Raw genomic sequence first — 59885 nt, forward strand, 5'->3', positions numbered from 1 at the left:
CCGGGGCGGCGCGGCCGCGGCTCTGAGCAGCGGCGTTTTGGAGAAGGCGGGGGAAGAAGATTTGCAAAAAAGTGAAAAGAAGAAAAAAGAAAAAGAGGAAACGGAGAAATAAAGAATAAAAGAAAGAGGAAACGGAGAAATAAAGGATTAAAGAAACAGGAAACGGAGAGATAAAGAATAAAGAAAGGATATTCTTCAGGGAAACCAGAGAGGAAAGCAGCAGAGGACGAAAAAGGAAAAAAAGAAAAATTCAAAAAGAAAAATTCAAAAAGAAAAATTCAAAACGAAATCGGCGAAGACGCGACACTGAAGAGCAAATAAATGAAAATGTGAATTCCGAAACGGACCTTCGTTTGCACTGCGTGTACATACACCGGAGCAAACGCGAGAAAGCAGAAATTCCAATTTCGCATTTGCAGAAATTGTTTTTCATTTTCACTTTTCACTTTAAGAGCAGCAGCAGCAGCAAAAAGGAATCTGACTTCACTTGCTGCTTCTGCCTCTCTTCCAGTGAAGTGGAAAGTGCAAATTAAAAAGCAGCAGAATTGCCAAAAAGTCCAAAAGTGGCTGCAAAGGAAAAGGCCCGGAAAAGAAGAAAGGCGGCGAAGGAAGCAGAAGGCGTTCCAGTGTACAGACACCTGCCAGGTGAGCGCGCGCAGCAGCCTTTTGGTTTTCACTTTTCCACTTCTCACTTTTTTGCATTTTTGAATTCCGCAGCTGTTCTCGCCTGAAGCCGCCCGGCGAAGCCCTGCTCAGTAGCGAGGGCGAGGCGGAGGCGCCAGAACAAAATGAAATGAAATTAAATTAAATGAAATTAAATTAAACTTCGAATGCTTGTTGTTCTGGGGGGAGCTGGACGTACACTGCGCGGGGTGCGGGAGCTCCCCACACGCAGCGACTGCGGTGTACGGAAAGCGGGTGCAGCTGCTGCGCAGTGAACTTCATTTGTTTTTGCAAAGACTTTCACAATTAAAAGTTGAATAAAAACGGAAAGTGGGAGCAAACGGAGAGCCCCCGCGAGCGAACTCCGCAGCAGCGCCGCGCCAACAGCTGCTGCCTGTGCTGCGCAGCGGCGGCGGGAGCAGCAGCTTCGGAAATTCGGCGAAGACCGACGCAGGGGGCCAAAGCTAGCAGGAGTACAAGTCCGAGACTCGGGTGTGGAGCTTCCCGTCGGGACTCAACTTGTGGTGGAACTGCTCGGGAATGACAATTTCGGTCCAGTCGCCGTCTTCGCCGGGCTTGGGGACGTTCAAGTTCATCTCCGTGGACTTGCTGCTGGTGATTTCCACGCCGCAGCCTTCGCGGGACACGAAGAGGTCCACTTTCTGGCTCTTGTCGATCGAGACTGCGGGCACGCAGCCCGTCACCTGCAGCTGGATCTTGCGGCAGTTCACGATTTCCACAGTGGCAATTAAACTCGCCACGCAAATGCGGCAGTCCGCGCACGAGTCCACAATCAACGAGTTCAGCTTTCCCTCCACCTGCAGGCGCAGCCCTGCGCAGTCCCGCACCTGCGCGCACGGCGAAAACCCCCGGGTTTCTCCCGAACTAAAAGCGCCAAAAGGTGAAAAAAAGTGAAAATCGCGCGAAAGTTTGCTCCAAATTCCAAATATTAAAGCCCAAACACAAATGACCCGCGTTCCCTCCGCAGCCAGCAGCCAGCTGTCTGCTCCCAGCTGCAGATACACCTCAGCGCGCGCCGGACCGGCGCGCGTTCAAAACCCGCAAAGGGAGGAATGCAGAATTAGTTTTGCAAATGTGTGCAAATGTGCCTCTCCGCGTCTCGCATTCTTTGAAAATGAGCGAATAATGAGCGAATAAGTGCAAATAAAGAGCACTTGCACGATTCGACTCGGCGTTTCCGCCGAACTTGCAAAAGGCGCATTTGCCTCTGCAGCTGCCGCCCTCTCTTTCGCGTGCTTTCACCTCACCCGCATCACTCATGCACAAAAGAGAAAGCTGACAGCCACGCATTCGCAGGGCAAAACGCAGCTGCGGCCAAACTTGAAACTTGAACAGCACTGCACTCACTCACGGCACTGCGCTGCGCCTGCGCGATCAGGCGGGAAGGAAAGCACTAAAGGATCAGCAGATGCGAACAAGTGGGACTCAAGTGCACACGCATGCGCAGAAGTGCTAATTAATTGGTGTTCGCGCGCCTGCAGCGAAGCTGTGGAAACTTGAACTTGAATTCAGTGGAAACTTGAACTTGAATTCAGTGGAAACTTGCACTTGAATTCAGTGGAAACTTGAACTTCAATTCAGTGGAAACTTGAACTTGAATTCAGTGGAAACTTGAATTCAGTGGAAACTTGAACTTGAATTCAGTGGAAACTTGCACTTGAATTCCCCTCCCGCAGCGCTGCAGGTGCGCAGTGTGCCGGACTTGCCTGGACTTTGTGTTTCATTTGCCCGTCTTTGAGCGTTTGGATTTCCTTCGGGTTTTTGAAGTTCTCAACCAGCCAGGTGTCCCGCTCCAGCACAATGCGGCCTGCAGACCCGCACGCCCCGCGGCTGCATGCAGGAGAACTCAGCTCTCAAGAGTGAAGCAAAGAGTCCTTGCAAGAGGAAACGGGAAGCAGCTCGCAGCAGACACGCGGCACAAACTGAAGTTCACTCTCACCCCCCGCGCTGCGGCGCTGCGCCGCAGCAGCCGCGGAAACAGACACAGCCCCGCCTTCTTACCCTCGCTCGATCCGCTCATTCTCTCTCCGAGTTGGCTGAGAAACGAAACCCGCAAGCGAAAGCAGAAACGGCCTACGCCAGCCAAGGGAAAGTCAACGGCCGCTGCGGCGGGAGTGCAGCACGGAGCTTCTGTGGCCTGTGCAGCTTCAAACTTCAAGTATTCCTCCCAACGGACCCAATTTCCGAAGGTCTTGCAAAAAAATTCAAGAACTTGTGCGACACAGCGCCGCAGCAAGCCGGCTCGTCACACCGCCAGGGACGAACTCGACGAGCCCGGACGTGAAAGGGTTCTACTCGGCACTACGAATACACCGCTATGGGAACTCATTAAAAGAATATTCTGCACGCATTTCATAACTTTGAAAGAAAGCTTGGGCTTCTGGCGCAACTCGCCTCGAAAACTCCCTCTCCCTCTCCTCTGATCACCAGTAACACAGCGGCACGACCTACTTGCTGCCCACTGTCCACCGACGGCCGATCAGTTTGCTCCCACAAAGTTCAAAAGCCAACGAACAACTAAAATGCAATTCGTCACACAACTGCGTGTCAGTGAGCCTCTCACAATGGAAAATGCAAAAGAATTATGAATACACGGGATGCAATTTGGCGAGGCCGTGGCACGAGCCTGCTTTTTCTCCCGGAATGAAGTATGATTTGAAAATAACATGGCTCACGAGTATCAACGCCGTTTATGATACAGAGAAAAATAATGTATCTTCCGCAGATAACATCTTGCTTATGGTACTGGGGGAGTTCCTTCATTGAGTACTCCATGAGTAAATTGACAACACTCAAAACTGCAACGCTGTTGGCGCCACATTTGCCGCATTGAAAATCTGTTGTATCTATGGTGTGCCAGTGCGGCATAAAAGCAATATGTCTCGAAAGAATACAGAAAAAAGCCTTGTGACAATCGTGAAACCGCCGTACAGTAATGCAACAAGTGCATACCAAGAAATACATCAAAAACTATACCAGCTTAAAAGTAGTATTTCATTTTAATTGGTGATTAGCAACCTGGTGGATACTGTCACGTTCCTGTAGGCAGCTTTCAATGAGGCATCTTTCGTGCTCTTACCCCGTTGACAATTTATTAGAGCTCAAGGGTATTGGCCGTATTTATTCAAATCGTTGCCACAACAAACAAACAGTTCGTGAAACTGCGAAACCATGATGCACTGGTACAAACTGCAGCCCACCGAAATGCGCAGGCTTTCTGCAAGGCTGGAGATGGCGTTATTGTTCCGCGATTGCTTCTTTAGTTACTATTTTTTCCATCATTGTTTGCATTGCTGGCTTCCACTGCTTGTTAGAAGCCCTCTCGAACGGAGAGTGAACACCATCACAATCTATTTTTTCCATCATTGTTTGCATTGCTGGCTTCCACTGCTTGTTAGAAGCCCTCTCGAACGGAGAGTGAACACCATCACAAGCTTCAGGTAAATGCCTGTTCAGGCGCCACCACAAGCACCCCAGTGCGAAACGTGCCGCCATGCAGCGATCCGACTCGAATTGTGTACGTTCAACTTGCAAAATGCGTCCTCTGGACAGTGTGAAGCTCCCAAAAGGAAAACGTCGAGTGTTTCGTGATCAATAGGAATTCCATAAAGTGCAGCTACCTACCAGAAAGACTAGAATGCTGTAGGTTGGCAGAATGAGCATTCTGCTGAGCAGTGAAGACTCACATAACACCGACTAGTGCTGCGGCCCTTCGCATATCAAGGGCAATTCAACAGCCTTCGTAGCAAAACTTACGCGAGTATGTTAGAGTTTCAACACACCTTCATGTAGTGTCTACTTTTGTCGAAGTAGCACTAGAGCTAAACTTGTGCGCAGGTGGCCTCAAAACCACACCTGGACGCTAACTATTTACTTGTTCAGCAGAAAACAATTACTGAAAGACGGAGGGAAAGTGTCTCGCTGGCAAAGATAGGCGAACGGACTGATTTGGAAGCAGGGTCTTGCTGCGCAAACGAATGCTGCAAATGCACCCCAAAGCGGTACCGCGATGGATCAGCAAGAAAAACGCCTCAGTGAAACGATAGGAGCTGATGCCGAAGTCCGCACAGCACGATCTATGTCTCATCGCTGCTGAGTTAGCTACTGAGGCCACACTGTGCGTCACTGAACCGTTCAGCTCCAAATGCTTGACTTGAAACCGTTTGTCGGCCTTTAGCCGATGAGCCAACGCCATGCTGGAAGGAGTGCTTTAGTTGTAGTTCTTGAGGTCTTCTACGTGTACGGCATAGTCGATGCTGGGGAAACGAACAAGAGGGGCACCAGGTGACGACTCGTCGATGTCAGCATGGAAGCCAGCGGCCGCCAGGACAGGCGTCAAGGCAACGAGTGGGAGTAAAGCTTCAATGGCGCTGTCTTTGCTGACTTTCGAGATCCAGGAGGTCTCGGCAGACTCGCTAACGGACTGGAGCAGCTCCGAATTCTTTGCTGCATCTTCCTCAGTGAGTTGCTGCTCCACGCTGGCAGGTGCCTTCGCGTTCTCGGTTGCTTCGCTCGTGGCAGTGGGCTGAGCGCCGCTCTCAGCTGCAGCAGCGACGATCTTCTCAGTCGCCTCCTCGGCCTGGGCTGCTCTGGCGTCAGTCTGGCTCGCGACAACGTCCTGCCCAGGAACTGCTTGGTCAGCTTGTTGTGTCGCTTCAGCCAATTCTCTGACGACGTCGGCCTTGGGAGTCAGATCTGCAGATCCACTTGTCGCCGCAGCACTCATCTCATCGCCGCCAGCGGGAGCGTCCGACCCAACTGCAGCTTCGACAGTTGCCGTCACACTTGCGGGAGCAGCTTTCTCTGGCGCGTTGGTTCCGAAGAACATGCCCGAGAGCATTGACGCCGACAGGATCTTGCATTGGCCTGGTACAACGTGGCTAGTTATGACGGTGGAAAGAACGACGGCTATAGGGACGAAAGTGAGCTTCATTTTCGGTCGTTGGAGTTTTAAGGGGATAACGCCCAACGAGATGCCAGAAGTTCTATGGAGGTCGTTATGAAAATGCGCAAAGTGATTCGAAATGAGCGACACGACACAAGCTCTGCTGTCGTGACACCGTAAGCTGCGGATGCCGCACAGCCTTCCGAACTCCGAACCACCGCGCTCCCCGGCGTTCTGATTTCGACAATGCTTGTCAGTACATGTGAAACAGACCTACAGCACGGATCTGGAAAGCGATCTTAAGATTGAAATTGATGTTTCCATGCCTCATCGACAAAAATATACGTTTCAGCTTCGTTGTCCACTCGAAACCCCCTTACACTGAGAACCCAGTATACAGTGCCCCAAGATTCGAACAAAACGCTGCAGCTATTCACACTGCTAAACCATAGCTCTAAATGCTACCAAAACTAGCTAGTTCATAAAGATACTGGAGAAGGCTCGTGCTCCACCACCCAAGTGGCCTATGCTTCAAGTTTGTCGACTGAGATCTCCTGCATCAAAAGCGCTACTCTTCTGCATATAATGCCGTGCGCAGCATGTAGAAAAGTCTGGAGCTCTTGCGTTGGCTGACTAACAAATGGCCGCGTTCTGCCTTTCTTCCAACTTGGACAGTCAGCACCCAATGCTAAGGGAGCAGAAGCTCGCCTTCATTTCGCTTGTTGAAAGCCAAACAAGCCCTCTAATCATGTCACTGGATCTGCAGACATTCTATTTCAAACTGGAGATCAGCGTTAGGCGGGATGCCCCAGGCTGGAAATCCATTCTGGCCGTATCCCACTGTGCACAAAAAACAAGACATCGATCGGCAACGCGGCACTCTCAATACCTAAACTGATATTGCTATTTCTATTTTCCCACTTTTAAAAAGGACAGTTAAACTTACTTCTTGCTGGAATGTATATCATCCTTGTTTCTCCCTGGTTCATGCCAAGTACCCCTTGATCCCAACCTGCAATCACCTGGCCAAGTCCTGCTTGCCAAGTGAAGGGCTGCACAGCACGAAAGCATTGAAGGCGCAGCAAGCAACGCTCAGTTTTCCAACTGCTGCGCGGATTTGTGTCTGCCTGGAAAAGATCCCGTGAGTGCCAAGATATTTTGCATACCACATGAACATCTGCACGACTCACATGAGACTTTCTTGATCTGATTCGTTCCAACCACTCACACACGCTTAAATGCTCGCTTAAAGAGAGCCTACCTGCTGGCCTGGATCCTTCGTGGACCAGAATTTCTTCGTAGTTCCATCCGGCTGCAAAACGGATCCAGTTGCATGGACGGTAACACGCTGCCCCTTTGCAACCGTCGGTCCTGACCCTGGCTTAACAACTGATGTCTTGAGCTCCGTCAGTGGGGCCATTTTCCGCTGCTCCGGCTCCGATGAAGTTGTTTGATCAATTGGTTTGCTTGGGATTACTAGGTGTGCAGCTCGAGCAAAGAGCTCTTCCAGGTTGGCCGGCAAAACTGAGGCAGATTTTGGCCTCAGGAAGTGGGAACAAACAATGACTCCCACTACAAAAAAAGCAATAAAGAAGCATGAAAAAGCGAAGAACTTTGAACGACTGCTCGACTTTGATGCGGTAGAGTTCTGGGGTTGCTTTGAGGGTTCCACAATGGGGGGTCTCACCCCGTGACGCACATTGGCTCTCTGACGAGCGTTCTGCTCCTGCCCTTTTCCCTCCATTTTCTCAAGATTATACAATTCACGCAGAAATTATTTTGTAACGAAAGGCACTTTGTCCTATCTATAGAAAAAGTTGGTGATAGATGACGGACGCTACCGAGCAGCCCCTGCCATGACGACGTGCGGCCGGTTGTTTTTCAAGTTTTTTCAGTCTCAGCAAAGGCATTAAAGTGGGCTTCTAAGTGCGTGGCAGTATGACAATGGACGCCTCATATGTGATAACCTGAAGATTTTAACGCTGAACGGCTCGTTGTGGTAGTGTGGTTGTTACCTTGCAGATTTCGAAGAGAGATGGCATCGCTGATTGCTAGCTTCCTTGATACTCGGTGTTCTCGTTCTCAAGAACACCGCAGAATGGCTAAGTTGAGCTTGTTCCACAGCGTCTCAATGGTGTTTCGCTCGTTAGTAGTGCGGGAAGTTTCCAGTGCCCATCCTCGCAGCGCTTGCTATACACACATAAACAAACGTGTCCGGTGCTCTCACTTTCTCCAGAACTTTTGAAGGGGGAAAGACTTCTACAGCGGACCCCTCACATTCTTGCAAACAGGTGGCTGCAAGGAGTCATTGCCGCTTCAATTCATGGTGCAGCCGGGCCATCAGCAGCGAACACAGAGGCAAGGAGTGCGTTGTGTCGCAGGGGCCAACGCAAATCACAGGCCGAACTGTTGGCTTCCGTGCACTTGAATGCCCACTAAGATTGAGCCCACTAGATCTAATTGGGCTCGCTTCATCAGTGAATTGTACAAACTAAATATACGGCGCAACAAGCACTACTCACTTAATATACGGTGTTTACCAACAAGTAGCCGCATACTTCCTGAGAACTACGCGTTCCCCGCAACAGCCATCGCAGCTCTATGATGAGAATCCTCGCACCCAGCGAAAGTAATAACTACGGCTCAGTCAGATTCCCTGACTGAATATTTCTTGTCCCGAGAAACCGTACTTGATGGATACCCACATTACTAAACTTATGTATAAGCCCCAGGCAGGGTCATGGAGCTTCCAGTGGAGCTTTCCAGTTCGCTGGTACTTTGCAGCAAATTTAATCAATTCAGGAGCAGGGATGTGGCAGATAAGCGGTGCAGCGAAATGCGGGGTGTTGCTAAGCATGCTTTCCACGCCGCATTCGCTTAACTGTGGCACGCCCTAGAGTTGGAAATCCACGCAGACACGTCTGCCTGTGTTCCTAGCCTATCCAATTCGTCTGATGCTAAGGCAATCCAAACTCGTAGATCGTCACGGTTTACCAAAAATACTGCACTGGAATGCCCAAAACTGTTGGACGATGGATAAGTCTTGTTAGGTTTGAGGAGTACGGTGTACCACCATGAGCACCTTATGCTGTGATTTCGTCTACATGTTCGTTCCGCCAGTTAGAGACCTCTAAATAATAGGTCGGGAAATCGACTCGGCATGCCAGAGTGGTGACGGCCTCTTAAGAACTGGATTCAAACTGCACAGGTAAAAGAGTTTGTCATCAGAGCTGCTCAGCTGCGATGGTCGTACCCTAAGTGGCAGCAAACACCTCGGTTTTTATTTGATGTAACAAACATGCCACGCTTTAAGAGAAGGCCCCTCAGAGTCTTTTTAAAGTAAGCTTTCTGCATGCTGCAGCTCCGAAACAGCACAGTTAGCCACAGTGTTTTCGAACTAGCTGCGTTGTGGACGAAGTTACATACATAATGTACGCATATACTTTGTATTTAATGCACCTGTATGCATATCCTGACGAGCACTTGTTGGGGAGGCAAGAGCTTTGCGTGATGAGACTGTTGAAGAGTGCAAGCAGATTTCAGCAGATGTTTACTGGAAGACAGACTCGGCACAGCCCAAAATGCAAAATTTCAAAGGGACTCAGGTGGGAACACGACGAAGTTGCAGTCTCAGCAGAAGAGCTGCTGCTTGGACGATTTCGTTCTCCTACGAAAAGACGTCAAGAAAGAAAGAAACGTAGTTGGAACTTTTGCATGAAAACAGCGTGATCTCGCCACACTCTAAGCAGGCGCTATGAAGGGGGAAGATGCGCAGAAGAAACCTAAGTTTGAACAGTTGGATTACGCCTTCCCCTGTCAAAGTATTTCTGAGTATGTTGGGTACACGGGCCTCCACTTGCCATAGTATTTTGATGCCTCCCTTCAAGAGCGCTGTTCTGGCGTTCGAGTCGTGGTTACGTTTCTGCTTGCTGCCCCTGTTTGTGTTGTTTTGCATTTTGCCATGGCATGTGTGGGCAACCGCATTAGCTAGCTAACTGGGGAAGGTGTTGGCACTGTTTGCGGCAACACAAGCAGCTGCACAGACTGATGCAGCAGCCGGCCCTAAACATGGCGGCTGCCGCCTGCAGTTTTGCACAGTGAGAACTGGACAGCTTCGCCGAAAGAAGTTACCTGGGGCTGACCCCTTAAATGCTCCCACACATGCTCAGAATCTGGAGGAGCAAGCGGGAACCTCTACAAGCGCCACGAAGACACGCAAAACACGACATAACTTAAAGGAGCTTCAAGGGCCCGCCTTCGCCTCTCTATGAGAAGGACACTCCCGCAAAGTTGTTCTGCTTTTGTTACCAAGCCACCGTCGGCATTAGCGTTCCTGGAGTGTAAATGGAGATGTATGAGCTAAGCATGAATCCCCCTAAAGTATAATATCACGAAATATACTAATTTTAATGCTCAAGAGTACTTGTAAATGCCACACAGCAGCCCTGCAGCGACAAACGTAGCGCATCCTCCAGAGTGTTACATGGCTCGCATCGCGGTTGCGTGAAGGCTGAAAGGGTAGGAACCCGCCGCCGTGTTTGTTGTTCATGAGCATTAATTGAAACTGGAGCTTTGAGTTGCCACTAACATTTCGCCTTTCTCACGACAAGCCCCGTCACTACTTGACGTCGAGTTCTGCTGGGCTGCCGGTCTGAGGGCTCGATAGGTCGGCTTGGGGCCTCGCTGTGTTGGGTTGAAGGCCATCTCACCTCCCTTTGGAACATCTTGAATATTATTTGTTTAAGGGAGTTAGATTCATCTTTGGAGTTCTTGAGAAGCAACTGACGGGCCGCAGCAGCAAAGCTCAAAGTCAGCACCAGTCTGGCTAGAGTTCAGTTGCGTGCTCTGAACTTGCAAGGGCGTCCGCGCAACGAATTGACTCTGTCATTAGCGCTTTTTGAGGCGTATGTGCATGCTGATGGGCGTGTACCGACGCAATTTGGCCCAGAAGAACTGCACAGACTTACGGACCGCCTGCGTGCACTAAGAGCGGAGTTTTCGCCGGAGCTGAGGAAGATTTTCCCACACGTTGGACTTGCACGCATCGTACAGACTCGCTTAGCCGGCAAGGAGACGAGCTTGCTTGCCCATAGGGTTGCTGCTGGCTCGCATGAGCCACCGCATGAGGGATCGTACAAACCGGCAAATGTTTTGACATTTTACAGGGCAACAGGCACCCCAAGGGTGCCTATAGAGCTGGGTCATTGCTTCTTAAGCTTCATTTGGGAGGAATACTAGAGCCATTGTTTACGCTCGCCTTTGGAGAGCCTTTTCTACGACATGTTTGCGCTGCATGTTTGGGTATCGGGCGTATAATGTGAATGAGGGCTGACTGCTCATAGTGGGGAAAGAGCATTCCGCAGATCTGCGTTGTGCTGTTGCGAACGCGGAGTTGCTTTTCGCTTCTGGACACGGGCTCGCCTTTTTTTTTGCAAATGTCGCTTCAAGTGCGCCGAGATGAACTGCTGGCATGTCGCCAGCGTTATTTCCTGCTGCTGCTTCCCTGAGCCAGTATCCATTTGCCATCATTCTTTAGGGGAAGAGAAAGAAGCGCACAAAACCCTTCTTCGGTGGCTGCCATGAACGTGAGCAGCTGCTGCATGCGTACTCTGTTGGCGTTCAGGATTTGTACTGCTTGGCCTACGCCCCTCTCCAGGGGACTTGCCTTATGGACCTGGAGGAGGATGATTACACACCCGAGGTGCTGCAGAAGGAGCTTAAATATCTCCAGAGACTCACGGCAACTAGCCTCGAGGTAAACCCCTTCCCGTGCACGGCTGGACTCTGCTCCCTGCTGCCGCCGAGTCCCGTATTTGCACTTTGGCCGCACTTACCGCGTCTGAATATCCTGAGGAAAAGACAAGAACAGAATGATCGTGGGAGTCACGAAGTTGGTTGCTTTTGCAGGCGTTCAGCAAGTTTTTCGATGGAACCGATGTGGCAACTGCTGAAGGCGCCGCCGCCCTGTATTGTATGACTTCGTTCTTCAACCGTTTGCAAGTCATATCTTTGAGAGCCGGCACCTTGGTGAGTGGGATTTTTTGTTTACCCTTTGTGTTACTTACACGCTTTGCGATGCTGTGCTGCTGTGGTTGAGCCAGAGGATATAACAGCCTTTGTATTCGTCAGCTTCTAGTGGAGCAGCTGGGGATTCAACTCCATTGCGTATCCATCGTTTGGACCGCCTTCGACTGTGGCAAACCTTCGCTGGCAGGATGTTCCGGGGTGTAGGTGTCTGTGATATTTCTTTCTACTTTTGCCACCGTTTTTTGCTCTTATTGTCCGGCACAGGCAGGCGAGCTCATAGGAGTAAACAAAATCGACTACCACGATACGCTTAGGGAAATCACAACCAAAGCAAAAGCTGAAGGCCTCGAGCCAAAAGATAGTCGCATTGAGGATATTGTGGAGACAGGCAAGCATCATCGATTATTTTTGCAAATAACTTCCCCCAGGTTTATGCGTACAAGACAGTTATCCTCACGAATAAACTCACTTCGGGCTGCTGTTGTTTTCCAAAGCCCTACTGCTCTTTTCCGCCCTTGCAGTTGGGCTGTGTGTTGTGGCAGTGGTTGAATGGATGAGACCAGGTGCTTCTGTGCTACTGAATCTAAACGGGCGTGAAGCTTCATCCGTGTTGTGGCACTGCAGACAAGGAGGCTGAGTGGGATTTCCCCACTGCTGCCAAGGGAAGGGTGGAATTCCGACACTCTGTGTCGATGGTGGCTCCCAAGGTAGGAGGAGCTAATCCCACCATTGGCTAGTTGCTGATTATCCCACTGAGTTTTCACAGCGTGCGTTGACTTAGTGAAGTTGGTAAATGACACCCAGAGGAGGCAGGGCAGAACTTGTCATCTTCCTACACGATACTTGCTCAGCGGGTAACCCAGGTTCTGATATATAGTTAGGGAGTACATTATTAGTGTGGGTATTCAACTTACTTACAGGATTCCGATGGAGCGGAAGAAGGTGGCGTTTCTCACCAGCCAGTCAAGCCGGAATTTACGAGGAAAAAAGTGCGAAAGGCAACTGGATATGCGAAGTTTAACTTTTCCGGTGGGCTTGCCGGGCATGTACATATGAACGAAGTGAAAGCAAGGGCCATTCTTAGTGCAGTATGTGGCTGAGATGTGCGGGTTCATCGCCTTTTGGTTTTGTGCCATGCACGCAGTAGATGACCTCCAGGATTCACCAAATAAGTCCGATGACGACACTGAGGAAACTAACGTGGGAAGAGATAGTCGAAGTTCCGCTTCAAAGACGGTCAGTTATCGTTCACTGTACTAAGGAAAACGCTTCTTTCTAATAGGGAACGCTGTTAGGTTGGGAAAAGACGCTTGTCAGGGAGGGCTTTTCAGTAAACTGTTGTCTATGCCGTAATAGCACAACCTGCTGGGCATGATCTCATGCCAGTTTCAGTAGCACAGCTGCAGTACGGCTTAGCACCTGCTGACGGCTGACTTGGTTTTCTCGAATAAGCGCTCTCAAATTTGTGCGCGTGCCTGCTGTTTCAGCCAAGTTCTGTGATGAGTGAGTCACGGCCATCCTCTACTGCGAAGAAAGAGGACGGCAGTCCGTTTTCCTTTTTCTGCTGCTTATGCCCGTGAGTTCTCACATGTTGCTAAAGCAGACACACATTACTATAGTGGCGTGCTGGTCATGGAAACAGTGAAGCATTGAAGCTGTGGGACTGGAAGTTTATAAGCCATATTGTCGGGTTGATGTTATCTGAATTGCTCAGCAGGAATGGAGGGCGCGGGGGAAGCGACAACGAGGTGGTCAGACGCAGTTCCTCTGTGTCGTTGGGAACCGTGGAGGAAATACAGGTGTGCCAAGCTTCATGGATGCGCAGAAACGGTTCATCATTACAGTGTTGCCAGTGTCGGGGAGGCTTTAGCTTCTCATGGCCTAGTGGCGCTTCGGTGCTCAGCTGCATTACTTTCGCTGCATGCATGTCGTTGGGAACCGTGGAGGAAATACAGGTGTGCCAAGCTTCATGGATGCGCAGAAACGGTTCATCATTACAGTGTTGCCAGTGTCGGGGAGGCTTTAGCTTCTCATGGCCTAGTGGCGCTTCGGTGCTCAGCTGCATTACTTTCGCTGCATGCACGCGCAGGACAAGGACGCCGACGCTAATTGGCACGACTCAGAACGTCATTCGGGCCGGTTCGCGCGCATTCGAGGTCGCATGTAAGCCGCTGCTGGCACATATAAACCGAGTAGAGATCATCGACATACTATAAGGGTTAGAGCATTCGTATTTGGCACTCATTTTTGCTGTTGGCGTTGTGCGTGAGTGCGGTTTGTTACGTTACAGCCCAACTGGCCATGCATCTCTTATGAAGTCTAGCAGCGACGATATGCTCGATCTTTTGCTGTCTGAGGATTCCGAAGAGGGCCGTCGGGCCCGGGAGCTACTGCTGCACAACACCCAACTCAATTCCTCCTCCCCTCCGATTTCTGTTCGATCGTGGGATTGCGACTCCTCTTCATCGCCGCGTGGCTTGAGCGGCGCGGCGACGGAGCCCAGCGATGACATAAGCCTGACTGAAAATCTTACAGCCAATGAACGGCAAGGGCAGAGCTCCGACTCTGCGCCCTTCAGTAGCTCTGGAGGCGTCCTGTGTATCCTGGAGTGCCACATTGCGTCTAGTAGTTGACTGCGGAGGAGTTTTAATTGCGCTCAGTGTCCACAGAACAGCAATCCAGTACGAGCGATGCATAGTTCAACGGTACTGTGAAGGAATCAAGAGGGATGGGCCACCGCGTTGCTATAAACAGGTCCGGTTTGCATACCCGCAACCGGCTAGTCTTTCGCAGGTGTTCGTTCTGACAAATTAGCGAATGAAGCATTTCTGTTTCACTTCAGGCCGGATGAGCTGCTGTGCATAGTTCTCACTCTGACCCGATGCGGGGCGGGGCGTATCGCATCCTCGCAAGATGCTTTCTTTTTTGTGCACGGGTGTCAGTTTTACATTGTGGCTTCAAGATGCCACATTCGCAGGTCGTGGAAGTGATCAGCTCTCTGGCGACTGTGTACTAGCCAATACGAGTATAATAGTGGACGATGCAAATTTGAACTGCATTCTTGCTTGGCAACTTTCCATACGCATGAGGGCAGCAAACGAAGTATATCGTGACGGAGGGACGCTTACTGCCTTTAATTTTCGGGTGGCTGAGCAGGCTGACGGACTTGTTCGTTGTGCCGTGTTGCCACGCACACTTGGTACCAGCTTCACGAAGTCGCAGTGTTTCGAAAAGCCCTCTAGGCTGCCTTGCCTAGTTTCACCTTAGTTTTCACTAAGCAGATAGTCTGGACTGCTGACAGTTTTATCCTGACTTCCTGTTCACACGGTTCCACTTTTACGACCTGTGTGAAGCCGCTTCAAGGCGGATGGCCAGCGCACGACCAAAGCCTGTTCGCCTAGGGTGCTTCTGGCGGAACCGAAATAGTGCTGACACTCTACAGCTGCGAAGCCGGAAGTGCCGAAGAGAGATTTGCTGGGGATGAAAAACATATTTCGGCAGGGCAGCAGTCGTGTTACTTGAGGGCAAGGAATCGCATCCGCTTAAGGCACGTGACGAACAGATCCTCCGCTGAATGCTTCGACTGGTTCCTTCCGCAGTGGACTGTCTGATATAAGTTCGGGCTCATCGAGGAATCTAGTCTTTGGGCGCTGAGGTACTCTTGCGCCAAGTGTCAATATTGCGCCAAGTGTCAATAGGGTACAATTGCGTGTGAAGATTGACACCAAAGAGGCAAACATCAAGACGAGTTTTACATGTTACACGTGATTTTCACATCAAGCAGTCACATCCAATTCCTACTAAGAGGAAGCGGCGGACCAATGCCCCTCTTCAGTATTGTTTGCATCTCCGGAGCATTTTCAGGGCCATATACCTTCCAGGCACACAGTATTTAAAGGCATTCCTTAATGAAGCAAATCACGCGCGATCTCGAATCAGGGAAATCATGAGACCAGAAAAACACGATAAAGCCAAACCAAATACAAGTAAGTTAACCGAGGCTGGAGATTGGCCGTGCCCATTTGGCAGCAGCAATATATTGAATGTGGCGAACAGTATGGTATTTCTGCGCCCTTCATAGCATATCCACTTGAAACATCAAGATTTCGATATACTAACTCAATGGCACTTGAGGCTGCCGGCCGTTGAGACAATCCTTGAGATTCTTCATTTGTCCCTGTTGGCGTGACCTTCCTACTCGCGAGGGTCACAACCAGTTTTTTCTTCGACGATGCCCAGCCTTACGATGTGCTTGCCAGATTCCCCAAACCCCAAATTATCTGGCTCATAAATCTTTCTAGCATTCAGACTGAGTAACAAAGGCCGTAAAATACGTGACTTTTTCGAAGGCCTGGTCACTGATTGGCAGCGCTGATCGATACGTTTTGCAGTAGTGAAAATACGTATGCAACTCCTCCAACCAGCGATCATATCCGTTTCATATAATGCAAAGGCATTCACAAAAAAGTAAAATTGCAAAGGGACACGTATTTCGTCAGTGTGGGGTGCTGGCAACAGGCGTGAAGAGACAGGCGAGACGCCGCTCAGCTGGAGACCGTCGTCTCCGCCAGAGAGGAGCGACTTGTCAATGGCTTTCTGTGAAATACCGCCCTCGAAGATAACTTGTCACTTTTCGTGACTTCCCTCTCAAAACATTTGCGGATTTGACTAGCTCCCTAGATATGCAGAAGGCTCTATGGGACAGCCGTTGCAAGCTGTGGTTTGAACGGTATGCCAGCCATGTACAACGCAAAGAACGTCAATAACTGCTCACCATTGTTTAGAACGAAATGCAACAATGGATCACTTGAAGCAGACAAGAGAAGGTGGAGTCTGGACGGGGGGAAACGAGGTCCGCGACCGACTGGTAAAGTCGAATATTTTGTATATTGACGGCCGAAATTTGCTTCAAAGCCGTATGCTCGATTACTACCCTCTGGGAAGAAGTGGTAGTGAGGCATCACAGGCAAGCGACGGGATATCCAACTCTGCCAACAGCGGCAGCAGTTTATCTCGATATGTGCTTGAAATTCTGGTCTTTTTGTGTCGCTCGGATTCGCGACTTTACTCAAGGAGATTTGGAGTGCCTCCTCATGATTACCGGGAAACTTTATCCCATTATACTGTAAGTCTTCTTTAACAGGCGTCTGGATCCTTAGTCTAAGTGGAGTACGCCAGCAAGCTGAAGGCCTCAGGCAGGTTCCGACGTTGTAGTTTGTCTCTGTGCAGAAAACGGTTCCACGTACAGCGCAGCACCAGTCCCCCTATACAATAGAGCAAACGATTTGGTACGTTGTGAAACGACAATATCGCTTTCAAACAGATACTAACTACAATCAGCTGGAGGATGTGTGCGTGAGCATTCTTAATTTGGCCCTGATGGAAGCGCCTCCCGGCATCCCATTCTTGGGGCCAGAAGTGCTATTTGCTTCACTAGATGAGTATCACTCTCGCTTGTTCGCGAATTACTATAAATGGTGCGACTACGTCGGCACAGCGCCCTTTCCGTGGAGGTGCCCACCTTGGCTTGAAGACAGCTACTGTTCAGAAGACGCCAATTTGAAAAAAGTGAAGGCTGATTGTGCGGGTGCGTTCACGGTGGCCGCCCACATGAGCGTTTTTAAATACCAGGTTGCCGTTTCCACTTTAACGAGTCAAGTCCTGGTGTACTAGGCGTGAATTCTGCAATGAAACGCTTCCCTTTTTCCTTCAGAGGAGGATTCAGAAAGCATTTGCTCCCCTCGGACTCGCCAGGAGCTCCAGCAGATGATGTTTGAGGTAGCAACTTTTAAACTGCTTTGGGCAGAGGCGGCAAATCTTCGGCATACACCTGAGCTTCTGTGCTGGCTCTTTCATTGGTTATGCGCGGCTTGGGACAAAGATTTCAGGCCTGAGGAAGATTTCATTGACCTAATTCGAGATGCCATCCAAAGAATTCGAGACGAGCAATGGTAGGAGCCTATGTTTGACTGCCAATGGCAATCGTAAATGTGGACCGACTTGTGTTTCATAGAAGTGGCACAACCCATCCCTAAAAAGACTGGCAAGCGAAGTGCCTGCTTCCATCGTGTCTTGTGCATGCGCCTTCAGGTACATGGCTACGTCTCTGCACACTCCCGATCACAATGCTCGGTTGATTTATGATGACTTCAATGAGCTTTTTTGGAGCCGTCGGTGCCTTGATCTTCTGCAGCAGCATGCCAAAGATACTGGCACCCCTGAGCAAGGCTTGAAAAGCAAAGCCCAATTCGCCCATCCGCAAGAAGACACCAGATCTTTTTCAGATAGCTTCTTGAGGTCCGATGCCCGCCCAAAAGACGAAAAAGCGCGCTGTATGGGACTCTCAGTTTCTCGAGAGAACCTGAATGCTGTTATAGCGGAGCTCTCCTGTTCATCAAAACCTGGATCTGGAGTCAAGACTTTCGTAGAACATAGGACCTATGCTCAAGTAAGCTGCACTACCTGCATTTTAAGCATGAATTCACATGTAACCAGGCTGGAAAGCGTAGCCCGATTAAACAAGACTAATTTTTCAGACAAAAGGGGCCAGCTCCACGGCAGAGACAATCGTGATATGCATCTTGAACTTTTGCTTTGTGTACGCGCGTCAGCGCGTGCCGTTCTATGTTCAGGTTCTACGCAATTTTTGGCGCGTGTTTGCATGGCACGTGACCACTTTTGCTGGCATCCTACTGCTCTACGCTGTCGTTGACGAAGGTTCGCCAGAGTTACTGCCGCTTTTGGGTACCGTGGGAGTGCTTTCTCTGAGGAAAAAGCCTCGGATTTGCAGTGCAGTTGGCATACAACAGCGTCACCACAAGTCGCACGCAACATGCTAGTTGCTAAGAAAGCAATGCGATGCTGGTTCACGACTTCCCTGCACGTTTCGACCCAAGCTCACAGCTGTGCTGTGACTTTGTCAAGCTTTCGGTCCCGATCACCTGAAAAATATCAGGTTGTTGGAAACCTGCAGAACTTTGATTTGCGGTTTCTACGTTTTCAGAGTCTTCCTACTCTGTGAGCAAACAGTGGTCCATCTTGACGTTGACTGCAATTCTCTCTTACGGAATGCTTCCTGTCCTTGATCTGTTGCTCGTTAACTATCGGAAGCTGGTCGAACGACAATATTGGAAACTTACATGGAGACGGATCCCACTTCATCTAGTACGACTAGCTTTTGCTGTAGCAGCATTGGTGACAGTGTCCTTGGATGGACTTGATTCAGCTTTCCTGCACTGGAATGGTACGTTTCGAATTCTTCAAACATTTTTCAGTGGGTGCTTGCTTCCTGAGAAAAATCACAAGTAGGAAGTCAGACCATCAGAAGAAAGCTTTTGAGAGTATCCCACTGGCAGTCGTTGAAAAGAGCTGTTCCGATTTTGGCGGCCATTTTTGTACCGCTTTACAGGTCTTCTGAGCGCGTTGTACTGGACCTTCTTTGTATGCCACGGAGCTCATTATTTTCTTTATATGCGTATTCGGGATAGGATGCCCTTTTTTGCTTTACTTTGGAGCAACAAGTGGCTGGCACCACTGAGCAAGCCATCAACGTATACGGGTAGTGTTCCGCTTCTCGCAGAAAATTTAACCCACGTTGTAAGCAAGTGGTTGCATACAGTGGACTAGCAACAGTGGTTTGCGAAGAACAGAATAAGATGCCTGAGCAGCTGAAGGCCGACCTCTCGCACTGCACGCTGTAGTGAGCTCTTCGTGGAAATGGACGCGCTCGGTGTCCTCCGGTGCGCCTTCACAGATAAGATACTCCTTCTTTTGGCTTTTCGCCATGTCTATCAAGGCTCTTTATTGGCTATACATCATATTGCCGTCGACTGTAGCAGCTTCAAATCATGTTGACTACGTCTCGTGCCGTCCAGTTTACATCAGTTCTTCTGTCTTCTGGCCTGGATACCTACCCGCCGTTATACAAGGGTTCATTTGGTTCCCAGCATTTCTCATATGGCTCTTTGACATGCAGGTAAACACCTAAGCTGTTCACATGGATTTTAATTGGTTTGTGACCTGTAGCCATTAAGCTAGTGAGCGGAGGCCCATAAGCTGGGGCATGTAGATGCTGTAAGCCCTTGCAATCCAGAATGTTAGTTTTCCCTTTTTTGCGTTATTTTTCTAGATCTTTTTCTTGCTTTTCGGGGCCTTATATGGGAGTATTGACGGCTACATTAGGCGCGTTGGTTATATTACGAATAATAGAAAAATTCAGCAACACCTCCTCCCGTTGCTACCCCGCACAGAAATCTTCCGTTTGCCTGGCGATGAAGAACTGCTACAGAAACGTCTATTGAGAAGTAAGATTCATCGAACAGCCCCAGCGTATGGATCAAGCCTGTGCTACGGGAGCAACTGGCCGTTTGTGGGGGCGTACTGCTTTTTGTTACAGTATGGGGTTTTGGCTTGCAATCTCCGTTTCCGGTGAAATATCTCAGGCATGCCATCTGCGGTGACGCAGTCGCCCACTGCTTTGCAGTTACGCCGTGCGAGCAATGTGGGGCACTACTGCCGCCGTAAGACATTTTCCAGACTACAGACAGGATGTTCAGACAGAGCGCCAAATTCTTCGCAGCCCCCTTTGTTCGCTCTTTCCAGGGCAGAAAACGACTTCCAGCGACCTTCTGCGCAATATACAAATAACAGCGATCCCTACACTAAAATGGTAAGCGTGTTAAAAGCTTGCCAAGCAAATCCTTACAGTGGTGCAGGCCTAAGAGTAACTGACTCGTGCATTTGGAAGTCGCGTTTAGTGACTTGAGCCTCTCCTTTGCCAGTACGTCAATTTCTTCACCTGAGCTGGTCTCTCAAAAGTGTGTTTGTTTGCAGGTGCCTATGTTAGCAGCCAAGATCATGACTCAGTAAGCTGAGTTTCGCAGTGTGGAGTTTAGGTTCGTCCTCAGCCTTCCTGTTTTGCTAAACAGAGGAGGAACACAAGCTTCCCTTTGCTCTGTCCTGCAGAGCAGAAGAACCACGAGAAAGAAGCACAAGAGAAAATCATGATGAGGCGGCTATGAAGAGATTCGGATTTTTATGGAATGAGATCATACAAAGCTGGCGCGACGAAGATATAATAAACTTCGCTGAACAAGAAAAGCTTGAGTTTAACGAGCTGCCGCGAATCTCGCTGGAGACGAATAGTCTCTCAGATTTGGTAGGTCCTTTAAACACTTGTACGTTTGTGGGAAGCAGGAAAGCTCCCTTTAGCTAGTCAAGCAACTGAAATAGTGTAAGCATTCTTCCTAGTAGGGTGGGCAATAACTATGAGAACATATGATGACTCTGCCTTGCGCCGCTCAGTATTTAGGCCGTGGAGACGCAGTCGCGGACTGGAGCCAATCTGCTGTTCGCCACCCGGTTTATGTATATTGCAATGAGCTTGCAAAATTTTTGAAGAGCTGCGAAGATTTCCATTATCAAGCCAGCGGCGACATGCTTCGGCTGTGCAGCAAGCAAAGTCTTGCAAAGACCTTTTACCGCGAGTACCTTTCAAGTGATCCTAACAACAAGGACCCTAGGTGGGTTATTTTGGCTACTTTTGGCATTCCTCGATTGCTTTGAAAATTATGCATCGTGTACGTGATTCAATGTAGCTTTAGTGCTCTATTCTAGCAGCCACAGAGTGGCCGCATGGAGAGTGCCCCACGCAAATTTCAGCGTTCAACAGAAGAACGATCTTACGGGCGTAACGATCTTACGGGCATTCGCTGTCGCTTTTCCAGGTTTGAGACGTCAATGCACCTGCAGGCGTGCGGCGAAATCGCTGAAGCTTTTGTCCTATACCTTGCAAGATACTTCAGAGATGGGCCTCAGCTGGTGTGGGCAATGGAAGAACTATGGTCATGGGTCAGCATGCCATTTTGCGCTACCTCAAGGACCGCTACAATCGAAGGCAACCATATTGGCAGCATTCATTCGCGTAACCGTGAAGGGGCAGTGGAATGTAGTGTGTTGTTCGTGGGTGCAGGTAAGCAAAGACCATTCAAGGCTTCTGTGGCTCAACCTCCAAGGGCTTAAGGCCTTGTCCAACGCGTTGCACGGCGTCTTTGTTCTTATACAAAGAGCCAGCTTCTGGGCGCCAAGTGATGCTGACAAACTGGCAAAGGCAAATGCACAGCTGAAAAAGGTAGGTATTTCGCAGTCTCGGAATGAAACAGTGAACAAGTTTATTGCCTGCTGCAGTGGTGTGGCTTTCATCACAAATGCACCTCAGGCATTACTTGCAATGATCATGCTTCCAAGCACTGAACCAGAGGAACTGGGGGAATCAAACATTCCCCTGGTTGTCCAAGACTACGTGAAAGCCGTTAGTGTCTGCTTTGGATCCGACTCCTGGGTCAAGGATATCCCGTCAATCTTGCCATCCCCGATACAGCGTGCGGAAGTTGCAGTTATGATTGAACAACTCGAAATACTTCTGCAGCATACCTCGTCATTGCTGCTCTCTAATGAAGGAGAAAAAGATGCAGTGAATACAGAAGGTGAGCCTTCCACGCCATCTGCGCAGCTAAGCACGCCGGAAAATAGATGAAAGATGCGTGAGAAGTTCACGGTGATTGGCTTACTGCGAACTGCCACTGGCCAGATCTTCCACTTCTTCCTGAAGAGTTGGCGGAAATGCGGGCGCTGTACGCACAACTAGGGGAAGCCAACGCAAGTTTGGTATTGGGGGACAACGGCATACAAGATGGATACTTCTATAGCAGAGAGCCAGCCGACGCAAGCAGGATAGCATCTGTAGAGCACGCTCTGCGGCTGTTTTTTCGAAGGGCAGCACGCATTCTTAAGGCAGAAGATCCATCCTTCAGATGTGCGGAGACCCAACGAAGGTGATCTAATTTGCATCGAACCAAAGAATGACTTTCCCCCAGTAAAGATCGGCTTATTCCGACCCTTTGCTTTGAGCGACGTGGTGCATATTGGAGTACCCTATTGTGGACTGTGCAAGAACGGTGCGCCAGGTTTGGGACGTTTGTCAACTCGCTTCTCATGAGAATCCCAGAGACTCCATTGGTGCGCAACATGGTGTCAATGATGACTTTGACACCGTACTACAGAGAAGACACTCGTCTTGATCTACAGGCAAGCAAAATGGTGCCTCGAAGAGCCACTGACTTCCGACCTACGAAATTTTCCATTTTTGCTCTGAGGGACAAGTTGTGGGCACCTGGTTTGCAGATACGTTGGCACGTGACTTAGGATGCATCCGCGTATCTCTCCTGCCGAATAATGTGCAGGATTTGGAGAAGCGCACCGATGAGGGTGTCTGCAAAATGGATTTGCTGCGTAGCTTACACCCAGTAGAGTTCGATAACTTTATCGAGAGGGTTGATCGTGACAGAGATATGTTTACAATAAGACAAGAAATAGAAGACCGTGTCACGGATTCTCCTGAGCGCCGGAACCTAGCCTTACAGGACATCCGCGCCCAAATGCAACAGTGCGGTTTACTACATCGGTAAGCAACTTGCCTCTGAATGAGGTGACCGCTATACTTGACTTTGTTTGACCACAACGAAGGAGTCTTGATGATGTGTTTCTCAGTTCTCATGCAGGTATGATAGATTTTGTGAGATGCTTCAAGAATGGGCATCGTACAGGGGACAGGTGCTGATGCGCACAGTTTACGGCATCATGTACTATGAACAGGCTATCCGGATGCAGGCACGTTTTTTGCCACGGAATAAAAAAGCGTCAATGTCACTTAATTGTTCAGCGATCTTGAGCTATCGAGTTGCATGGCTTCGCCATGGCTGTGGGCGTCGCTTAGTAAAGCTAGCGTTCTGCGAGGCCTTTGATTCTGTGCGAATATCCCCCTTTGCAACTACAGGCATATTTGGAAGAAACACCTCCACATGAACTTCACTTGTGCAGAGACACCAATCGGCTAGACGAAGCTCAGCTTGACATCATTAGGAGCCCAGAAGGGGCTTTGTGGAGAGAAGTTGTTAATTTTGCACCTCCGTACGAAACGAAGCAGTCGACACGGGTGAGAATAGCCTCTCAACTTCACAAAGCCCTCGCCAAGCATTGGGGGTGCCTGCCAATATCTTGATAGAGATGCTAAAAATTGCCTCTCTTTCTTTGCCTCCAGGAACTGGCTCAACTGAAGTACCAGTATGTGGTTGCTGCCCAAGAGTTCGGGACTGACCTCAACGCTCAGATGCCAACAAATGGCTGTGAGCCATCCCTCTCTCTGCGGGCTCAACTGCTTAGAAAGGTAGCTTTGTACAAACTTCTGGTGCGCTACCCCACCCTTCGCATTGCGACGCTTGAGCATGAACGCACTCCGGATGGCAGGCCAACAGGACACAAGCTCAGTGTTCTCTACCGACTTACCGCCGATATTGATCCGATTGGTGAACAAATCACCACTCCGGCCGCGGCATCGCCCACAGAGTTGAGGGCCGCTGGAAGATTCGTTAAACTTGCAGACGGGGAAGTGGTACCTGCACAAGTCCCCAAGCTCCTTGTGCCTGCACCACGTATACCTGTCTGTACGCCGGGCGCCAACATGGGACCGGACTCAACTGTCACGATAAAAATCAGAAGCGGAGGAAACAGCAGTGAGGGAGGCCGATCTGGTGAGGTCGTTTCAAGCCCTAGTGGCAAGACGCCTGCAACTCCTTTCACAGCGCACGCGGCGGGAAGAGGCACAGCGGCATCCAAAGGCATTGGTCATAATGGTTCCCCTCTTCAAGACAATACGAAGCAACTGCAGACGAAATCAACGCAGCATCATTCGTCCATTGTAGAGGGCACACGCCAACTGCTGAAGCAGGGTTTCACACTGAATGAGATGGATTCGCCACCATTCTGTGGCTCGAAGGACAAAGATTGTGACAAGAATGTAACCTTTGGCCAAGCAGCATCTCCAGCGGAATCTGACGCTCAGGCAAATTCGCGGCAGTCACTTCACGTACACGGCAGAAGAACGGGCGTCGGAAATAATGGTGGAGCCGGTGATTTCGAGTCTAAAATTGCTCGCGCCATTCACTGGTTACATAAGAAAAAACAGTGTGACCGTTCACTATTTGCTGCGCGGACCAAGACTACGTTTCAGTACACGGCATCGTCTCCACTGGCAAATGGAGAGTCAGATCCTAAGAATAAGCTGAGTTTGCCGCGACATGAGATGACGGACGGACCACAGTGGAGTTCACTTCCCATGCTGCATCGAGGCATGCCACATGGCCTTGCCGAAGATGCGTTGGAGGCAGCTCAAGCCGTCACGACTCCCTTACGAAATAGCAATCGCCTTGATACACTGCAGGAAAATGCGGATGATGCAGGCTTATCACAACATTTGCATTCGCAGGGGCTTCAGGGAGAACCTCAGTTGCATCCAGCTCCAGTCCACAACGCAAGCCCGCATACATTCATTGGACACGGACAAACAAACTGGAACTTCTCAAGCGCTTCGGGAGAATGGGAAGATTACGAAAACAAGAGCACTTCTGTAACTTTGAGAAATTCGCGTCATGCACGTTCAAGCTCATCCCGAAGGAAATTTCGGGGTACATGGACAAAAAAGTGTTCATCTACCGTCAGACCCTGTCAAGCGCCAACGCTGCTGGAATCGCAATTTGCCCGTGCTTTGGCGCTGGACCTCTTGAACCCAGTTATTTCAGGTGCAGACGCTGAGAGGCATCCGCCTGCATCCATTTTGCGTGGATTCTGCTCTGCTGTGGACGGTTCTTCTCGGCAATCCACACTGCAGTTTATCCCAGATGAGTACGATTCAAGCGACCCTAGGAAACCACTGATTAGACAGCAAATGTCACGTGTGAGGAGGTACTCCATAATCACTTTACATCCTGGGCAAAATGGCACACAGGCACGCAAAGAGTTGCAAACTCTAGATTTGCACTCTTGGGAATGCGGGTGGGACGCCACTGCTTCGCGCGTGGGGGGCGATACTCTGGTAGGAAGTAGGATAGATGCCAGCAATGCAAATTGTGTCGAGCTGATTCACCCTCAGCCCAGACAGTTTAGGCATCGGCAAGATCCATGTCATCGAGCGGAATTTCAAGCTTCTCCACGCACTGTAGCGTCGAGCAGTGCAGCTACCAGTCTGGATTTGCATGAGGGGAGGATTCAACAACGACCAGAGAACTTAGGAACATCGGAGCGAGGCTTTGAGACGCGTGTAAACTATTCAAGCACAGCTGCACACAGGAGCAACAGCCTTGGAGCTCTCAGGGAGAGGGGAATTCTGACGATGAAGGAACGCGTAGCATTTTTCGAAGATAAGCTGTCACGGCACCAAGCTCACGTGGAAGCTGAGGCACAAAGGATAGCCAGAAAGCAACGTGACTCACATCGTGGTGGAATGATTTGGCCATCCCGCCGGGGCCCCCTAAGATTAGAGGCAATCTACAAGATTCGTCTCCCGCTGATTGTGGATGAGTCTGGGATGCCCTGGGGTCGCACCCCGATCATTGGTCCCGGAAAGCCCGAGAATCAAAACCATGCCATTGCCTTTTCCCGGATGGACACTATGCAGCAGATGGACATGAATATGGAGTCATATCTGGAAGAGGCGATTAAGCTTCGCAATTTGCTTCAGGAGTTTGCTTTAAATGCACGAATGCGGATTCTCGGTAGGGCGCCAGAAAATCGCAGCTCTTAGCAGAGATATGTCAACTTGAACCGCCGCTGCAAATGAATTACCAAGGACGAATGATCTTGGGGCTGCATTTGTGTACAGGGTTCAGAGAACACATTTTTACAGAAAACGTATCAAGTTTGGCCAGCTACATGGCCTTACAGGAGAATCTATTCACAACAACTAACCAGCGCCTTTATTTTACTCCCCTTAGAGTGCGCACAACCGCTGCCGCCTTTTTTAGTGGATTCTAGCTTAAAGCACAGAAAACATATCTAAGAGCATGAAGGACGCCCTGTATCTCCCCAAACCGTCAAGGCGTCAACCTCTAGTCTACTTATGACTTGAAGGGGCACTGTGCTCGTTATTTTCAGGTGCGGATGCATTATGGCCATCCTGATATCTTCGACCGCTTCTTCGTACAGACATGTGGATCTTGTTCAAAAGCATCCAATGGAATTAACTTATCAGAGGATATTTTCGCTGGTTTCAACTGTACAGCCAGGGGCTATTGCGTGCACCACGCAGACTATATACAGGTGAGACTGCAGTATTATAACCATCAAACATTTGCTCCATTTGAGAGCAGGCATCTTTGGCATATGAAAGCAGGCAGCGTGAGCACTCTCGTGCCGTGCCTTCATCGTTCCACACAAATATGGCTACTGTACTTGGCGTCCGTTGTTGGGAAAGACTTCTGCAGTGGGCGATTCTTGAGAGAGTCCTTTTTTACTTGCCAGAGCATTGGTTTTTCTGCTCACGGTCTGCGTTTCCTCTGCTGCAGTGCGGCAAAGGACGAGACGTCGGTCTGCAACAAGTTGTCATGTTTGAGAAGAAAGTTGCTGGCGGCAATGGCGAACAAGTTCTTAGCCGAGATTTATACCGCCTCGTTTCTAACATGGACTTCTTCCGAGTGCTGTCGTTGTGGTTCACTGGCCCTGGATTCTTCTTAAATTCGGTCATCCTCGTTCTGGCAGCGTACGTCTGCCTGTATACGAAATGCTTCTTAGCTTTTGCAAGTAAGCGCTTGGCAGCTACTACGAAAAAGAACAACCTTGCTGAAGGGTTTCAACGGTTCATTGCTTGATAGGCATTCCACTCAAAAGAGTGTCACTGCAGCGATGCTACCTTGCTGGCTGCCGTATGTGCTGTAATGCAGAATACAACTACAGCGGGCCCGTCGAAAGTGCCCTAGAATACGTATTGACGCCTTCCACATACATCCAGTTTCAGCTTGGGATGCTTCTTGTGCTACCTCTTGTCCCATGGCTTTTCCTTGAGAAGGGTTTTGGCTCAGCATTGCGGAAGTTACTAGATCTTATGAGCAAGTTTTCCGTTACTTACTACAACTTCATGAGTGCGCCTTCAGGAGTTTGGCTAATTAATGACTACACACGAGACGGAAGCATAAATTTCGCCTTACCTCAAATCTGCCCCCTCAAACTGTCCTTTCAGAAGGCAGACCTAAGTGGTAGGTGCCTTTGTAAGCTACGTTTTTTCGCAGCTTGTACGAAAGCTTCCGTCATAGATCACGTATTAATATACGGTGGAGCGAAGTACCAGGAAACTGGCCGAGGATTCGTCATAGAACGTGCAACCTTGAAAGACATCTGGATGTTTTTTTACTTCACACACTTTTCTGTTGGCTTGGAAATGTTCGTTCTTCTCATCATATATGCTACGGTAGGCAAACTGCGTAGCTAATGTTTAGACAAACAAATGGGGCTTTAATTGAGAAAATTGCTCGACATATATGCCTGCACAGCACTGTGTTCCGTAGAGGCCAAGCGATCTTTGCAGCTTCTCACCGTAGCACCACACTGCGGGTCGTTAGCTGCATGGTCGTTGCCCTCCTAAATATTCCTAACTCGGTCATATAGGCAATTCTTACGCACTACTTGTCTTTTTCCTTGATTTGTGGCTGCGCGCTTCTGCAGTACGCAGGTCTCGATGCAGGCGTCTTCTTTCTGGACACGTGGCCGATTTTCTTAATGGCAGCTTCGATAAATTCTGTGCCGTTCATCTTTAACCCATTGGGATTCTACTATCCTCGGCTGCGACAAGACTTCACGAGCTGGAATGCATGGCTGTCATCCCATGTAAGAGTTTTCAATGTCACATTTTGGCAGTTCTTAAAGTGTCATTCGATGCACTGAAGTAAATTGTACCTGTTGTCTTTCAAAGCATGGAGTGGCAATCAAGTGGTTATCTTTTGTTCCAGGAACTGTCCATGCCAAAAGAATCATGGGTATCATGGTGGCGAGAGGAGATGGAGCAGAGATGTAACATCGTATGGCACCATAAACTCATCATTGTCCTCCGACTTCTACGATTTCCACTTCTTGCTGCAGGAATTATATCTTGCGTCGCCACGTATGGATTACCCAACCCTTTCACCTTCCGTAAAAATTGTCCCTTTTGTGCTTGGTGATACTGTCAACAGTACCAATTGGCCTAGGCACATAATCGACGCGCCTAAAAGTAGATAATCAGTGGTACATTTGCATTGCTTTCAGATCCATACAGTCGGCTGACGTAGACTGTGCAGTTTATCTGGTGGCAGCGTCTGGACTGTTCGCTTCCATAAAGGCACTTCTACGAGAGCTACAGACGGTCAGCCCCTCTATAAAGGCGTGGCTCTCTCTCCTTCTTGTAGCGGGAGCATCAATTTTGGTGCTGTGGCTTGTCATAACGGGCAAGATCTCGCTAGGGTCTCTCGTTGTTTCATTCTTTGCTCTCGGTCTCTTCGTGTACGGTGCTCTTGAAATCGCCTTTGCACTTTTGGACCGGTGGGCAGTCCGCAGCGACATGCTCTCGGACGTGATTCGGTGCGTAGTCCTAGAACAGCAAATAAAGGTGCTATTTTTCTTTGAGAAAGCAGAAGCTAGCAGAGTGCGTGTGGAGTTTCCTGGGCACACATGTATCTATGTGAGGTGCTGCTGTCCTTTTATCTTCAGAATGTACCACCGCTTTGCGGGCTTCTGCATTTTTGCGCCTTTGCTGGTTCTCTCTGCCATTACCACAAGCGTGCATCATCTTCAAACGCGCATCCTTTTCAACCCGACTTTTGTCTCCATAGTTAAAAGCGGCCTTGTGCAGCGCGAACAAGTTGAGAAAAGTGGCCGGGGCCACAGCTGACAGCCCTGGCAGGCAAAATTTCCCATATGACTAAAATTGTTGGTGCTCCTTTCAGTGCTCTCCTGGTATGAATTTTTACTTTGTTAGACAATCATGTAATAGACGTTCCTGAGTGAGGCGTGCCTGGTAGCGTCGCTAACATATAAAGCCACTTTCTCACTAATAGTTTGGAGCAACAGTTAGGCAATTCTAAGATCCATATGCTTGACCACTAGAGGTGACAACTTCCTAGTCAAGGTATTTGGTGCAGACTTTTACGGGATTTCGCCATTATGCTGGATTGGCAAAACATGGGGCGAAGCAGAGTAGATCGCTGCCGACATATTCTTCGGTCTACGCTATCCGAGAAAGTCAAGAGCACAGCTAGCGACAATGGCAGACAATACGCGGATGGTGGGTCTCTTGGTCCTTGCAAATAATGAAATAGGTATTTTTCATGTACGGCTTGTTTTTCTCTAGTGTATATACACTACCGTCAGTCTTAATTAAGCTTGAGCTAGGCTTTTCTTGTTTACACGTTCGTTCCATATGAGAATCAGAATTTCCAGAACCTTCCACTACATGATATTATTACAATTTCGTTTGCAGTTATGCCTGGATGCCAGGTGTTTGGATATGGTATATATTTCTTACCAATTTATCTACGAGCTTCTGAGGTTGCTTTTTTTGCTAAATTATACTCCATTATTATTAATTCCGACTTTATGGGTTTTTCTAAGTACTTCACTAATTTTAAAATTTGGCTCAGGTGTTCGTTAGAGTTCGTTAGCGTTCGTTAGACACTTTATCCTCCTTGAATTGCATCAGCTATGCCATTGTCCCCAACCTCAGTTTACTCAACTGTACTTGGCTTAGTTACTTAATCCACTGCAATTGCTATCTTAGGTTTTACTAATAGTACGAAGCCAGGCTGCCTATTTACTTGGCTATTGTATTCACAGCTATTATTCTCCTTGGGAGAATTCGAATTCTTACAAACAGATTATCAATCCTGGTACTAGACTTACATTTAAATGCTCAACTCTGCGATGCCGTGTCTAATTGTGACTTAGTATTATATCAACAACTATTCCGGTTCGTCGGACATCCCGAAGTTCACAATATTATTTTACTTGCTTCTGGCTTTGCTTTCCGAGTATTATCGACTACAGCAGGTAAATTGGGCCTAGCAGGGCTTTTCTATGACTCTCACTATGGGTTTTGTTTATATATTAGGATCATTAGCACGGGCGCATCATATGATGACATTTGGTCTAGAAACATATACCAGAGCATACTTCTCAGTAATTACCACGATGGCTGCATTTCCAACAGGTACCGAAAATTTTCAGTAATTAGGTACTTTTATGGCTCATTCAGGACAGTATCATTTAATGTTTGGTATGATTTAAGTTTCATTTCTACACCTTCAGATGTTGCTATACATGATACATACTACGTAATTGTCCGTTGGTGCGGTTATTGGAATATTTTGTGGATTATTCTATTCCAGGAGCTTATGTTCGGTTGTACAGCCAATGTCTCTAGTCAAAATGAATCAGATTCTCCATACCTAAGAGTACGGTCTATCGTATTCTTACTCAGTACTTTATTAACATTCGTACATATTCACTTATCCGAATTTTGTGTTATGCCATGCAGAATAAGTGATTATCTTGCCTATGTAACGCATCTGAACACAGTATGTTCTTTCGGCTCAACTAATGCTGTCCTTATTTTATATTCTCTACTTATACTGTGAAATCCATGCAAAGATAGAGCAGAAGATATTTAAAACATGCTAGGCTATCAGCTAAAAGGTATGCATAGGTCGTAGAAATTCAGGAGCGCTGATTCATGAATTCTAGTGACACCCTGACACCTCCATGCCCGCTCATCACACCCTCGTACTTGAAGGAGGTTCAACAGGAAACGAGAGTCCACCGTGATGTGCGATTCGCGAGTTGGGTTAAGAACGTTTTGACGCAGTTTGTTCCATATCTTACATTATAAAGATTAATTGGTTGTAGAACTTCACTACGAAGCATCACGTGGAGCTTCACGTTCGTCTTCTCTACGAAGATCAAATCTTCCTTGAGCAACTCGTTAGGCAAATAACAAATCGAACCAAAGCGCTATTGTTTTTTGATGAGAAATTAATGTCTTTGATTTCAATGGTCTGCTCCTAAGGAAAAATTTGGTTTCCCTGAAGTTTCTCGTGACAGACCATTACGAGATTTGGGCAAATCTTCAATAGAGAAGATGCGTCGAAAAAGCGCAGCCAATGCGATTTCGAAACAAAGTAGTTGGTGGTAAACCAGCGACTGAACGAAAAATACGTCTTGTCTCAGATAAAGTTTCTGAAATGATTCTTGTTTTGGTTGCCGGTCAGTAGTCATAAACTATATCTGCTCATCAGAGTTGACAGTGTCTGAAGTTTGAATTCAACAAACGTTTTCCGCTTCTTAGCTACACTACGCGATGCAAACTATTCGAACAATTTTAATTTTTTATAAGGGGGGGCGCTGGTTCATAGTTATCCGATCCACTGCATACTGGCATTTTGTAGAAGCTGCTTGGTTAGTAATTCACTTTTCTGTGTAAGTATGGGATCTCGTAAACTTGGGAACTCACTTAAACTATGTAGAAACAAAATGTAGCTTTCTTTTCCATAAAAGTCATTCAAATTGACTATGCTTACTTGAGTAACGGAAGATGATGATAAGAGACGTTAAGTTCTGGCCATGCGAAAGCACTGATGTAATGGACAGCACGGTACTGCAAAAGTTGTAACGAATATTGGTAAAACGTGGAAATGTTAGTATGGGGAAAAAATTGAAATAGATATTCTTGAAAGAGATAACTCAACATGATGGAAAATCTAGGGTAAGTAGCGGCTGTCTACTGACGGTCCAAAGGAAAAAAGATTTTGTCTGGTAAAGCCCGTCCTGCACGGGTCTTATAGCGACTTTCCTAACGTCTCTAAAGCAGTGCATTTTAAAATAGAAAAATCCTTGACTATGGGGAACCCTATGGCCCGACGGTAAGGCCCTGAGCAGCAGTACTTCCCACTAGCTGTTTATATTAATTGTCGACAATTCTTTGCCTGGAGACTCTGATGGTCAGTAAAGTGTTATGTAGGGGGAATGTTGGAGGTGAGGGGCAAACAAAGTTTCCTTAAAACGCAAACGCTAAGCCTTACCCAAAAGATTGTATTTTGACAACACCTCCTTGGCACTGCATGCCTGATGTCATAAAATCCATGCATGAGATCGCCTATCTGGACAAAGAGAAGCTATAACTACAGTAAAGAATTTGACGGCAGTAGAAAATGAATTCTACTACTAAATCAACATATGCATGCTTGGAAGCTACCTTTTGAAAGTTAGGTTTTTCATAATCTAGTCAGGGATATTTTAATCTCGTGACGAACAGTGTGCGGAAGGCAAGCATAGATACGCATACACTTTTGGGCGTTTGGAGCATCCTCGTATAGGCAGTTTCTTTTCGAAACAACAGCCTATGGTTGTACTACCAAATCATCCATCTAAAACTGCGGAAACCGGCATTTTGTTTACTGTGATGAGTTTTTTAGAAAACCAGTAAATCTAGCCAACATGTCCATTTACCTGGGCAGATTGTTACCTTGAAAGTCACAAGAGAGGCATAGTCCCATCTGCAACGGTCACGTTATCGAAGAGCCGAATGTTGTACATACATATCATGCGTGAAAAGCGTTAGTTATCAACAGAAACAGACGCCAAGCGAACGCGACTTGTTTATAGTTGTTATATCTGAAGCGAGATCTTGCAGCAACCATACTATGAACTTGCATTGGAACTTCGCTTTCTTCTCAGAAATTTCTTTTGTTGCCCAAAGCGCAGAAGTATTACTACTGGCACTTGGATATACTAGTGAAACACCACATGGCTTTGCTCTCCGTCATGTTCCCACAAGTACGTCAGCTTGAGGCCAACCCGCTGCAGATTTACGTCTGGCGTCATCAATTACCTCAGAGGGTGTTCCTATTGTGCGATTTCTACAGGATTTAAAGGGATATGCATTATGGTCAAGGGAAGCATTTGTACACTCAAGCTCGGTGCGGCGCACTAGTCTCAGAGTCAGAGCACTTGTCACCTGAGAGACTGCTCTCCAGGCCATCAATAACTTGCCATGTCCTGCTAGTAAACAAATCCTGCTAACGTATCTGTAGTGTTGAACGCTATGAAAATCCTTAAGACAAGTTTGCATTTTTTACCAAAGCTTTTCTCACCATGCCGCAGGGGACATGCATCCTCGTGCGCTTGTGAACCGGGTGGCAACGAGCAGTCTCGCACAGCACCCTGGACGAAAAAATGGCACCGCCAACATTGAAATTTTAATGTTATTGACAGCCATTTAACCAAAAACAAATAACACCCATGCTGACCCCATTAAGACACCTCTTACTGCAGTGCGGCGGCATGTATGAGGGCCTGGCGCATGCAGGCGTGGCTGACTGGAAATGGCTGAAAGACTGGAAATGGCTTAAATGGTGAGCAAGTTTCTGTACGAAGATAAGCAGAGGGAATGAGTTAAAAGTAGAGTTTACATAAGGCATGCACACTGCGGTTTCCGCGGTTGTGAAATTTTCACGGACAGTGGTCCACGTGAAACCGCCGAAGGAGTTTTTCCCCGTATTCGCATGGCCAGTCCGCGCACGTTTCCGCCTTCGATCTTCAAGATTCCGGCAAATTCCCCTTCGCTTTTGCCTCTTGACGGCTTTTGTGCTATTGTTGCAACACTTTCTGTGTGCTGGCAGGGGTGCTCTCTCACTGTGACATACGAGCAGTCAAATGTGATTCATCGGACATGAAACAATTAGCTTGGGCAAAAACTGGACTTTTAGTTATCTCCAATGCATTGAGGGAAGTCAATATAGCGTGCAAAGCAAGGAGACACTGCCATTTCCCACATAGTCGGCCTGCGGAATCTCCAGGGAGGGGCTTTTCAGCTGAAGTCGAGCTCAAGGCCAGTTGTGGCACCGAACAGTTGTACCATGTGTGCCGCAAGTTTAGAAACAAGATGTCTTAGAATATGCGACGCTGTATCGAGCGCTTTCTACAACGTTCTTGCACACTCCGTACGACGGCTGTGTGAAGACGTACAGGGAGCGGCGTGCATGTACGGATACATCGTTCCAGATTGCGCAGCTGCGCCAGATGGGAAAAGAAGGGGGGGAAATAGTCTTCCGAGTATCGAGCGATCAAATGAAGCACCAGAACCTATTCGGATCATTAGTGAAACACCACCAAACAGAATACTGAACTCCACGAAGCATTTACTTGCGACAGGACTGCGGCTGTCTAGGTCTTCCTTTATAGTGGGGGCTTATTACACGACCATTGCGTCAGCGTCCGCTGTTGGGGTAACTATTCTGTTTCCTGGGGGCCGCAGTGCGCTTCTACTTCTCGCTGCGTTAGCGATTCTAGCGTTTTGCGTAACAGCGATTTGCTTCATTGCGTTGGTGAAGCTCGATCTCTTAGTGCACCGCTCTTCGAAGACAATCCACCGGCTGCTTGATGACATGCATCTTCAACACAGACTTGCGGGAGAGACAGCGAGGTATGAATTTCGCTCATCGTGCTGCTTGGCGGATTTACATGTTTTGGTGGGCACATAGCAACTTGTCACTGTATAGTACTAATCAGCGAGCTGTAATATCGCATGTGGCTCGACGCGTTGGCATTCTTCATAGGGAGTCCCAGAATGCCTGCAGTTGTTCTGTTCAGATGGGTTCGGGAACTTGAAGTTACCTTCAACGTTTTTAGGGGTTCTCTCGCCATGCCAAAGCAGACGGCAGCCAGCGTCTCCGTGTCTGTGTCGCCGACTACAAGTGGCCAAGATCAAACAGGGAAAGGCTCAGCAGAAGAGCCTCCTGAAAAGATGACTACCCTGTCAAATAGAGGAGATTTACCTTTCATACGTAAAGCTCCTCCACACAATGATGGCACGCAGTTGCAGTGCAGTGGAGCGCCTGAGAGCTTGGTAGAAGCACCTGCTGGGCAGCTGAGGATGCGCCTTCACCAGGTGCTTGATTGGCAGCAGCGCGCTTTCTGCTACTTGTACGAAGATATCGTCAGGCCAAATCAGGGCTGTCAGGCTTCTTGGCAAGACCACATTTCCCGGGGGCCTTGGGGGTGTGCGAAGGAAACGAATTTTTATGCCCACAGCTTTGATGGAAGCCTGAGGGCTTTAAAAGAAATGACGGCCAAAAGCTGGCAGTCACATTCGAGACTGTGCCTTGGACTCCAAGTTGCATTGAGGCACTTGCTTTTCTCTCTGAAACTTCGACTATGCCGGACTAACCCAGCAACAATGTGCAAAACCCGCAGCCCTGATAAACCCATTATTGCTGCCGTATCAAGTGGGAAGCGAATGCGACATGCAAGCCGCGCCCTTCGGCAGACATTATTGGGACAGCAGCATCACAGTAATGCTGGAACTTGCACGCTGTCGCTTGCTGATGAGATAGAAAATGCGAAACTAGGGAGAGATGGTGACGCCGAGGAGCAGCCATCAGGGAGCGCCGGCGGTAGGCTTCGCGAAAGCCGCGAAGCTTCACCGATTGCTGTTGTTCACGAGAAAAGGCAGATAAATGAGCAGAGAGTTCCTGCATGCACAGCTGCGGATACAAAAACGGGCGAGCTCCTGTTGTCAGAAGGAGCCTGGAGTTGGGAACTCTTCAGAGTTGCAGCACTGCGGGTCGCCGGTGGATGCGACCTGGTGATGACAGTGGCGAATGGAATACGAACGTCCTGGTGGCTTTTGCAACGGCTTGATCGGCTGGGAAATGCTCTATCTGCTGCTGAACGGGTCTGTTCAGTGGCAGCAAACGCGCTGAGGACAAGTTTGGAGGAAGACTGGGCATGTTGTCCAATTCTACTGCCACATCCCCGCTGGGACACGGCAATGCGCATGCCTGGGCAAGACAAAAACACGAGCGCTGGTGCCGACGCAAACATTCCTAAACTGATGCACATGTCGGTTTCCCCTCCAGCTGTCGCGTACCAGCCAATGAAGTCTCTGTGCATAGCTGCGTCATACGAGCATCGATCTGCACTCGCTTCGATGAGCCGTAACATTGCCGCATGCCTCGCTATTCTTCGCCTTTCTGCAGCTGCGTGCTACGTTCGCTGCAACCACTTGGGCTTCAGGTCGCATGCAAAGACAGAGCATAAGAGCGAAGACGAGAAGTGCACATCGACAATGACTGAAGAGGGAAGGGAGGAAGTAAGCGCCAACTTGTCTGCAGTTGTGCACCTGACTCTTCGACATCTCCGCGTCGCTTTTGAAGAGGGGAAGAAGCTGGAGCAATCGATGCGGCGAAAAAGGGGAAACTCTGAGGTAGTGAAAACCGGCGGCCCCGCATTCGTCCCAAGTAATGCTCGTACCACATCACCAGTAGCTGACAAGACACATGAGGAGATAAGTACAGCGCCAAGGCCAAAAGATCCTGCGCCTGCGCAGTGCCTTGAAGTGTTCACAGCTGTGGGACAGGATTCTACGAACAATCAGCGCAAGTTTGAAGAGGAAGATATTCTACTGGCAGCTTTTGCAGAAGACGATCCCGCCGTGCGTGAGCGCAGTCGAATAACTTTGGAGGAGCTCGAGACAAAGCTAAAACACAGAAAGAAGGAACGCGGAGGCGCACCACAAGTGTTGAAGGAACTTTCACTTATTGATGTTGATAACGCAGGCGACCACAACTGCGAAAATAACGAAGAGAGGAAAATCAAGCGCATTGTGAAACAGTACAGCACGGAAGGAGGCGACACATCTCTGGAACAGCCCCTCACGGAATGCCCAAAGGGCATTTCACAAGGAGATGATGCGCGTGACAAGGAGAAGAAGGTATCAAGTGCTGAGGACGGTACGAGGCTGAGTGCGGTCAAACAGGAAGTAGGGAGCGTATCAATGCGTGCAAACAGCGCCGTTCCGAAGACTTTTAGCCAGTCAAAGGAGCATGGCTTTTTCCGGAACGTGAGCTGGCTGGATGATGAACACCTAATGCATAGATGTCGCGGGAAAAAACATGAAAGCGTTCCACTTCCTCCAGAAGCTGCGGCAGCTGATTCCGTCATTTCACAACTCCAGAGTGCTCTCAAGATGCAAACTATTGGCTCCCGAGGAGCAAGGGACTTGCTGCGCTTTGCCGAGTCGTCATTAGAGACCCGTGATCGACATCAAGAGGCAGGCAGCAAGGTTAGCTTAGATGCCGAATGCCCCACGACTTTCGGTGATGACATCGCTGATGACGAATGGGATGCATGCGATGTTGTTAAGGGGACTAATTATGCTGCAGAAGCTCCGATGTGGGTGGCAGCTTGTTCAGAGTCGCCGGACAGTGCAGCAGGTTCTGTTAAGGAGAAGGAGAACAGTGTGGATTGGCAAGTACATACACTTGCAGAGGGATAAGAAGCCAAGAAGTGGGACATCGGCAGGATAGTATGGAGGAAGGTTTAAAAGATTTTTTTGTCCGCAGCACGTATCTCGCCATTGCTCCAGAGATGGTCTTTGTGGTTGTCACACGTATAACGTCGTGGTTTTGGAGCTTTAAGAGCTAATAAGCAGCGTAACACAGCAGGACGCGCTGCCTCGGGCATGCTTTCCACCACACAGTGGTAACAATACCGCAAAAGTCTCTCTGTGATGAGACAGCATGAAGCCGGTATTCAGACTTATTTAAAAGCATTCGTAGCGCTACAAATGCTTCAGCTGCAGTCTAAGTGTTACGTTGTGAGCAATTTCCCGTTTGGGCACTACTCGACCTGCGGTAGTCTGTAGAGACGCTACAGTGACACCAACATGCATAGAGTGCTACCCCGCTCGGACATAACTGGGACGTGCTTGCAGAACCTTGTACACCTTTACGGAGCGCCAGTCAGGGAATGCAAGGAAGAGCCTTCAGTCGCCATCTCATCGTGCGTCGTAGATAATAATACACTTGCAGTTTACAAAGGTAGAGTTAAAAAAAATTAAGTCCCTGGACCTGGCTTGTGAGCACGGTGCGATTAGGTGCGGGCTCTTCTGCATGCAACTAGTGCGACATTGTCGCAATGTACGGCAACTCAACAGCAGTAATGTGTACATAATCCAACATTTCAATTGCTCAGGGCGCAAATTACGTGATACAAATTTGCTGTTGTTGCCGCGCAGTGTGCCGTACTAGTGTCAGGGCGAATGTGCTCTTCAGCAAAGGGGGCCTACAGAGAAGTAGCTTGGACAACTTCCTCGGAAAAGATGTTCACCTGAGCCTGCTGCAAGTCTAACCGCGCACTATGGCTTTCTGCAAGATCCACAGGCACAATATTACGGCAACATTCGCTATGAGGCGTGTGCTTGTATTCATCATAGCATAGTAGACTAGCGGTCGTGGCGGGGTTGAATTTTTCAGTTACCAAGGCAAGTTTGGATTTGGGATACTGCAGTAACTTCATCAATCGCTTCCTTGTCGATTCTTTTCCCAGCTTCAGACAGTATGTGGTTCTGTTCCTCTTGTGATGAGTGCCATGAGCAATTCAGCATGTCCATGTTGTCGTTCCATTGATTTACCTCCCTTGATGATTCGCCTTCTTTCTGCCAGCGGAGGAACACTTTGTAGAGAGTTTTAGCGTCTTTTCCTCGGATTGCCAGAATCTGTTTGAGAAATGTGAACAGCCGTGCTGTGACTTCTTCTGGAGGGCTTTTCACGTTTTTTAGTGCAAGCTTCAAAAACCTTACGGCCTGGCCTGCAAATCGAAAGTATATTCTCACTTGGAAGTTCTATGAATCGGTCACTTCATTCAGTCTGACCGGGCAACGTAGACTTCCTACCTCGAAGTTCCATGCATTGGTGTAGCTCGGCTATTAAACGATACTTAGTTCCTCGAGTGGTCAGATCTAGAGGTGCCTTTTCATGGCAAGCAGCAGCAAGCTCTCGTCCAGCTTCGGATATTGCGGAGAGCGTGTGCCCAGTGATGAGCCCATAGGCCAAGCTTGTCTCAACTTCATTGACGAGTCCCGACATTTTACCCTTTGCCCTGCTCAGTAAGGACCAATGCTTGTGCTTGATAACTTTGGTTCCTTTGCAGCTTTTCTTGATTTGGTCTGTTATCGGTCGTATTGGGTCCATGCCTGCAAAAAAAAACATAACCCAGCATTTTTGAATAAGGGGGAGACGCAGCCGAAGTTCGCCTCAACAGCGTCCACGTGAGGGACAAAAAGCACAGTAGCATCAATGTTGCTCGAACACAGCACCTCACTGTCTCACTAGGAGTCCAGAAGTCTAATAACAGCGCCTCATTTTATTTCATGCAAGGCTGATCCTCACATGCTAGCCTCACCATGGTTTAAAATCGTGTATGTCTGAAATTGCCTGGCTAGCCGGAATGTGCTATCGACTTTGGTAGGTCCCGAATCTATTTGGTGTTTGCTGCCATTCGTCCACATCATTAGCATCAGTTTTGCGAAGATATGGCCAACTTTGTGGTCTATTTTATGCTTGAAGGCCCTTGCATTTGTTTTACGCTTCCGCTTGAAGAGGCGTTTGACTCTTTTCTTGGCATTTTGGAGCTTTCCTGTAGGCACATAGCTGAATTCTCCCATGAACTTTTCAATAAACTTCGTTGCATTCGTTCTCATTTGCCGCACGACCTTCTCGTACAGCTTCCTGTTGAATACTTTGCCAGTAAAGACCGATATCGCGTCTTTCCACCCCTTGTTGGCATGCTCCTCAACTTCGACACGTAAGAATAAAGCTGAAGGGAAAACAAAGTAAGTGGTTTGGAAGCTCTTTACTCAGAGGATTGGCAGTGAGCTAGGGCAACAGGCTTTAGAAGGCTCCTGCAGCTCCTCTGCATTACAACTAATCAACTTCGTGCAGCTAGTTGCAAAAACGCACCTATACGAATAGCTAATGATGCGAACGGTCCGAACTGTGCGTGGAGTGCTTCTGTGTCCCCGTCGACGTGGCATGATAGTAGCCTAAAAAATGCAGAAAATTCTTTTGACCCTTTGGCCGCAGTGCGCAGCTTTTTGCTGCTTTTCAGATTGGCTCCCACGACGCTTGCGTGGTGGCGCAGGTCAGTCGCCACATTCAGCGCCAACAGTTGGAGATGCGGTAGACCAAACCCGGCCATTGTAGTGTCAACATGCAGGCCGTCCACAACATCCTTAGTCAAGGCATCTACTACACAAGAAAGCACTTCAAACTCCTCTTCTATACTTGCGATCGTAGCTTTCGCGTTGAAGAGGTGGGCGAGCCGCCAAATCTGGCCACCCACCAGGTCAAGATATGGAAGTATGTCGAAGGCAGAAAACATTGTAATACGGGCAACTGCGCGAAAAATATACATGACCAAAGCGATGCCAATCACATACCAAACCAAAAACTGGCGTCTTTTGTAATAGTGAGCAGCAACAACACTAGAGGGCTCCTCCATCCAAGGGTAAAGTGTCTTCTAGTAAAGTGTCTTCTTTTTTGTATTCTTACCGTCGCCAGCAATGATGCTATCCCTTCCTATAGATTTTCTTTTTGCATGCCTCCCGCCAGACGGGTAATCTCTTTTTAGAACGCCTTCCATACATCGCGAGTCACATTCACTCAAATATCCAGGCGCCAGCTGCCCTGAAGTATGCATGATGCAAACAGCAACTCATATATCAAAATAATAAGCAAGCTGTCAAGGTTGCAGCATAAGAGCAAGTGAAGCTGCGTAGTTGCAACGCCCATGAACCGCTGAGAAGCATGCCTTCTTCAACACTGCAGTCATTCGTAAGCGCTTCGCGGTCCTTCGTAATATCCGCAGAAAAAGCTGAGGGTCAGGAACATCGAAGATAGCACAGCAGACGCACGTAGTATGCCAAATGACAAAGTTGTTACCTGCAGAGTGCCAAAGTATACAAAAATGCAAGCATTGTCGAAGAATCAACTGGGAGGAATGTTCCGGGCTTTGCACGAACGGCGCTCACTCATCTGCGACCAGTCGTTCCTCATCCTCTTCCAGATATTCACGCACTGGGGAATTATGACGGAAGACGAATCGAACATTGCTGGAAAAACGAACGCTGCAGTAGATCTGCATTGATTCTCAAGCGCTGCATACAATACGTCTTGGCCCTGCATATTTACTGCTTCGAATTTCGCATTTTCAATTACTCGCCAGACAAGTTCGCTGCCAGTCCCATATAAGTTTCTGTGAGTCAGAGGCCTGCACCCCTCCAGAACTGTGTGCCCTCTAATGAGCTGTAGTACTTCAAATGCTGCAGGGAAAATACACGCATATACCCATAAGATTGGCAAAATATGCTTCTGTAGGGCTTCTGGTACAAAGCCGTACGGCAAGGATAGCTCACCGCGCACAGCAGCCTCTGAAGTGTAAATGCTGCCTGTCTCTGCCGGATCGGGCTTATATTTTCCTTTGCCTGGTTTCTGAAGGGGAGTGGCTTCAATGCTAGGCAGCTCTCTCATTGCGTCCACAAAAGACAAGACTGCAGCATCAACAGAACTGACCGGTCTCATTTTAGGGAGAAGAAAAAAACGAAACGTTTCATTGCTTTTCAGGGAACAGACATACAGTGAAAAGTTTCAGAGGCTTTCATTGCATTCTGCAGGTGTCGAGGGTCTCCTGTCTGCTGCGTTTTTTGAAATGCCTCTCTAACTGCTGCAATCTTGAAGATCTCCTCCATGTCCTGTAATATGCTAGGATCATCTTCATTCAAGTCCTTGATCTCATTCCGCAGTACCGAGTCAGCTATTGAAATATACTCTGAAGGATACGCATCACACGAATATGATTTCAAAACCCAGAAGCTGCAAGATTCCTCCTAAAGATATAATTGCACCGAATTGAAAGGGCCCTCACTTGATCCTATCGTGAGAATTAGACGGTCACGTGGAAAGTCTAAATACACTCCATCTTTCTCTACTGCGATCGCCGTTCCATGAACAGCGGCAACAGTATATTCTTCTTGTTGAAGGACAGTAGAGCCAACTCCAAGCACTTTCACGACATCACCAACGTCTAGTGGCGGGGGCACCCCTAAATTAGCATCATCACAGAAACCAAAACGTTTGTGATTCATGTCTCAAGCCCCGTAAAACATAATGGCTGTAAGAAAGATCGTAAGGGCAAGCGTTGTTATGTACCTGACCAAAACCGCTTCGAGATGCTGGGAGCCGAAGCTGCAGGCACAAACAAACTCACGCAAAAAGCCCTTCTACAACCAGTGTTTATTCTTCCGCTTTTAAAAATAGTGGAAATGCATGCAATTTGGCAAGAGCTTACGATTCTGGAGAAGAATACGTGCAACTTTATCCCACATCCAAAATGCTCCGAAGTGCAGATCCACCGAAGATTTTACGATTGACAATTCCGGAGGGTTGAGGGAAATTGCCTCTGGTGATCCAACAATTTGCTTCAAACAGGCTTTTTCCTCAAGATTTTCCTGTTGCTTGATGGTATGAAGGAGGGCAGTGAACTGGGCTTTACTGACGCTGAAGTCTGAGCATCCGTGACGCAAGGATATCTTAAACACTTCTTATGGTAGAAAAGGGAAGGAAAGTACTTACTTTTGCGAGCGTGGTAGACAGCTCACAGGAACGTACCCTGTTGAAAGTCCTTGAGTATGCTTTTACATTCTGAGGACACATCATCCAACACTGAACTAATGAAATGTGCGCCTACCCAATGTGCACGTCACTTCTAGCAGGGTCATTGCCTAGCACATCGTGAAATGTGCCCTCCGCAGCAAATTAGCCCATTTTTGCATGCCGCTTCGTACTTTCTGTGGGGTTCTGGGCCTGAAAGGCCTCTCCTTCTCTTCCTACTTCTTGAGTTAAGGGACTCGTGGTCTGCGAAGTTGACTGAACTTCATAAAGGGAAAGACCATTTTCAGCTGGCTTGATCCTCTCGGTGTGTTCTGGTAGTTGTCCAATTCTTTCCAGTATTACGGGAATCGACTGGTCAGACATCAACTTGCTTTGGCCTAAGCCAAAGCTCACGGCAAGTACTAGAAGGCTGAGGCACGCATGAATTTTGCGGCAGCCCAGAGAGGCCGGTCTCAATTGATTGTCTACTTCCATTTCACAACAGCAAAAAGCCAACGGTTGGCATGGACTGCAGGCACCACTGGTTCAGGCCTCCTTAAGCCTGTTCAGGATGGACCGAGTTTTGCATAGCGGCTCCCCACCATTCGTGTGCAATACATTGTAGTTCGGCAGTGTAAGAAATAACAATTTTTTAGATTCAATGGCTAGAATAGAAACGAACGCGCTCTTCTTTGCTGTTACCACCCAGTTAAGGGCAGCAAATGACCGCCTTGGGGACCGCGCTGCATCAAGGATCTCCACAATGAATAGAGTTTCATTGAACAGCATCAACAAGCTTGTGACTTACTGCAGAAAAGTGAAACCTAAAAACTTATTCAATGTTCATCTGAAGTTTCACTGGAAAACTAGATTTCGGGGCGCGCCTCAGAGCATTTCCTGTGCGGCCTTGCCACGATAGTACAGGCAATGTGCAACGTACGCCCTAGTTGAACGGCTCCTGCCAGGCAATATCTTCCCTATACTCAATTGCGTACGTATCATTTTTCGATGACAGAGCCATAAGAGGGAAGGGATATCGCAAAGAGCTGCGCCACAATACAGCTACCGAGCATGTTTATCTCCATTGTCTGCGTGGCAGGCAACAACCCTCGACGTAACTAAATCTACGCACCCGCTCTTTAAGTTGTATTTTAATTAGCGAAGTAACAAGGTTTGACCACTGGGACTCATGGAACGTCTCAGGAGGTGCTGGACACAAAGCTGAACAAACGTTGCTGCAGTCCAGCGTAGCACAGCAGGCACCAGCAAGTCTTCGCTCGCATCTAGCTGCTTAAGTTCAGAAATATACGCGACAACAATATAGATGCGGAGAGTAAAAACTATAAAATTTCATCTAATAAAGTGAAAAGAAGACACGCCAGAGATTGTTTTGCCTCAGTGCCATGACCTTGCGGCAGTTGCTTGCGTCTGCAAGTATATGCGGCCATTAAGCGCAAAATACAAACAAGGGCTCATAGGTTATTTTTCAAGGCTTTCGCATAGGTCAAGTTTAGGGTTTGTTTCGGTCCGCCAGTAGGATTCTTGAGAAAACCTAGATCCTGTGGGCGAAGCAAACTAATACGAAGTTTAGGAAAAGCGAGACCCCGTAGGCAAGCCGAACCAAAACCTATGTTCTACACGATGGATTGCTATATGGGTCTGTTACTAAGCTATAAATGGCTGTATAGTTGTTATCAAGTGCATTGAAGAGCACATGTACAGTTTAAAAAGCCCTTTCTGGTTTTTTTTGAAAGAATTACCACAGTACGCAGTGGGAGAGGCTTTTCAGTAGCGGCTTGCAGAAAGAGGGTGGGAATGTTTGATAAAACAAAGTGAAGAAGCGCCTCAGGTGCCCTGGCCCCCGCTAGAGCATCCCATCCGCTCCCCAGAGAAAACGAAATCAGAAACAATAGGGGAGCATTTCGAAAAAAAATTTAGCGACTAAGTTTGCTAAGATTGATGCGCAGTAGTCCAGAATGGGAGCAACAATCCTCCCAGTAGGTAAAATGATTTTTTGGCTCCGCAAAAGGCTTAAGAAAACCCACTAAAAGCGCATCGCAGCGAAGAGTTAGGGAACTCGAATGTGCCAGCATGAAGGGGTAGGTATTCTTTTCTACGGATGCTGCGTGCGCTTGCCCATGAAACCGCCGACAACCTACGAACCAGAGTGTTCGTCACCGTGACCAGCCTCCGGCAACAGGGCCAGGAGGTAGATGGCATCTCATTTGCGATGGTTAGTGCCGTCCCGCTGTTTACTGCCGTACTCGCGTCTACAACAGAGAGCACGATTTCTGAAGGGCTGAAAGGTGCACTGGAAAGTTTACTACGTAAGATTTTTCCATTGTGTTCACACACGTACACATACACACACACACACACACACACACGACACACGACGCAAGATCACTGTCGCGCAACGCTGCGTCCTCTGCACAAAGCTTTTTCTCGTCCTTACAAATCTGTCCACCACCGTTTTTGCCCCTTCCAGTCTGAGCACGTGATGATATTTTCAGTATGGAATAATTACAGTTTCGTCTCCGCTTGCAGGTGACTTAGAATTTTTTACGAGCTGGCTTCCGGAGTTGGATTGCCACGAGGCCCAGCAAGCAATCTTCCTAAGGAACGTTTTGCTTGCTGGGAAGCCCATCAAACAAAAGTCCCTGAGGAACTTTTGCTTGCTGGGATGCACCTGAGACAACCAGCGAGCACTCTCTGGTTGTCGGATCGGCCCCGCAGCAAGCACCCTGCTTGCTGGGGTGCCGTTCCGACACCCAGCAAGTACTCTGCTTGCTGGGGTGTCGGTTCGACACCTTCGACACCCGGCAAGCCCTGCTTGCTGGGGTGACGATACGGCACCCGGCAAGCACTCTGCTTTCTGGGGTGACGATCCGATCCGATACCCGGCAATCTGCTTGCTGGGTTGCCGAGTTGGGCTTTGCCACCTCGAGCCAAAAGGTTTAAAAGGGGGATGCGAGGGAGCTCCAGCCCCTACGGCACGCCCGAGTGCCGGGCCAACCGTCTTCACGCGTCTGTAAATAAGCCCATAGTGTTGCTACCGAGTGTGTGTGTGTGTGTGCTGTCTTGGTGTTCTATTAGTACATTAGTGTTTCATGCAACTCATGTGGCGGCAGGAGAGCGCCCTCCTCCTCTTGCTCGCCTCATGCCATTATCTGCCATGTGAAAACCCCAAATACGATGGCTCTGGCGGATACAGTCAGTGCTAATTTCGCGCTGGACGAACCAGGCTGTGCGTGCATTGAGTCCGAGGTCGTGTGTAAGCACTCTTTTGTTTTCCTGTGCAATACACCCAAGGGACCCGTATACTAATGCTTGTACCGACACTTTGTACCCACGCTTCTCGTAGAATGTCTTACGGCTTTGGTACTTTTCTTCTTTGTGGAGACGAGCTGCGCCAAACGAGTTCTTCTGGTAGTCCTCATACACAATAGCTACATCAGCTATCGTTATTCGCTTCCGCTTCTCGTCCCTTGGTCGTCCTCTTCCTCAGCCTAGGATTGATGACTGGGCAAGGGCTCTTGCCTTTGTTACCTTCATAAACAATTGATGTCTCTTATCACGCTTTGCTAAGAGTACGGCGTACACGGAGCGCCGAGCTCACCCTCATTTGCAGCAGCTGAGTTAATCGAAGCCCCGAAGTGTGCGGATCGCTCGCTGCCTTTAGTCTTCAGCGGCTTTCCAAAGCCTCAAAATCACATACTCACGGTGGATGTGCTGTCTCGACACAATGAGTACTCAACCCCGTCTGCTTTTAGTGACCTGTCTGAGGCTGCAACCACTCCGCACCTTTAGGTGTTCCTGTGAACTTTGCCTCGTATGCCAGCACTCTTCGTTCCACACCTGCTCCAGACGCGGCTTCCCCTGGCGCAACGTCCCAGTAACTAGCACTACACCCTGTTGCAAAGCCCACATCAACACATTCTACAGCAGCTAAGGTTCCCTGCAATTTACACCCATGGAATCGGCCTATGAAGGCTGCATGATCTCTCCCGAGCCTTACATTGCTGTATCTCGAGAGGCTTATTGACCTATGAGACATGTGCTCCGCAACCACCACAAGTGACAGCTCGCCATCGGGACCAAAAAAGACTTTCCTAGCCCTCAGCAAATGCTACTATTGGCAGGGCTTGCGTGCCTATGGTACACCCTGCTTGGCTTCGTGTGTTCACTGCCTTGCTTCTGAAACGCTTAGCCAGACGCGTGCAGGACGCTTTCAGTGGCTACTATTTTCCTTTCGCCTCTGGAATCACGTCACTTTAGATCTTTTAGCTAGTGTGTCTCTCATGTTATCCGGCAGTGACCAAGACTTGGTTCTCGTTGACTCTCTAAGCAGATAGCTGATTCCCTACGAAAAAAGACGTTGGAAGCTACCGACGCTGTTGAGCTCCTTGCTTCCTGCTTTACTCAGTAGCATGATTCGCGTAAATTGCACATTTTCGACGGAGACTTTTGTTATCAGGCTGACGTATGGCATAATCTCCGCAACCGGTCCAGTGCCAAGAAGGCCAAACTGTCGCCTGTCGAACCCAGAGTGGTGAACAAACCAAATGTGTCAACCTTATCATGAAATATGCTATGCGCTTGCACCTAGTCTGGCGAGCAGCGCTGACGATATTTCCTTACCTTTCTCGATATGGCATAAAATACATCGAGCCACTCCTCAACAGAACTCTCTGTATTTAAATTCACCGTTAGCCAGGTCCGCTGCCGGCCATTGCCTGCTCTTAGCCAACACTCGTGCATGCTTACTTTCCTAAAGTGTGCAGCACCTCCTCCGCGTGGTTGTTAACGTAGCTTTCATTAGCTGGTTTCCAGAGCCAGGTGAACCTGGCAACCCAACTGGCCATTATTAACTTGACTGGATCTTGGATCACGGGAATATGAGCAACGACGCCCACTAACCAGAAATACGAAGGGACATCTCTTCAGACTAGGCGACAGAGGAGCCTGCTCAACACTTCACCAGGTGCCTAGCCCTACTACGAGCATGGCAACGCTGAATGCGTGAGCGTCAGCAATCAGCTGCCAATGATTGAGTTGCTCTTTTTCACAGTTTGTTTCACACTACGCCTGTATACCTAACTTCTTCGCTTTCGTTGCCCCTCTTTCCCCCTCGCCTTCTGTACTACCTTTGTTGCAGTGCTGTTGACCGGTAAAATGACTGAGCTTTATGGCGTATCCAGCGGTCCGGAGTAGAGGCGGTTGCGTGAAGTGGAGAATAAGAGTGTGGTCGTAAAAATGCACACTCACTCGTCCATCCTCTGAGTGTTAGAGTGGGGGGTAACTGCGGCGGGGGCGCGCCATGTACGGGAGCAAGCCGCACGAACAGGAAGAGAAGACAACAAAGAACAAGGTAGTGAAGTAAAAGAACAGAACGCAGGAACAGTATTACTAGCAGTAGAAACGCATGCTCTGAATAAAAAGGAAAAGAAATAAGGAAAGCCAACATATGGCAAAGAAAAAGCAAAAGAAAACGGAGGACACAATAAGACAAGAAACGAAAAACAAGAAAATAAATAAAAGGGAACAAATACCTAAACGGTAACTGAATGAGTGAATAAAAAAAGTTAAGCACAAGCGGAGGAACGGTAATCATAGACTCGTTAGAGCGTGGAGCCAGTTGTTGTCAACAACTCAGGGGACTGATTTCGCCGAATGAAGAAGGTTACGTTACGCTAAAGAAGCAAAAATGCAGAAGCGAAGTCAAACCGATCAAAAAAGGCAGATATGAGAAACAATCATACGAGTGCGAAGGAAGGTGGGAGGCTCACGGTGGAATGAATAGTGCTTAATATAGTGCAAAGTTGTAATGAGAAGCCGAATATTTAGGCAGTTCACGGAAAACCGAATGACACAGGGAATCACGGGGAGCAGAGATAGGAAGAGAGGAACCTATGTCCTAGGCAGTGGAGCCAACGGTCTCACCTGTTTTCCAGCATACTCGCCTCAATTGCTATTTGAGGTAAGTTTGTTTGTGAAGTGCTCGCGTGATTTTTGCTTCCTCGATATGTGCTCCCCGGAGCTCCAGTAAACGGAGCCCATAGAGTCTATTTCCGTCTTTCTATTGCAGTAATTCATGCACGTTTGAGAAGGAACTGGGTGGCGAAGGCCACCTGATGAATTTAAAGGCGCGACGCCTTCTCCATCCATGCATATGGCGTGCATGCACACGAAATATACCGTGCATGCTTGCACCATTTAACAGGCCAACAGAACTGGAGAACACACCCTGGATAATGCTTCTGGAACCCTCAGCCTGACTGGGCTTTTGTACAGCGTAGCTATTTGCTTTGTTCTAAAAGCTTGTTCTTCTGCTGCGATCATTTTCTTTCCTTGTTTTGAATCGATCGTTCTGACACAGTCTTGAGCCTAGATCTCCCCTTACTTTCATATATGTTAATGGTGGATACAGTCACGCCAACAGTTGTTTGAGGTTCCTATGCTTGTAAAGTGCCCGCTAAGTTTCGCGTTGCTCCGCATCTGTCTTGACTGTGACATTCGACAAGTGGAACTTTTTTATACCTCGCTCTTGTACAGCAGTATACCGGCATTTATTTGTTGGTACAGTGTGGGTCTGACTGCAGCTTCAACATAAGCTTATCTACGGCGCTTTGAGCTAGTAAATAAGCACGGTCCAGATTACAGCACTTTCATTACACTTTCATTAAGGGTTTGGATAAGAAGTGCTATTCACGAGAGAAAGATAATATGCCAGCGCTTTGAGTAGCTTAGTTGGTTCGCGCCCTAAGTATGCTATTACGAATAAACAACTGATTCAGAGTCTGCGAATTAGCTGGCAAATACCCACTGGCCTTGAAAGAAGCCCCCGTAACTCTACTGGCTTCCAAACTTGTGTCACCTCGCACGCATCTGAGAAAAACTCCTTACTGAAACCCAACTCGAATCAGTAAGCCACTAACCGCGCTCTTGCAGTGACAAATTACGTTTTAGGTCAAATCCTAGACTCAGCCTTTCAGTACTTGGCGTTGAACGAAGCTAGGCGCTTTGCAGTCACGCCGTACTCCGCCGACCTGCCATCTATTTTCTCATCTTCATCGCCTTGCCCACGCGTTGGAGCACCATTTTGCTCTTCTGCAGTAACATGCAGAAACGTCCTTCAGATGCTGTTCCCATCTCCGTCTCTTAGTTTGGTAGACATTGATCTCCGATGCATTTTGCTTCGAGGCCTTCGCAGTGCTTGCAATCTATTCGCCAAGTGAGAATCTTGTTTCATTGTGTAGAGCTTAGACGTATCATGAGCACCGGTATCTTACAAGAAGCGCACTGACGAGAACTCAAAAGGTAGTTGGCAAGGTGCGTTTACTGACTCTTTCTCCTCTTCGGGGGCAAGCTCACGTTTTCTCCATTGTACAGTAGTTCTTAATGCAATTTCTTGGGTCGTCGAAATGTGACATGTCTTGCTGCTGAGCCTCCTCTGAATTTATCCCATGTTTTTGACACCTCAGACTAGGACCGCGGTTATTTTGAATTGCGGACATATATGCCTTATATTTTATCCACAGGAATACACCTCGCAAGCCTGTAGGAGAGAATCTTGCTTAGGTCTTTGGGCAAGGAATTTTATTGTGCCGAACTAGTTTCCTTCAGGAAACAACACTGGACACTAAAACTGGTAGGACCGCGTACCGGCATTACTAAAAAGAGCTAGGTACGTACGGTAAAACATAAGCAGACTCAGGGCAGTTGACGGTCCGTAGGTCTGTGTGGTCACGCAGAAACCGGATCATGAGGAATTCACCAAGCATTAGATGAATTTAAAAAAAAGGACAAGTCAAACATGGAAATGCCCAGGCTGACTTCTTCAAGTCACGTTAAAGCCCTGAACAGCTTCCATGAGGACCCAAGCCCGTATTTGAATGACGCTTAGTAAGCAGCATTCACTGGTTCAAAGCAGGCACATAAGCAGAATTCAGAAGCATAACACATTGCCCATCTCAACTAGCCTGCTGAAATAAAAATCTGTGCCTTTAATTTAAAAAAAGCTACAGGCCACGCGGCGCGTAACGTATACAGCCACACAGAACGAAGGCCTCATTGGGTGCATCTCTTCACCATACTTGGCGTACTTACTGCATATGCAGTTAAATTGAATCGTTGCAGGACTATCAAAAGTGGAAAATGCGAGACATGTCTGTACTTTGGCCAAAACTGCCCGCCGAAGCTAATTGTGTCGCACTCGAACTGGATTTGGCGATTTGCGTCACAACGGCGAAACAGCTCAACACCTAATAACCTGTGTTAATATTCCTATGATGCAGCAGAGCTTTTACGGTAACAAATTACCTTTCCGGGCAGGTTGTTGACTTGACCTCTCTGTACTAGGCGCTGAACATGATTTGGCCGCTTTTCAGTCATGCTGCACCCCCCTAACCTCATATTTATTGGCTCATTTCCATGATCTGCCCAGGCCTTGAAGCACCATGCTGCTCATCATCCCAAACCATGGCTCAAGAGCAGCACTGGCTGTAGACCTTCACTCATTGGCCTTAGGTGTGCACAAGCAGGCTTCAAATTAATTATTACCATACCGCTTCACTATGGGCTGTACTAACATAATTCTTACGAAAATATCGTCCATCAACACAACACACGTAAGGGCTGCTTTCAATTATCGCCCTCATCTGCAATGTTACCCCTTAGTCCTCGTCACTTTGCAATTCGATTGCCACCTGAGTATTTTGTTGTAATTCTGGAATCCGATGGCCACCTGAGTATGTTGGTATGCTGCACAGTAATATCATGAGCACCGCTAGGCTAAGCGAAACACCCTGAAGAGAACGCAAGAAGTACGTGGCAAGGCGGAGCTACTGGTTTTCTAAGCCTTTCGCCGGCACACCAGCACTTGTTATGCAAGAGCTGCTAGTGCAATTTTGCCGGCTGACGATGAGACAAAAGTCAGTATTGGCTGATAGTAAACATATCTGTCGGCACCAGTGGAGGGACGCTGCCCGCTGCCCCCATCAGTATTGGGCAGCTTGCGTCATAGAATCTTGGTAGTGAAGCAAACACACTTCCTGTGTTCCGCCCTCACGTGGGTTTGTTCTGTTGAAGCCATCGTCATCCCCATTTAAAAGTGTTATTTGGCCTCCCGAGAAGCTTGCTATTTGCCGCTGAGTAATTGCGTATTTGGGCCACTTTTCACGTATGCCTAAAAATGACGTTGCGAGATCAAATCGTATTGTGCTTTCATTACTCATTATCGACAATGCACCTGAAGTGGATCTGCACCGCCCCACTGCATATTTAAAAGAACGTATCATGCCAGTAGTGCTCCCCAGACTGTAGTACGTTTCTTTATGCTTCTTTATCAAACAGGGACCGCCCTCACTACTGCACAAAAGGACCACAGATGACGTGATAAGGTGCATGAGTGGACTCTGGTTTGACCAGTAAGCCGCTATGGGTGCCTCATCAAATGCATTCTTCTCTGACGAATGCTGCCACCAGATGAATTCAGTCTATGAAAAGGACTAAGCATGAGCGCTTTTTCTCCGTGGTGAGAAAATCCTACGATGAGAAGACATTGGGAGCACCCGTCGACACATTCTTTGTCCTTAATTTTATGACGCTATGGTTGCAACTGTTTCTATGTCAGAAACTGTGCAGCCTGCTGCACAAGAAACGCCGTTTTTAAGAGTGCCGTTTTGTACAGGTGGCTTCTTTCGTTATCTGCTTTCTTTGGGGGGCTACACGATGGGCATTTTATGCTATGGATATAGAGCAACAGGCTTGCCAAAGTGCAAGACGCATCGCAAGGTATTTTTTATTGAATTGCTCGCCCATTTGAAGCTGTAGACGCGAACATGATTAACATTGTGCTCGTCATCATAGCTGAGTTTGCAATGACCCTTGAGGCGGCAGATTAACATGATAGCAGGCGCTGCATGGGGCACATTCCAGACGCACAAGCTCCTCACAGTACCTCACACCATCACCACTGTTGCACATCATCCAATTCATGCTTTTTCTGACGTGGGCAAAACTGGACTTTGTAAAGCCATCATGCCATGACACTGTGGGATTAAAAGTAGACATAATTTCCGATGTGTTCGTTATCACACTTGAGCTCTCCCGTAGTTCTTGAGTCCGCACCTTAATTCAACGACACCACCTCGTATGAAGGCATTACTACCCTTGCGCATTGCTGGGGCAGTGCTATCCATCAGAAGGTGAAAAGAGGACAAATGAAGCAATGCGCCGCGGAGGCAGCTGCATACTTACTTCCTGATGCATGTGAAACTGCTTCGCTAGCCGCACAAAAGCCGTGGCACGCGCGTCTCGTAGTGGCACGCCCAGAGTCCGTACTATTGTTAGAAAAGACAATAGTTACTAGGATTATGCAGAACATATGCCTGTCGGCAACTGGTACTGTGCAATCGCTGTGCAGCAAAACGCCTTCCCGCCAATCCATCATGCTAGCCGAGCCGCAGCAGTTCTGAGCTAGTATGCATTTCAGTCTTCAAATTGAATATGATTAGTCTTGCACGTAGATCCTCGGAGTCTATCAACCTACTTCCTGTGCTATGCAGGTTTTAATGCCACGAGCGTAGTGATCTGCTTTCACAGGTCAATTGGTCAGCGAGCGCAATCACGCCAGCGACGTAGTCGTGCACGTACGACTATTTTTAGCAACTCAGCGCAGCGATTTGTTGAAGTGCTTATCCTTTTCTCTAGCACTTGCCTGTTCCTTATGCTATGTTGCTTTTGGTCTGTTCGCGCATGCGCTGTTTCTGCCCGTTTCAATATTTTCATCTTTTTGATGATACAGGTATGGCAAAGCTAGGTTTTACTCCTGTGCTCAAAGTGTCGGCCTAACGTGCTTTTCATTCACTTCTGTACAGGTCATACAATTCTAATGCATTTCGTATGCATTTTGCAACACTTTAACGGCTCTCTCAGAAATAAGGCGTCAACGCGGCGGTGCCAGTTATTCTTCTCACAAGTCTCACCTGTGCTTCCACTGTGTCGCCTGCAGACCGCTTTAAATGTTACTCCCGTGTACGCACAAACTGTGTTATGTATGCCATCAATGCAGACGAAAACTATGAGCCAGTTTTCTCCTCTGGAACTAGCGCACGCGAATTAGTGCCTTTGTTCGCTGCAAAACTCACTTTCTGCGCCATCCATTCCAGTGAACGTGTCCAGGTGTAGGCGGGGTATTCGCCTTCTGGCTGCTTAACGGTTTTAAAGGATAACTTTAAATCGCTCAGCGTGACAGCAATATGATGGCGCTGCGTCCGTACTTTCTGGGCCGAGACGCGCACGAATCCAATAGAGAGGTACCTTTATCATGTTTCATTTCTTTTACCAGACTGTTAGAGCAGATGCCAACCCAATGCATTCTGCATAAGCCAATGCAGCGGTTCAAGCCATTAGCTGCCCAAAGCTCTAAACGTTTTTGAACTTCTTCGTTCCACTTTCTCAATTGGTACACTTATCACAAATGCAGCTCTTAAGTTTGATGCGTCTCTACTGAATTGTGACGCCTATATGCATACTGAGCGAGGTTAAGCGTGGATTATAACATCACTAAGCCTCCATGGCAGAGTTTGTAAGTTTTGTACTTAAGTTCACTTGCGGCAGACTTGTTCACATAACTTCGCACTAAACGGTTCTTTAGACTTACGATCTGGAACTTTGATAGGAGAGTGGTACCAGCCACGTTCTGTGCAGCTGCCTCAGCGCCATTTAATTTTGTCCCAATCTCTGGATTCGATGCTATGTGTGGCCGGCTCACGTTATGCGCGAAAAACACATGTGGAAAAAATTTACGAGCAAGAGCACGAAAAGTGAAGCGTTCTCATTCCTAATTCCAGACGTTAGCAATGTCACAGATGACGCAGCAAGCGGCGTCTAGAGTATGAGACCCATGGCGGGAGCTCACGGTTGCATTCTACAAAGTTCAGTGCCTACTGATAGACGGGTGCCCATAATACAGCATTTTTGATAACTAGCTTACGCGCAACATCACGTTGCGTTGAAAGGCGACGAGCATTGTGCGCTCGCGCAGAATTCACTGTATGCATTTCACAATCTCTAGATTCGCACTGTCATCGCTGCCACCGAGTCATGAAAACCACTACGGAAGGAAAGCTCTCTCACAAGCTGTGCATTTAATGCATGGGTACTATCATTCACTAATGCGTTCCGTTGTAGCTCATATATCAGTGCTTCAGTCTAGCCAAAAATTCTCTAGGAATCACAGTATACTCTACCTACGCAAAACGCACAGCCTGCGGAATCGTACTATGCGCAATTAGCCCATAGAACTCAGCAATACCAAGCCGTAAGCAGTCAACGCATTGTTGACAATTCATTTTCTTCTGTGAGATAGTGCACAAAGTGTAAACACACTGCCTGAGGGGATAACCGATTTGTTGAAGCGGGTATCTACGCTTTTGGGAATGATGCGTATGGGTCAAGTCCCTACGCCATCAATTTGCAAGGCAATATGCCGTAATTTGAAATAGCTTGGAATGCCATAGCAAATGAGCTGTGTGTAGCTGTGCATATTGATGTAAAACGTACATGCACCAAATATCTATCTCAAGGAAAAGTAGACAGAAATTGGTGCATCCCTGCCCGAGTACTTTTTAATGAGACCTTGCTTGCCTGTCGACAGAGTTTCGCTGTACCCACACAGCTTGCAGAATATGAAGACGCCGCGAAACGTCTTAGTTTTGCGAAGCCCAGTGCCACTCGAGTTGAGTTTTTAACAGTCGCCAATTTACGACCTCAATCGGTCAACCTACGTGTACTTAACCTTTGCCAAGACACACTTCTGCACTCGTTGATTCCAAGCCTGGCAAGCAAACAAAAAAACGACGCAAAGTTCCAGGCCACAGCAGCTCATTCTTTAGAGTGTCAGAATGGTACAGTTGAGGTTGTCCGAAAACGTAAAGCTCATGATGAAAGCAGCTCAACACACTGTCTAAAAGCTGCATCCTAGGTACGTTATTCAGTTACAACTTGTCACCGAAACTTCAGTTAATCTCCTGCTACTACATAACTGAAACAAATGACCTGCACAACTGCTATTTCAGCTCGCCTGTTCTGCCTCATGTAGAATGCTGCCTCTCTCACGGCATCTCGAACGATATGCCAAACTGGCCTTTCACTTGATCTCTTAGTGGAGTATGGGTTCCTGCTAGAACATCTGCTAATGCAACAAAACGCTTGCGTTGTTACTTCTGCGCGAGGGACATCACTCGCTCGTTAGTTCGCTCTGCGTGAAAAGCATGTGGATGACAAATTTCTGAACTCTGCGAAAAGTATACTTCAACTCATTGCGCTTGATATGTCACAAAAAACATTTGGTACAGAAACCGCATCACCTCATCAGTATTGTGCATTTGCCGATGTTGGTTCACTGACTCAAGTATGTATAAACGTACATTCTAAGGTGAAGAAAGCGCAGGTCTCAGCTCGTGATAGCGACCTTCACGACTGCATCCGTTCCACACGCATTGTTGCAGATACCCGCACACTTTTGCATGGAACAAAACATACTCCCTGGTAAAGAATACAAAATCGTGAAGGTGGAACAATCAGTGCTCGCTTTAGCTTGTGATTACTCTGCAACCCCATATGTGACGGGAATTTCTCTATATTGAAGCATCAATATAGAGAAGTGTGAAGCAGAACATCGTATTTCATCACCCTCGCCGCAATCGCGTACTTCAACATGCCTGCGTGCCTGCACTAAGGGAGATTGTGGTATAAAGACTGTATCGAAAGGAAGGTGGCATTCACGCCGCACTTCTATCATCAGTCGTGCTTGTGCAGTGAATTTACATTGTTTATAAGACAGCATAAGATTCACCACATGAAATATTTGTCCCTGAACAATTTGACAAGCCTGAAACGCACGTCATTATAATATGAAAGTATGTCGAAAGCCCCGCATACTTGCTGTAGATACTACAATAGTCACAAAATTATATAATGTCGAGCACGACCTAATGGCTCGTCGACGCACTGGCTACGTCATAAGTGTTCACTCCGCTTGTACTCTGTGCCCGCAGCATCTTCTTTGAAAACTCTGCAGTGACTACTATCACGTGATCGAGGTCACGTTCAAATCATCTCTGATTATCACGTGACCGGGGTCTCGTTCAATGCATGTCTGATGAGCGTATTTTTCTTGAATTCACGACTGCTACACACTATTGTGCAGATATTGTGTGACGCCGTAAGCTACTACGATTCTCTACTCGTTTAGAGCAGAACAAAATAGAAGGCAAGGTGCCCTTGAGCCCGCTTATAAGGTCAAAAGAGCTAACGTGGCGTACAGCAGATGTTGCTGTCGAATAGCACGTCTTCTAGTTTCTTGCGCCTTCCTAAGAACCTTAAAGGTTCTAACAGTAAAAGCGGTCATCTGCAGCAGCAACGGCAAAGCAAGGATAGAGCACCTCACCATCCGTATACAATGGTTACCTGAGCGCCCCAGCGCGCTATTTCAGTCTGCGTGGCAAATTGTGGGGCTGACAGTTAGATTACGAAAACAAAGCAACATCGTTATTTTCGCTGTACACTGTTCATCGAACAACGGTGGGGGCCAGCTCTACATGTAACATACCCTCCGGCAAAGCTCATCGCTAGAGTCCGAAACGCGATCACATTTTCCGATATGCACTCTTACGCGAGATAGCTATTACTCGTTTGTAAACAATTACAGCCACACAGTTCTTCGGTCAACCAGCTAAGGCTGCCACAACGCGCTCTTCTTGAGTTCACACATAGCGCGTTTTAATGGACAAGCATGCCACTTCAGATAGCCAAAAGCCATCGCCTTCCATTTAATGCTGAGAGTTCGTGGAAACATTAGGTGATAAGAAAGTGGCATGCCTGGGCGCCTGACAAAGCTCTGGGTGACTGGTTAAGCTTGTGGACTGCAGCTATTGGTGCCACGCAGCACAGTCTATCATCCGTACATGACCAAGTAATCCTCGTTCTAAATGGGGCCCTTTGCCGTGTAGGTACTTCGCAATATATAAGAAGGCAATGCAAAACCTTGCCGATGCTTGCTATTGCTGCTCTGTTGACATTGCCAGGTTGTTCAACTGCTTACAGAGCTGTCTCGGCTCACGGATAGAGGTCTTGGGTAGAGCTTTTTAACAGGGACAGCATGCACAAAAGTGCTTTTAAGACTGTAAGCCATTCTACGGAGCAGCGGCGGATGATAGCCACACTTTTGCTCACATGATGTGCATGCTATATACTCGAGAGAACTGTACATCCACGCCGCAATACTAACAAAGTTCGCTCATGATGCACCCCTACCAACTATTTCAAGCGCAGTGTAGGCCCGCTCCCTGTATTCGTTTGGCGCTGCGGCTACAGTAATAGCCTTGCTTCACAGGCTTATCTGTGCTCGCGCGGCACCATGCGTAGGTGGAATCTGCATGCCACATGCTCGACAGTAAGGTTCCTCGCTGCACGACGCATAGACACACTATGCCGGAAAATGTGCAAACGTGCAGCGTAATGAGACTGAGAAATGGCTCATGTATAGTTCCACATCGGCCCACCCAGAGCTTACATAATCAATATACGAAGACACAAATTTTGACTGGAATCCACATATAGTTCCGAAAGCCAAAGACAATCCATTTATGGCTGGGCGTTGTTTTATGTCTCGGCCAGCGCTGCCGTGTGCCTTTAGGCGTACTTTTGGTCTATTCCAGTGTGAACGCAACAAGGGCTTTACTGTGACTGCAGCTCTGCCAACGAATGCTATTTGTTCCCGCGTCTTAATTTCATACAACGGGTTCTTCAACCTTCCGCCCCAAGTTTTCCACAATGGTTTCTATCTGTCTTATCTTGCGTATGCAGTTAGTTCCTCTTGTGCTACTTTGCGTTGGTGGTGAGTGAATAATGCAACATAAAGGCTTTCCGCACTGCAAGGAAACCTGCATACTTGCTAAAAAGAACAGTACATGCGAGAACGCAATTTGCAGCTGAGCCTGTGACTCAGCGCGGCATGCCACAGCACCTTTGGAAGACGAACAAGCGGATATTGTAAATGCTCATACAAACTAACTGAAACCTGAGAAGCTGTACGTACAGCTTTAGCTTCAAGAAGCTGACGTTTTACTGGAGACAAAAATTTGTAAAATTCAGGGAAGCAAAGAAGGAACGTCCATCGCGAACGCTTCATCATTAGGTGAAAACAATCTCCCCCTTCAGTTGAAAAATTTTGCATTCTACCGGAAGACCTTTCGTACCACTCACTTCAAGGCGGACATCACACTGGAAACGAGAGCGGATATCACACTGGAAACGAGACGATTATCTCGTCAACCTCGCACCTGTCTGCAACTCGGGAATCACTATACGTGATTGCGATGTACGCTGCCACGCAAAACAATATGCGCATGTAAACTAAGCCGCTTACCATCTCGCAAAGAAAGGCACGCCGGAGCCAGCATATAATACACAGGGCTGCTGAGGGCAAAACTTTAGTGGCGCAGTGAACATTCGAAGGGAGCTGGCAAACGGATTTTAGCTGCGAACGACGAACGCGTTAAGCAGTGTACGAATGCACACTGTGCAGCTTGCTTGGCTGACCACAAGCATCACACTCGCCACAATGGCGTCCCAAGTATTTTTGGAGCAGGATGTGAAACTTTGGGAACAAGCACTGCACGTGAAACCAGTGAACCAAGTCAGGCTTGTTCGTGACGCAGCTGCTTTGAGCTGTCAACCGTCAAACGTGCATTAACCGAAACCGTTCAAGCCCACTTTCCAGTTGTGTGCCTGCTTATCTGCTCAAAAGTGCACAATTTTCGCTTCCCGTGCAGATCAGCTGCGAACCTGAAAAGTGGACCCAAAACAGTTGCAACTTACTCATTTCAACGTTGCTGGCTAAAACGCCGGGAAATGCGTGCTGCGCGACCCTACAGTAGGGGCAC

At 48.2% G+C, this 59885-nt stretch overlaps 8 protein-coding genes across 8 annotated transcripts; 3 read left to right on the forward strand and 5 right to left on the reverse strand.

The window, feature by feature from the left end:
- Positions 1 to 969: 969 nt before the first annotated feature.
- ENH_00020770 (adenylyl cyclase associated protein, putative) lies at positions 970 to 2704 on the reverse strand (the record flags this gene model as incomplete). Its single annotated transcript, XM_013579447.1, has 3 exons — positions 970 to 1511; positions 2387 to 2491; positions 2686 to 2704. 3 exons carry the CDS (start codon positions 2702 to 2704, stop codon positions 970 to 972), a joined length of 666 nt encoding a protein of 221 aa, XP_013434901.1.
- A 2190-nt stretch (positions 2705 to 4894) lies between these two features.
- On the reverse strand, positions 4895 to 5617 carry ENH_00020780 (hypothetical protein, conserved; the record flags this gene model as incomplete). Its single annotated transcript, XM_013579448.1, has 1 exon — positions 4895 to 5617. The coding sequence occupies one exon, from the start codon at positions 5615 to 5617 to the stop codon at positions 4895 to 4897; it is 723 nt and encodes a 240-aa protein (XP_013434902.1).
- A 703-nt stretch (positions 5618 to 6320) lies between these two features.
- Positions 6321 to 7313, reverse strand: ENH_00020790 (FK506-binding protein 1, putative; the record flags this gene model as incomplete). The annotated part of the gene is made up of 3 exons (XM_013579449.1): positions 6321 to 6409; positions 6516 to 6621; positions 6831 to 7313. The coding sequence occupies 3 exons, from the start codon at positions 7311 to 7313 to the stop codon at positions 6321 to 6323; spliced, it is 678 nt and encodes a 225-aa protein (XP_013434903.1).
- A 3691-nt stretch (positions 7314 to 11004) lies between these two features.
- Positions 11005 to 14229, forward strand: ENH_00020800 (hypothetical protein, conserved; the record flags this gene model as incomplete). The annotated part of the gene is made up of 11 exons (XM_013579450.1): positions 11005 to 11016; positions 11193 to 11324; positions 11477 to 11596; positions 11861 to 11957; positions 12221 to 12303; positions 12517 to 12625; positions 12741 to 12832; positions 13084 to 13172; positions 13314 to 13395; positions 13686 to 13759; positions 13887 to 14229. The coding sequence occupies 11 exons, from the start codon at positions 11005 to 11007 to the stop codon at positions 14227 to 14229; spliced, it is 1233 nt and encodes a 410-aa protein (XP_013434904.1).
- A 2165-nt stretch (positions 14230 to 16394) lies between these two features.
- Positions 16395 to 29345, forward strand: ENH_00020810 (1,3-beta-glucan synthase component domain-containing protein, putative; the record flags this gene model as incomplete). Its single annotated transcript, XM_013579451.1, has 27 exons — positions 16395 to 16616; positions 16826 to 17183; positions 17310 to 17547; positions 17687 to 18044; positions 18229 to 18313; positions 18600 to 18839; positions 19992 to 20085; positions 20198 to 20264; positions 20429 to 20460; positions 20561 to 20753; positions 20900 to 21117; positions 21322 to 21445; positions 21567 to 21725; positions 21813 to 22080; positions 22185 to 22428; positions 22561 to 22693; positions 22837 to 23057; positions 23474 to 23588; positions 23694 to 26202; positions 26709 to 26746; positions 26992 to 27226; positions 27367 to 27564; positions 27712 to 27890; positions 28145 to 28306; positions 28429 to 28580; positions 28724 to 29035; positions 29165 to 29345. 27 exons carry the CDS (start codon positions 16395 to 16397, stop codon positions 29343 to 29345), a joined length of 7335 nt encoding a protein of 2444 aa, XP_013434905.1.
- Positions 29346 to 34362: 5017 nt separating this feature from the next.
- On the forward strand, positions 34363 to 37781 carry ENH_00020820 (hypothetical protein, conserved; the record flags this gene model as incomplete). Its single annotated transcript, XM_013579452.1, has 2 exons — positions 34363 to 34928; positions 35096 to 37781. 2 exons carry the CDS (start codon positions 34363 to 34365, stop codon positions 37779 to 37781), a joined length of 3252 nt encoding a protein of 1083 aa, XP_013434906.1.
- Positions 37782 to 38569: 788 nt separating this feature from the next.
- ENH_00020830 (hypothetical protein, conserved) lies at positions 38570 to 40927 on the reverse strand (the record flags this gene model as incomplete). Its single annotated transcript, XM_013579453.1, has 6 exons — positions 38570 to 38652; positions 38765 to 39094; positions 39180 to 39479; positions 39689 to 40102; positions 40246 to 40680; positions 40837 to 40927. 6 exons carry the CDS (start codon positions 40925 to 40927, stop codon positions 38570 to 38572), a joined length of 1653 nt encoding a protein of 550 aa, XP_013434907.1.
- Positions 40928 to 41311: 384 nt separating this feature from the next.
- Positions 41312 to 43428, reverse strand: ENH_00020840 (hypothetical protein, conserved; the record flags this gene model as incomplete). Its single annotated transcript, XM_013579454.1, has 6 exons — positions 41312 to 41433; positions 41700 to 41834; positions 41921 to 42112; positions 42209 to 42385; positions 42632 to 42847; positions 43128 to 43428. 6 exons carry the CDS (start codon positions 43426 to 43428, stop codon positions 41312 to 41314), a joined length of 1143 nt encoding a protein of 380 aa, XP_013434908.1.
- Positions 43429 to 59885: the final 16457 nt, after the last annotated feature.

The sequence above is a fragment of the Eimeria necatrix genome, genomic scaffold, assembly GCF_000499385.1.
Source record: "Eimeria necatrix Houghton genomic scaffold, Enh_scaff170, whole genome shotgun sequence".
Lineage (NCBI taxonomy): Eukaryota > Apicomplexa > Conoidasida > Eucoccidiorida > Eimeriidae > Eimeria > Eimeria necatrix.